Below are 58592 nucleotides of genomic sequence, written 5' to 3' on the forward strand. Positions count from 1 at the left end.
CCAGGTGGTCTGGGTTTGTGGTGTGCAACAGGAAGTCCAACAGGATATCTGTCTGTCTAGCTGGGATATCTTCTGTCTGGGACAAGAGCATAAAACTGCTGCAGCTGTATACTAGTCTCTACATATACATTGTTATTTACACATGTTGAGTTAGTGGGATGTAGGTACTGGGCTTGGTGAAAGATTGGATAAATACATTACAAAACACAGCTGTAAAATGGTTTATAACACTGCATTTCCATAAACATTTCACATCAGAGCTTTTGTGCAGCCTGAGTCAGAAAGTAAATTAGTTTAGTATTTACACTATTGTTTAGACTAGTTTTCCCTCCAAGTAAAGATGCATTTTAATTACCAATCAGTCGAAGCAAATAATTCAAGGGCAGTAACAAAACATTTTTATTACGAAGAACACAGATGCTATGTCCTAATACACTCTAAAGCACTCTTTCCCCGCCACCATGACAACTGATCTGACAGGAGCTGGACTTTTTCTACCAACCTTCTTTCCCCTAAAAAAAAAATACATCAAATCAGTTGTCACTCAGGAGGATTATGACAAAATGAAGCTATTTAATTGAATTGGGACACTGCCTAGGATGGGGTTGAGGAAGGGGAGGGGGTTCCCAAGGCACAAGTGGGCAGCAGTTGGGGATTTACTCAGTAGGGGTCAATGAAGGGGTAGTGTGGATGTCCTGCATCCCTGGGGACGGGCTTCCCATCAACCTGCAACAACAATTGGAAAAATGTCACAAGCTAGCCAGCAGTCGGGCATAGAATCTTCTGATCCATAGTCAGACGTGTAATCCATTGCCCCACTGACAACTGCTATGGTAGAAAATCAACAGAGTCACTACATTTTGGTTGCTTAATTCAACCAACTGATTACATACAGCATATGTAGTATTAGCTCTCTATGAAACATTTAACCATTGTGAGCTGGCTAACACATAACCCATAGAACTTCAATAACATTCTCTGGTCTCACATCCATTGTACACATGTACCAGTAGAGGGAGCTCTAAAGTCACTCACTGTGATGGTTGGTACAATGTAGCGCCAGCCTTTGTTCAATGCTGTTATACACTTCATCTCTTCTGCTGCAAGGGTAAAGTCAAACACCTGAGGATACACATGCATTTTAGATTACAAGTCCACTCAGTAGTCAAATAATTACACAATGGGAATTATGAAAACAGTTTTGATGGGTAGAAATAGTAATAGAGCTGTGGTTTCTTGCAGTAGTAGACTGAATTGTGCAGCAATTTACAATTATAGATCGTCATCAAACAGAATAACCCACCTGGATATTCTCTTTGATCCGAGCCTCTGTCACACTTTTAGGGATCGTCACCACTCCTCGCTGCGTCTGCCATCTAGCAAAGAGACAAGATGTACATGGTTTGGTTTGAGACCAAATAGGTTACATGAAAAGCAAGATCTAATCACTAGACCATATGAGTGTTTTATTAATTTATTTTAGGAATTATTGTACTAAATTCAGGAGGTCTTGATATATCGTACTGATACATTTATTCTGCCTACCTAAATAGAAATTGGGATATTGAAAAAAGTTAGGGTAGCCTAGTGGTTAAAGTGTTGGACTAGTAACCGAAAGGTTGCAAGTTTGAATCCCCAAGCTGACAAGGTACAAATCTGTCGTTCTGCCCCTGAACAGGCAGTTAACCCACTGTTCTTAGGCTGTCATTGAAAATAAGAATTTGTTCTTAACTGACTTGCCTAGTAAAATAAAGTAAAAATTAAAAAACAAATACGATTTAAACAGGAGTCGAATCTAGAATCTTTTGATCCGTAATCAGACACATTGTTATCCATTGTGCCACTAGCCCGCAGATTGGGTCAAGGCAAGGTGTGTGGTTTTGTTTGTTTATTTATTTTACACCTGTTTCACTGTACAGATGCAAGAGGATGGGTTCATCACCTCTGGCGATGGGGATGCTGGGTTATTATTGAGTAAAGAGTACGAGGCTAGAACATTATATAACATTACTCACCTAATGATAATTTGTGCTGGGGACTTGTTGTACTTCTTGGCCAAGGTGCCGATGGCTGGTTCATCCAGGAGCACAGGTTCGTCAGGATGCTTCCATGCCCGATCCGGTGACCCCAGTGGGCTGTACGCTGTCATCACCAGGCCCCTGTCCCGGCAGTGTTGCAGCAACAACACCTGAGCCAGATACGGATGGCTTTCCACCTGAATAATAGAAACAGAAACCACAACTGTCAGCGGGCTAGCAATGGATGACTATGGATCAGAATATTCTAGGTTTGACTCCTGTCTAGCTCTTAAACTTTTTCAATATTTTACCAACTGATCTTTAGGTAAGGAGGAATAATGTACACACAGCACATGCCACATATCAAGACCTCCCTACCTAGAACAACTTGAACCAAACAAAAACAAACTCGTATGTTCTAATATTTAATTGTCAACAAACAAACACTTGCTGTATTTCTGACAGAGACACGAAGAGACAGTAGGGGGAGGGTTGTATGCAAGGATATTGGAGAAATGATGGACTGTGAGAAGACTGGTTGTGGTAGTGACAAACATACAAACGCCACCCCTTTCAGCGGGCTAGTGGCACAATGGATAGCACGCCTGATTACGGATCAGAACATTCTAGATTTGACTCCTTGCTCCCGAGTGTCACTACAGACCCTGGTTCGATCCCGGGCTGTATCACAATTGGCCGTGATCAGGAGTCCCATAGGGCGGCGCACAATTGGCCCAGCGTCGTCCAGGTTAGAGTAGGGGTCTACAATTACAATTATTAGCCAGGTTAGGCCGTCATTGTAAATAAGAATTTGTTCTTAACTGAAATTCTGAACTGACATGCCTAGTTAAATAAACAAAAATAGTTTCTCAACTGATCTTCAGGTAGGTAGCTAGCAGGGTTTCCGTTAGCTGAAAACAGCCGGCTTTCAGCCATTTAATGCTTTTTAGCCTATTCATTGATTGGAACACCAGTTGATCAAAATACATTTGACCAGTCATGCTTATTGGTCTATGGGTTAATTTGCATACTTTTGTGGAATATTTATTTGTTATGCATCTTATGTATCTCATGCACAGCATACAGATACAGAGCCTTCAAGCAGAAAATATGTCAGACATGGTTTTAAGGGCAATAATTCTAATTACAATTGTGTGTTAAAAATAGCTAATATTTGTATTTCTCAGCCGGTAATTGAGGCATTCTTCCCATTCGCCACTCAAATGCATAGTCAACGGAAGGCAGGCTTCACCAGCGCATCACACCTCTTTGGATGAGCTGGTGGCAGTATGCATTTTTAAAACATATAGCTACTTAAATTGTTTGAAACTTGAATGTTTTACAAAATATTAGGAGGCATGTTTTACCTTGCTTCAAAGTAGTCTTAGCATATCCGTGGAGGCAATTACTTTATATAGACTTCCATATGCCATTGAAACCAGTAGCCTCTCTCTCTCATGTTCTTTTGTTTTTAATTTATTTCTCTTTCATTTGTCCAGTAGCCAGACAGTTTGGAAAGTAAATGACTATTGCTGTAAAGAGGAGACAATGAAAAGACATGTCTTTTAGTAATAAAAATTCTCAACTTAATTGAGCAAACAACAGTAGTCCTATAGCCCATCTTATTGGCACCAACTGAGAGCATCGGCTATATCCCCGGTGAGTGTGCACTGCGCATACTCACTCGTTATTGTTGGGTCAGTGCCTCTTAAGTTTTTGGACAATAATTTCCTCCTCCAGTTTAGATGGATGAAAAATTGCTTCCCCAAACTTGAAAGTCGTGCGCTGCCTAAGCATACAGTAGGCTAGTGATTTTTCTGTTTGTTACTCATCTTGTTGGCTGAGGTAAAGTAAATGGACAGTTATACCATCTTCAACATGTGCAGTAAGGACACACCTCATTGCATCCTCGACTTACATGTTCTGTTAAGATGAATTATATCAAATGTGATTTCTATCATTCTGAGCACCGTGGGTGGAAACCCTAATCAGGTTACGCACCCAATGTATATGGGTCTGGTACATTTCTCAACTGTCCGGTAAATTAAAATGCATTTTCATAATGGAAATCCTGGTAGCTAGGTACAATGTACGCGCAGTCAACACATCTTCTCCTTACCTGAAGCACAGTGGGTTTGATGTTGGCTACAGACAGCACGTCGTCTATCTGTCTGCTGTTGAAGTTGGACAGGCCGATAGCCCTGATCATGCCCTTTCCCACCAGCTTCTCCATGGCAGCCCAAGTCAGCTTGTAGTCGATGTCGTCATACAGCAGGGTGCCGTCCTCTGACTTAGGGAAAGGAGCGTCACCTTGTCTGTGGGAAAAGTAAGGAGAAGTACGGGCACAATGTTACCACTGAACAGTAGGATGCCCATACAGTTTGTTACACAACCCCTGTAATGTGAATTGATCATTGTTAAAATTATTATAGCAAGTTTAATACCCAGATTGAAATTAATTTAAAAAGGAAATTCTGCTATTGTCTGGCAATCCTATACATGTTTTACTGTATCATGTTCAGTGAGGCTAGTGCCTCTCCAGAACCCATGATGGAGGCTACTCACTGGAAAGCGTAGGGCCAGTGGATGAGGTAGAGATCCAGGTACTCCAGCCTCAGCTCCTTCAGTGTCTTAAGCAGAGCGGGCTCAACATCCTCTGGGTGATGCTGTGTGTTCCACAGCTTAGAGGTGATAAACACATCCTCTCGCCTCAGGGCCTGTATACAGAGACAGGTGAAAACAGAAACACACACACACCCCTTTACTTGACCCCATCATCGGGTTAGTGGCACAATGGATAACTTGTGTGACAAGTACCAAAAAATAAATATATAATAAATATACATACATACATACATACAGTTGAAGTCAGAAATGTCCATAAATTACGTTGGAGTTGTTAAAACAAATTTTTCAACCACGCCACAAATTTCTTGTTAACAAACTATAGTTTTGGCAAGTCGGTTAGGACATCTACTGTGTGCATGACAAAGTACTTTTTCCAACAATTGTTTACAGACAGATTATTTCACTTACAATGAATTATATCACAATTCCAGTGGGTCAGAAGTTTGCATACACTAAGTTGACTGTGCCTTTAAACAGCTTGGAAAATCCCAGAATATGATGTCATGGCATTAGAAAATTCTGATATGCTAATTGTAATAATTTGAGTCCATTGAATATGTGCCTGTGGATGTATTTCAAGGCCTACCTACCAACTGAGTGCCTCTTTGCTTGACATCATGGGAAAATCAAAAGAAATCAGCCAAGACCTCAGAAAAATAATTGTAGACCTCCACAAGTCTGGTTCATCCTTGGAAGCAATTTTCAAATGCCTGAAGGTACCACATTCATCTGTACAAACAATAGTACGCAAGTATAAACACCATAGGACCACGCAGCCGTCATACCACTCAGGAAGGAGACGCGTTCTGTCTCCTATAGATGAACATACTTTGGTACAAAAAGTGCAAATCAATCCCAGAACAACAGCAAAGGACCTTGTGAAGATGCTGGAGGAAACAGGAACAAAAGTATCTATATCCACAGTAAAACAAGTTCGATAGACATAACCTGAAAGGCTGCTCAGCAAGGAAAAAGCCACTGCTATAAAACCGCCAGACTACGGTTTGCAACTGCACATGGGGACAAAGATCATACCTTTTTAGTTATGTATGTAACAAGTGTTGGTCCCATTTTTCATGAGCTGAAATAAAAGATCAGACATTTTCCATACGCACAAAAAAATCTGTGGCATATCAAGAAGCTGATAAAACAGCATGATCATTACACCTTGTGCTGAGGACATTTACATTTAAGTCATTTAGCAGACGCTCTTATCCAGGACAATAAAAGGCCACTCTAAAATGTGCCGTTTTGTCACACAACACAGTTCCACAGATGTCTCAAGTTAAGGGAACATGCAATTGTCATGCTGACGGAAGGAATGTCCACCAGAGCACTTGCCATAGAATTTAAATGTTAATTTCTTTACCATAAGCCACCTTCAATGCCGTTTTAGAGAATTTGGCAGTATGTCCAACCGGCCTCAACTGCAGACCACGCATCAGCACACCAGCCCAAGACCTCCACATCTGGCTTCTTTACCTGCAGGATTGTCTAAGATCAGCCACCTGGACAACTAATGAAACTGTGGATTTGCACAAATTAAGAATTTCTGCACAAACTGTCAGAAACCATTTCAGGGAAGCTCATGTGCGTGCTCATTGTCCTCCCCAGGATCTTGAACTAACTGCAGTTTGGTGTCGTAATCAACTTCCGTGGGCAAATGCTCACCTTCGCTGGCCACTGGCACGCATCCTCACGGATGAATCCCAGTTTCAACTTAACCGGGCAGACGGCGTGTAGGGAGTCCTGTGGATGAGGGGTTTGCTGATGTCAACGATTTTTACGCGCTACGCGCTTCAGAACTCGGCGGTCCCGTTCTGTGAGCTTGTGTGGCCTACCACTTTGTGGCTGAGCCGTTGTTGCTCCTAGACATTTCCACTTCACAATAACATCACTTACAGTTGCCCGGGGCAGCTCCAGCAGGGCACTTGATGAAATGACTTGCTGGAAAGGTGGCATCCTATGACAGTGCCACGTTAAAAGTCACTGAACTCAATTTTATACACCTGTCAGCAAATGCAATAGCGAATCAACCCATTTTGAAGGGGTGTTCACATACTTCAGTACACACGTGTGTGTGTGTGTGTGTGTTTGGAAGCAGCAGCGCGCTGAGATATAGAGATATATACACACACACACATACATACAGTGCCTTGCGAAAGTATTCGGCCCCCTTGAACTTTGCGACCTTTTGCCACATTTCAGGCTTCAAACAAAGATATAAAACTGTATTTTTTTGTGAAGAATCAACAACAAGTGGGACACAATCATGAAGTGGAATGACAATTATTACTTTCAGTGCAGCAAACTCTCTCCAGAAGTTCAGTGAGGATCTCTGAATGATCCAATGTTGACCTAAATGACTAATGATGATAAATACAATCCACCTGTGTGTAATCAAGTCTCCGTATAAATGCACCTGCACTGTGATAGCCTCAGAGGTCCATTAAAAGTGCAGAGAGCATCATGAAGAACAAGGAACACACCAGGCAGGTCCGAGATACTGTTGTGAAGAAGTTTAAAGCCGGATTTGGATACAAAAAGATTTCCCAAGCTTTAAACATCCCAAGGAGCACTGTGCAAGCGGTAATATTGAAATGGAAGGAGTATCAGACCACTGCAAATCTACCAAGACCTGGCCGTCCCTCTAAACTTTCAGCTCATACAAGGAGACGACTGATCAGAGATGCAGCCAAGAGGCCCATGAACACTCTGGATGTACTGCAGAGATCTACAGCTGAGGTGGGAAGACTCTGTCCATAGGACAACAATCAGTCGTATATTGCACAAATCTGGCCTTTATGGAAGAGTGGCAAGAAGAAAGCCATTTCCTAAAGATATCCATAAAAAGTGTCGTTTAAAGTTTGCCACAAGCCACCTGGGAGACACACCAAACATGTGGAAGAAGGTGCTCTGGTCAGATGAAACCAAAATGGAACTTTCTGGCAACAATGCAAAACGTTATGTTTGGCGTAAAAGAAGAAGAGCAAAACACACGCTGTAGTTTCGGCTAGTTTGTTTGTAGCAAAGCCTAGGTCAAACGTGAAGAATGGAGACTTTGGTTCTTTTAGCCCTAGCTATTTTATCCATTAGTGCGTTTGCTTTAGGAAATGGAGAAGATTTGAAGACTCAGGAGCGCTTGTGTTCACCCTGAACACACCTATACCCACTGTCAAACATGGTGGTGGCAGCATCATGGTTTGGGCCTGCTTTTCTTCAGCAGGGACAGGGAAGATGGTTAAAATTGATGGGAAGATGGATGGAGCCAAATACAGGACCATTCTGGAAGAGAACCTGATGGAGTCTGCAAAAGACCTGAGACTGGGACGGAGATTTGTCTTCCAACAAGACATTGATCCAAAACATAAAGCAAAATCTACAATGGAATGGTTCAAAAATAAACATATCCAGGTGTTAGAATGGCCAAGTCAAAGTCCAGACCTGAATCCAATCAAGAATCTGTGGAAAGAACTGAAAACTGCTGTTCACAAATGCTCTCCATCCAACCTCACTGAGCTCGAGCTGTTTTGCAAGGAGGAATGGGAAAAGATTTCAGTCTATCGATGTGCAAAACTGATAGACATACCCCAAGCAACTTACAGCTGTAATCGCAGCAAAAGGTGGCGCTACAAAGTATTAACTTAAAGGGAGCTGAATAATTTTGCACGCCCAATTTTTCAGTTTTTGATTTGTTAAAAAAGTTTGAAATATCCAATAAATGTCGTTCCACTTCATGATTGGGTCCCACTTGTTGTTGATTCTTCACAAAAAAATACAGTTTTATATCTTTATGTTTGAAGCCTGAAATGTGGCAAAAGGTCGCAAAGTTCAAGGGGGCCGAACACTTTCGCAAGGCACTATACATATGACTACAGCTCAGCGTTTAACACCATAGTGCCCTCAAAGCTCATCAATAAGCTAAGGACCCTGGGACTAAACACCTCCCTCTGCAACTGGATCCTGGACTTCGACGGGCTGCCCCCAGGTGGTAAGGTTAGGTAACAACACATCCACCATGCTGATCCTCAACACAGGGGTTCCTCAGGGGTACGTGCTCAGTCCCCTCTTGTACTCCCTGTTCATGCATGACTGCACGGCCAGGCACGACTCCAACACATTAAATTTGCCGATGACACAACAGTGATAGGCCTGATCACCGACAACGACAAGACAGCCCATAAGGAGGAGGTCAGAGACCTGGCCGTGTGGTGCCAGACCAACAACCTCTCCCTCAACATGATCAAGACAAAGGAGATGGTTGTGGACGACAGGAAAAAGAGGACTGAGCACACCCCCATTCTCATCAACAGGGCTACAGTGGCGCAGGTTGAGAGCTTCAAGTTCCTTGGTGTCCAGATTACCAACAAACTAACATGGGCCAAGCATACCAAGACAGCCGTGAAGAGGGCACGACAAAACCTATTCCCCCTCAGGAGACTGAAAAGATTTGGCATGGGTGCTCAGATCCTCAAAAAGGTTCTACAGCTGCACCATCGGGTGCCTTGCGGTCGGAATACAGAGGGTAGTGTGAACGACCCAGTACATCACTGGGGCCAAGCTTCCTGCCATCCAGGACCTCTATACCAGGCGATGTCAGAGGAAGGCCCTAAGAATTGACTCCAGCCACCCTAGTCATAGACTGTTCTCTCTGCTACCACACAGCAAGCGGTACCGGTGCCAAGTCTAGGTCCAAGAGGCTTCTAAACAGCTTCTACCCCCAAGCCATAGGACTCCTGAACATCTAGTCAAATGGCTACCCAGACTATTTGCAGTGCCCCCCCTCACACCACTGCTATTCTCTGTTGTCATCTATGCAGTCACTTTAACTCTACCTACATGTACATACTAACTCAAATAACCAGTGCCCCTGCACATTGACTCTGTATCGGTACCCCCCCTGTATATAGTCTCGCTATTGTTATTTCACTGCTGCTCTTTAATTACGTGTAACTATTATCTCTTATTCTTATCTGTACTTTTTGAAACTGCATTGTTGGTTAGGGGCTCGTAAGTAAGCATTTCAATTTAAGGTCTACTACACCTGTTGTATTCGGCACATGTGACTAATACAATTTGATATGTACAGTGCCTTCAGAAAGTATTCAGAGCCCTTGACATTCCACATTTAGTTACATTACAGGCTTATTCTAAAAAGGATTAAATAAATAAACATCTCAGCAATATACACACAATACCCCATAATTACAAAGCAAAAACAGTTTATAAATTTGTGCAAATGCATAAAAAAATTATATACTTTATTTACATAAGTATTCAGACCCTTTGCTTATGAGACTCAATTGAGCTCAGGTGCATCCTGGGAGAAAAAAACAAATCCATTTTAGAATAAGACTAACTTTAAAAAATGTGGGAAAATTCAAGGGGTCTGAATACTGTTCATTCTAAATAGTATAATCTAATCTGTTCAAAACAGTGGCAGAAAATGCTGCAGTTGTCATTCAGTTTGACATTCAAAGTGAAATATGTGTATTTATGCTGTTGTTCAAATGCACAGATCGATTTATAAATCTACTCAAACTACCAGTAGTTTGAAAACTTGGCACCATTATTCTGTCTTGCTGCTTTGTTGACAACTCCAACCACCTCACACCCCAGGGTATTCAGCCAATCAGCAGCTACCACTGGACTAGCACATCTCTGTCCTTCTCAGTATCTCCCGATGATGTCTATGGTATCCACATTGATAAGCCTTATACCATACTCATAGCTCTGGGCCAGGGTGTTAAGTGTTTGCTTGAGCCTTCTTCAACAACCATTAAATAAGAAGACGACTCAAGCCGCATGTAACGCCCTGGACCAGAGCTACCATGTTCCTTGCTGATGGCTTACTTTGTCAGGGCCAAGTGTCTCCTGCAGAGCCTCGCCAATCTCCACCTCGTTGCCATAGATGGCAGCACAGTCGATGTGACGGTAGCCAGCCTGCAAAGCCCACACCACTGCCTGTTTTACCTGGAATACAGCACAACCCAAGACGACAGCCATTGTTACAAAGACCCCAACAGCAAGCCCATATTGATAGTGCACTCCATTTTGATAAAAACCTAAATTAGTCGGGATAAATATTTGATCCAAAAGATGAATTGTTAATCAATCACCTGTGAGGCACCTACCTTGCCAGGTTCGCTCTTCCATGTTCCTAGACCGAGGAGAGGCATTTTCCGCCCGGTGTTGAGAACTGCAAAGTCATTTTTACCTGCCACTGCCATGTGTACCTGAAAGACAGGGCAGAAGACAGATGCCACAGCCGTTGGGATATTCACATTGAGCATCGCAATAGTGTTAAGTAGCTATTATTGTGTCCTCTCCATTATCATGTTGAAAACCTAACCAGTACCTTCACCTGCGGGTGGTACAGAAAGGGAGACAATGAAAGGAACCAAATAACCTGCCCAGCACTCCCCCTGGCCTGATCCTCCTGCCTCTGGTTCATAGAACTTCTGATTGTCAGCTAATTTCGATTAACCAGAACTAAGGGCTTGCGTAATTGGCAAGCTGCTTAATTACAGTTATATGGTACCAGTTATGTTTACATAGATCTGTCCACAAGAGAGTAACTGTCAGCGAGCTGCTGTTTCCACAGACGCACGAGATTTGAGTCCACACCTGGACCAGTCTCAGTCACTGGTCTAGAACTACTTCCTTCGCCATGCAGTTGAGTTTAGTCATCTAGAATCACTGGCTACAATACGCTAGCCTATTGCACCTTTTCTTAGCAAATACTCCATACTCGAAATAAGACTCGCTTCTAATAGATGGAACTAAAGTCACAGTGAAATTAGTCCAATAATTGCTCCACTTACCCAGTAGACATGGTCTCTTAAAAATCAAGGTGTACAATCGGAAGACGGCTGCAGTTAAACAAAGCCTGTCTGCAATCAACTTGCAATAAACGAGGTAGGGTGGACAACTGTATAACTGTTGCGCTCTGTCAGATTTGCAATGCCAGTTATTAGGCAATCCTCCAACAAACGGACACGCAATGGCACTGCATCGTGCAATAACCATGAATACTGGAATAAACAAGCCAAATGTCAGTACATGATGATGTTTTCGGTGTCATTTAATTTCACTGACATTCCCTTCGCCTACATTACGTTTAACGTAATGTATCTCTTTAATCATCTCACCTGTTTTACATTACATTTGACACGATTGAGAACAGAATCTATTCCAATTATATTTTATTTTCAGATTTTCTACCCACTTCCACCTACAGTAATTTATATCAAAACAATACACTGCCATAACAAAACGACAAGCAGCTGTATTCAAACAATTCCCACTTACTGTTACAGGTATCAATCTGTAAAACGAGCTATATAATCTTCAACGGCCCAGTCACAAATATAAAATAATTAGCTGTTTAAAAAATCTGAATTCATTTTGCTAAGATTTCCGTTTCCGGGGTTTGGTCGCATTTTTCTCCTGACGATGCAGTCGTTGGTATTACGCTGAGTTATAATGCCGCGTTCAAAGAAACTGGGAATTCACAAAAAGCGAGATTCGACTGGGAAAATTTATTTGAACTGTCATCCAATTCGAGCCTCTTTCAAGAGCTCCGATTTTCCAACCTGAGGATCACTGATTTGAACGTGGAAAAATTAGGTCAAATCATGACGTCAGTGAACTTCAGGCCGGAAAGTTGGAGCTCTCGAAAGAGGCCAGAGTTCCCGACTTGGATTTCCGAGTTGTATGACCATTAAAACGATTTTACCAGCTGGAGTTATTTTTTCGAGTTCCCAGTTGATTTGAGTGCGGCATAAAGAACTATCGTAGACTGTCCACAGATAGGGCTCATTTGTCTCCGCTGTGCAAGGAACGGGAAGTGGTCATGGGTAGACGGGATCCAACTTTTGTCTTTGCTAGAAGGGATCCAATATTTGTCAAATTAACTTCAAATTTGACTTTTCGTTTTACGCCTCGAACACACCGACTGTGTTTTGCGTTTTGATTCACCAGAAGTACATTAATTTCCAATGGAACCCTGCGTTTGCCTTGCAGCATGGATTTATCGAACGTATGCATCAAATTGTATGCGTGGACTTACTTGACAGAAAGCAGCAACATGTGAATGTTGAATTTTTGATGCACACATATCCAGTAAACAAATGTGGGATAACATAATAAAAACAGTTTGACTGTAGAATTTCTTTAAATGTTTTATTCATTTTTTTGCCAAGTATATCATTTATTCGATGACATCCAGAAATTAATTATGAGAGCCTATAATATAATTTCCCTCCAAAATGCAGTTTTGGAGCGAAATGCAATAATAAATAGTCAACAATGAGACCAAAGTTGAGGAAGTTGGTCTTGATCGCGCCTGTTGGGCCGAAAGCAGAGGTCTAGAGATGGTTAAAGTCCCGAAAGCAGGCAGGGGAGTTCCATGGTCTCATTCAAGAGCTTCGACTGTTTGGAGAGGAATTCCGACATTACTTTCGTCTGGACCGAAGCCAGTTCGATCACCTGCTCCAGATGGTTGGAGCCAGGATCACCCGGGAGTCCATCAGCCCAGTTGAACTCCTGACGATTTGTCTCCGGTAAGCTAAATTCAAGTACATTTTTAAAGCATTTGATACCATAATTGATTGATATTTGATACACGGTTTTTATGTGCAACCTAGCTAGCTAAAGGGCTCTCCAGTTAATAGTCTCTATTTGACATCCGATATCCTTTTACAGAATGTTCATTAGGACTATAACTTCTCCCAACGTTGGTTTATAATCCTTTTTTAATTATACAATGTTACCAAATGAAAATAAAGTTGAAGTGCCTTCTGCCCTGATGAAGGTAGGCTAGTCTTCTCCAGGACCCATTGTTGTTCAAGACAGTTACACTCATTCTTATTGGACTCACATACACTCTTAGAGAAAGTTTCCAGAAGTGTCCTTCTGCTTTTCCCATAGGATAACCCTTTATAGTTCCAGGTATAACCCTTTGGGGAAAAGGTTATACATGGAACCCAATAGGGTTCTACTTGGAACCAAAAAGGGTACAACCTCGAACCTAAAAGGGTTCTCATATGGGGACAGCCTGAGAACCCTTTTAAGTAGACAGTGCCATTCTTTCTAAGAGTAGAGTTGGCCTCGGCTACAGTTTATTGATATAGTCATAGACTGAATTGTACTGTTTCATGGAATTGTTAATGATGGTTGATGAGTATTACAATATAATTAGTAGAGCATAATAAACAGTAATTAGGTAGCTATATGAGTAGATATAATATTTAAAAAATATATATTTCACCTTTTATTTAACCAGGTAGGCAAGTTGAGAACAAGTTCTCATTTACAATTGCAACCTGGCCAAGATAAAGCAAAGCAGTTCGACACATACAACGACACAGAGTTACACATGGAGTAAAAACAAACATACAGTCAATAATACAGTAGAAACAAGTCGATATACGATGTGAGCAAATGAGGTGAGATAAGGGAGGTAAAGGCAAAAAAAGGCCATGGTGGCAAAGTAAATACAATATAGCAAGTAAAACACTGGAATGGTAGATTTGCAGTGGAAGAATGTGCAAAGTAGAAATAAAAATAATGGGGTGCAAATGAGCTACATAAAATAAATACAGTAGGGAAAGAGGTAGTTGTTTGGGCTAAATTATAGGTGGGCTATGTACAGGTGCAGTAATCTGTGAGCTGCTCTGACAGCTGGTGCTTAAAGCTAGTGAGGGAGATAAGCGTTTTAGAGATTTTTGTAGTTTGTTCCAGTCATTGGCAGCAGAGAACTGGAAGGAGAGGCAGCCAAAGAAAGAAATTGGTTTTGGGGGTGACCAGAGAGATATACCTGTTGGAGCATGTGTGCTACAGGTGGGTGATGCTATGGTGACCAGTGAGCTGAGATAAGGGGGGACTTTATCTAACAGGGTCTTGTAGATGACATGGAGCCAGTGGGTGGATATAATATGTGGGTGGAATTCAAGTTACACACAATATTGATAATTATTTGGAATTATATTTTAGATTATTTTCGACAGGGGACTCCTACAGTACCAGTGGATTCAGCTTCCGAGTTGGACGGTCCACGGTGGCAGGCATTGTCCCCTCTGTGGCACAAGCCATTTGGGACTGTCTGGTTGGTGAATACATGCCTGTCCCCAAGGAGGAAGACTGGACGACCATCACTGCTGAGTTCCTGGAGAGGTGGAATTTCCCCAACTGTCTTGGCTCCATTGACGGTAAACATGTAGTAATCCAGGCTCCACCGTGCTCAGGTTCGCAATTCTACAACTACAAGGGTACATATTCCGTTGTACTCTCGGCTGTAGTAGATGCAATCTACTATTTCCGTGTTGTCGATGTTGGTGCTTACGGCAAGGGAAGTGATGGCGGGACCCTCCGGGACTCTGCCTTCGGCCAGGCACTTCAGGATGGCACCCTGGAGATTCCATCACCCGCATCACTCACTGGGGCTAAAGACCTGGGACCTGTTCCCCACGTCTTCGTCGATGACGAGGCCTTCCCTTTGAGACTCAACCTCATGAGGCCCTACACTGGATGCCAGCTGCCATTGCCAAAGCCTGTAAGGATCTTTAACAAACGACTGTCCGGGGCAAGGTTAGTTGTTGAATGCGCCTTTGGGATTCTGGCAGCCCGGTGGAGATTGTATTGGAGTGTGCTTGGTCTCAGCCTCTCAAATCTCAATGCCTGCGTGAAGGCCACATGTGTTGTCAACAACTACCTGTAGATGTAATTTCAGGAGCCGTTTGGGATGGAGATTGGAAAGCCAAATGGTCACCTACCTGATGTCTAACAACGCCCCTAGACAGGAACTCCAGGTGAGTGAGAAGCTGACCACCTACTTCTCATCGCCAGAAGGTGAAGTCCATTGGCAGTATGCCGTGGAGTGAAACTGCTCTTTTAAGAGCCCCCTAACACAAAGATTATTTTAAGAACCATCCACCATTGTCCATAAAATTGCATTTTACATTGGGGTCAGAATGCAATCATGGTTACATTGTGACACCGTGGAGCCGGTGCGAGATACTGGTTGGAAAACATACCTCAATGCAGGGATGGGATATGCCACTATACTTCAAATTTGATGGTGTCTTAATGTAACCATGATTGCATTCCGACCCCAGTGCAGCTCAGTGTAAACAAGCGTAACGGTAGAGTTGGTATCTTCTGGCAAGGCCAGTGGTTTCCATCTGTGGTGAAGTTTTCCCTAAACCAATGCTTATGACAAATCCAGCTCCAGAGCCAGCCATAGATCAAGCTGGCTAATCTTTGGAATATGGTGTAGTAAAAAAAAACAAGCAACAACAGATAACTAGCTAGACAAGGTTAGCCAGATAATTAGCTAGATAAGGTTAATGCTAGCTCGCTACAGTGATAGCTGTCAGTGCCCTACTTGATGTTTATAAACTCCATGTGGAGATTCCCACACTCAATTTGTGAATATGTATAAGTAGCAGTGGAGGCTGCTGAGGGGAGGATGGCTCATAATAAAGGCTGGAACCGAGCAAGTGGAATGGTTTCAAATACAGCAAATGGAATGGCATCAAACCATGTGCTTGATGTATTTGATACCATTCCACTAATTCCGCTCCAGTCAATACCACGAGCCCGCCTATACCAATTAAGATCCACAAACCTCCTGTGAAGTAACCTTCATCATTCTTCCAAAGTCATAAAAAGTCAGTCATAAACCATAACCTTAGATTTTTGTTTGCATACATTTTGACGATATAGCAAATTTTTACTTTATGCTTGTGGAAACCTCATTCTTCGGAGGTGGAACCTAAACGTGCATTTCCTCTCTAGTACAGGAAACTACATCGAAATAGTGGTGGCAACTTACTTTGGTCATGGGAAGGGATCCCGATTTTGCCTAATTAAAGATGCACTATGCAGAAATCGCTAATTTCCTGGTTGCTAAAATTCTAATAGTTTGCTTAATTTCAATTTATGTGACATAACAAGCATTGAGACTGTAGAGAATCATTGTACCATCTAAACCGCTGTGAAATATACTGTAGAGACCCGCACAGGCAGCTGTGTGTTATGTGTTAGGCTCGTAGGTGGTTGTGTTGTACTTACCAGTACCCAGTGTTCGCGGGGTCCGACATGCCAATCAACCTGCTATCTGCCAATCACGGGGATGCCTGGAATGTTCTGATGCCGGGCATCCTGGTGGTTGGCGGAGTGGCGTGGAGAGGGGTTGGGCAGGGGGACGGAGCATTGAAAGTTAAGACCAGGTTTAGCCTTTGTTCTCTCTCTTACGTCTGGCCTTCACAAGAGAAGGTCACAGTTGGTTTGTGGGGTATCTTTAGTTTATTTGGCGTGGGCTACGGCCAAACAGTAGCCTGTGTAAAGTTGGGTTAAGAAACCGTCAATTCGTAAACTCAACTCTCTGTCTGGAAAATTGTTGCTTTGTGGTCTAGTCAGGTCAATACAATACTTTCAATAAACCCCAAATATTGTATTTTCAGCTTTTTGAAGCTGGTGTCCAAAACTAAAAGTAAAAGATGCAAAAACGATACGTAAGACTGGGAAGCAAAGAAATAGTGCACATAGAACATATCTACTGCCTCTTAGACTTGATTTCAACGAGAATTACAGATGTATAACTCACATGTCTATGTGAATTTACTCGGGTTGCTCAAAAAGTTACATATTGCGGATTTGAAGTCAAAAGTTGCAATGTTTTTGCATTTTAGCAAACCCAACCATTTTCACAAGCCTAATTATTCTAACCTGCTCCGTAAATTCTCCTAACGCTTCGAACACACCTACTGCGTCATGCATCACTGCTGCATAACATTTTGCGCAGCTAGGCAACTATACTGATGCAGGTATATTTTGCAGATGTTCACATGCAGGTGGACACATGGAGGAGAGGATAATTTTCTCAGTATCCTCAAAACCATGTCTTTTTGACACAACTGCTGACCGCTACTGGGACATAAACACAACAAAATGCTGCTTGGAGACAAGTGTCCATGATAGTAGGATTGCCAGGTAAGTTAAGTAGTGAGCTTGTGCTAGATGTGGCTAGTTAGCTAGCTAGCTAACCTAGCCAATGAGGTGTGTGTGTGTGTGTGTAAGAAATAGTTAAATAAATTATGCTAGTTACTACTCCTGATAACATTACCAAATAATCATGTTTGAAAGAGTGAGTGTGTATGTCAGATAAATAGTAATAGAAATGGTAGATAGAACTACCGCTGATAATTTGGTCAGATAACCGTGTGTGTGTGTGTCTATGTGTACAGTAGGTGACATGTCCATGATAGCTATCTAATAACTATAGTTATGCTAGATAATGGTTTGGCTTATCATGTTCATGTCTATGTAGAAGAAGACTGTAGGAGGAAGTGGAGAGGACTCGGGGACAGGTATCAGAGAGAGAGAAGGGCAGCGAAAGAGAAGAAGAGGTCTGGGTCAGCAGCTTCAGCAGCCTTGGCGCTTCTGCCACGTTCTTTCTTTTCTGGATCCATTTATTGTGCCGAGGGCAACGAGTGGCAATTTTACAACCAGACCCTCTACTACGTCATCCACAAGTGTTGTTGTCGCCACCGGTGCATCAAGACCCTCAACGTCACCTACAAGTGTGACCATCGCCTCCACCGGTGCAGTGAGACCCTCTACAATGTCTACATCATCCACAAGTATGACCACCACCGGTGCAGCCATGGAGATGATGAAATGGAGGAAGCACCTCTGGATCTAGGACCACCTGAGATTATTATGAACCTCATGGAAGTAACCACTGAGGACCTTGTTGAACAGGATGTAGCCGTGGAGAGAAACAGAGAGAGAAACGAAGAGGAACAACGTCACACCAGGCGTCATCGGAGGTACTAGCCCCCCAGATCCACTCAACTAATTTCAGCAGAGGCTCCTCCAAGCCGTCGAGAGGGATGCAGCCCAACCCGATGCTCACAGGAAGGAGGATGAAGAGGCCCTCTTTGCCATGAGCCTGGTGCCAACACTGAAGAGGCTGCCTCAGCAAAGAAAAGCAGCAGTCAAGGATAAAATGTATCAGCTGCTTTTCAAGCCGAGTTCAATGGTACGTTTTTTTTCTCCCCACATCACAGGTAGTGTCAAGTGTTGCGACAGTGAAGTAAAGTATGTCATTTTTACAGTATAGTCATGTAGGCTAATTGGTATTTTAGATCGAAGTATTAATGAGGCAAATGTATAGCTGTTGTTTCTGGGTTAGAAAATATCCTAAAACAACAGTTTGCGGTCGAAATATTTGCCTGTCATATTCATCTTTTGATCTGAAATACAAATTCCACGAGTAAACAGCAAGTATTACCAACTTTACCACACTGTTCCAATATTTATGCCACTAACTTCACTATACAAGCAGTATTTAGTTAACATAAATCTCCCCTTTTATGGTGTTATATTATGTTAAGCTTGAATGTGTTATTTTTCTCTTCCCTATCAGAAATGGAGTCAATTTAGCCGACCAGCTCACCGGAAGGACAGGAAGAAGAGATGAGTTGTCTGGTTGTTGTTTTGACCTCCCTCATTGTACCTTTCTTTTCACACACGTCAGTTCCGTTTAAATTCAGTCAATTCATAAAGTAATTTGTTTATAAAGTCTTAGGATAGCATCCATTATTAGTGTTACATAGATTTCTGAATTGACACAATTGAAACTCATACACCGGAGAATTCACAGATGCTCTTGTTGGTCTCTTACAAGACTAATGGTGAATATATTTCTTCAATTTAAAACCACTTGAAAACCAGGATGTTGAAACAGTTTGTGAAGTTATGTTCCATCGACTGGTCCATGACGTCCAGGGGCCATTTGTTTGTTTAGCTGTGTTATGGTTACACATTGTTTTCTTTTTTTTTAGAGACGGAGACACACACACACCTCTCCTCCACTCCTCTCTGTACCTCAGATCTCTCTCTCTCTCTCTTTATGGCCATGTCGGAAGTTCCCCTACTATGTCTAGGCTTAATGAGTAGTCCCTGTATCAGTCTGCTGTTGTGCTCTTGTTGTTCTCTTACAGATTACAGGCTACACATTCATTTTTTAAATTGTTTTTTTACACTCACATGCACCTCTTTCAATAGTTACAGAAAAATAAACATTTTTACAACACACATACCTGTCATGTTCTTTCCTGTACTTGAATACTTATTAAATTACGTTTCCAAAGTCAGTTGTTTATTAATATCTCATTTAGACTTAATCTTCTTATTTCTTCACTACACCTTTGCAGATCTAAGACAAAATTAAAGTAAAAACACATTCTCTTCATAGTTCTTGTTTTTCCACCTGTATTTTGTCAGGCCAGTGAACATGGTGGTAAACTGTACTATTTGTATGAACCCTAGGTTACCCTTTCCCTTTGTTATCATACCAACTGTATGTCGTATAACCTTAATTAGTGCTCCCGTTCACCTGGTGTACCATGCCAGGTGTGTATAATACTGACGTTAATGAGAGAGGGAAAGGGTTAAGGTGTGGTCTTTACTCCCAAATTTCACTTAAATATAACTTCCAAAGATTTTGACTTTGCTATCTAGTGTTATCTCAAGTTTTGGCATCTTCCATAAATTCCGTCCACGAATCCATAGAAATAGTTAGGAAGAATAAGATGAAGCTACGGAAAAATGGATAACTATTGAAAGATAACTGATATGCATTTTTCTACATTGTTATGGACATGGTGCAACCTTTGGTAGGTATGCTGCTGGCAGGCTTTGGCTGCACTACAGCAAAGCCAAGTTAGCCTGTCTTTCTATTCCTGCTACGTTAGGTTAGCCCTAGCCTCTGTCGAGTCTTAATATAGCTCAGTGTGCCGAATCCCGAACAACAGGATGATCTTGATTTTCAGGGGAAATGGAAAGAGCCTGTGACATGACTTCCACTTTTGGAAGTTAACAAGGCGACACCAAAGAGTATTTGCATATTTTTGTTCTGTGAAGTGCACATGTGCAAAAACTCGATTTGCCTGTGCACTCCTTTTAAAGAATGCAATTTGAGACTTTGGCAAATGGTAAAGTCTACAAAACCCGGTCCACTATGTTCGTAACAGATTCTAGTTTTGGAAACAAAACTGTACTGAGATCAAATGTCGCTCCATCTGCTCCCACTGCCGGGCACTGGTCTTCCTCTCACCACCATAGGTAGTGAATGGGAAAGCCAACCGGATGCTTCACATTTATACATGTGGTGAAATATCTGTCTCGATCACATTTTATTGGTCACATACACATGGTTAGCAGATATTATTGCAAGTGACGCAAAATGCTTGTGCTTCTAGTTCTGACAGTGCAGTAATATCTAACAAGTAATCTAATCTAACAATTCCACAACAACTACCTAATACACACACATCTAAGTAAAGGGATGGAATTAGAATATATACCAATTTGTAAGTCGCTCTGGATAAGAGCGTCTGCTAAATGACTTAAATGTAAATGTATATACATATAAATATATGGATGAGCGATGACCGAGCGGCATAGGCAAGATGCAGCAGATGGTATAAAAATACAGTATATACATATGAGATGTGTAATGCAAGATATGTAAACATTATTTAAGTGGCATTATTTAAGTGACTAGTGATCTATTTATTAAAGTGGCCAATGATTTCAAGTCTGTATGTAGTCAGTAGCCTCTCTGTGTTAGTGACGGCTGTTTAACAGTCTGATGGTCTTGAGAGAGAAGCTGTTTTTCACTCTCTCGGTCCCAGCTTTGACGCACCTGTACTGACCTCGCCTTCTGGATGGTAGTGGGGTGAACAGGCAATGGCTCGGGTGGTTGTTGTCCTTGATGATCTTTTTGGCCTTCCTGTGACAATGGGTGCTGTAGGTGTCCTGGAGGGCAGGTAATTTGCCCCCGGTGATGCATTGTGCAGACCATACCAACCTCTGGAGAGCCCTGCGGTTGTGGGTGGTGTAGTTGCTGTACCAGGCGGTGATACAGCCCGACAGGATGCTCTCAATTGTGCATCTGTAAAAGTTTGTGAGGGTTTTAGGTGACAAGACTCATTTCTTCAGCCTCCTGAGGTTGAAGAGGCGCTGTTGCACCTTCTTTACCACACTGTCTGTGTGGGTGGACCATTTCAGTTTGTCCGTGATGTGTACGCCAAGGAACTTAAATGTGGATGGGGAGGGTGCACGATCATCTCCTTTGTTTTGTTGACGTTGAGTGAGAGGCTGTTTTCCTGACATCATAAACTCTGAATGAAGGAAAGGAGATATGACTGGCAGCAGCTTTTTCTTGTGGAAAAAATAATTACGCCAACTGTGTAAACTGCCTGGCTGTTAAAGGCAGGGCATTCTAGCTCATTTCTTGCTTTATACATGTGGGTCGACTAACTCCCGCTACATGTATAGCTCATTTCTTGCTATATCCACGGGGGTTCAGGTTGGCAGGACTTGAGGAAGGCGTGTTAATAACCGTGCTTAGTCCTGCAATGGTCACCTCTCATTAAACTAGCTACTTTGCATAGCTCATTCACCGTGGAACACACAAGAGTCTAGGCAAGATGACTGTGACCTGTGCGAGATTTAAAGTGGTGCGACACCTAACTCACTCTCAGGGCAGAACTGCAAACCCGCTGGAGCAAAACATAATCTTACAATAGTGCATGGTAGGCGTTGTCCCCCTACGGCTAAAAACTCTAGGGTTCCGGTGGACAGACAAGTCACAAACAATTAAGACATACCCTCAGCGCTCCAATACTGGTAGACCAAACCGAGTGTCGCCCAGATTTGGTTCACTGTCACCAGTAATAAAAACTAAGACAAAACCCAAATGAGATGGCACAAGCCAAACCGAGTTGAGGGACAGCAGAACACCCAGACGGAGAGGCTGGTGGGGCTAGCTAGCTATCTGCACCGAGCTACTGAATAGCTGCGGGTTTATGTCTGCGCTTATACACTAACATAGACCTCTTATCAAGCGAATCCACTCTGGAACGATCATAGAAAAGGAATAGGTCGAAGTAGTGCGATGGCAGCTATTTAAGGGGGTCTGCCGCAGCACTACCCAGTGTACGGGACTAATCGGAAATTCTTACTCAGAATGTGTCCTGCCACGCGGACGGATACCATATTGGAGTGATACAATATAGTGCTACATAACAAAGTGAATTATGCCATCTTTATGCACGTTCGCCATAAGACAGGTTTTGGATTTCTCCTTGACCAAGATGGCTACCATTTTCGCCCCAGTATGGAGCTTTTTGGGTTCATGACATAGCCCCTTTCGTAATTTAATAGGGTCTCTATTCTGTGCAAGGCTAGCTAGCCGGTCATCTCAGATGTTTTGAGGGGGGTGTTTTGGGAAAATGGCGGAAGCGGATGTTCTGTTTCAGATGGAGTGTCAAGTGTAGATGAGAGGGAGAAGACTTGGATTACAGTGACGAATGAAAAAAGTAAAAAGAGAAGTAAAGTGGTAGTGGAAACTAGTAAATCTTTGGATCGATCTTGTTACCTGGGAGATCCGTTTGAAGTCTCTATTAAAATTGTGGATGTGTTGGATGAGGTGGCGTTGATGACAATAACAAGAAGTGGGCTTATTTTGTTTCTTTGTGTTTCTATGGAACTGAAGGTTGGTGAACAATGACTGACCCGCATGGTCCCCCAACCATTCTATTGTTTTTTCGATGAAGGGTCTCCCTTCTCACTTGTATTTGGGTTATATGATATTACCTGTGAGAGCCTTCGTGCCCAAACCCATGCAGTGTGATGAATGTAAATGATTTGGGCATGTGTCAAATGTATGTAGGAGTATTATATGCCAGCTGAGCCTAAATGCTGCAATTGTGGTGGTGAACATTCACCCACATTCCTTTCTTTATTTTTATTTGAGCTTTTACCCTTTTTTCTCCTCAATTTTGTGGTATCCAATTGGTAGTTACAGTCTTGTCTGATCGCTGCAACTCTCCTACGGACTCGGGAGAGGCGAAGGTCGAAAGCCATGCATCCTCCAAAACACGACCCTGCCAAGCTGCACTAGATTCTTGAAACACTGCTCGCTTAACCCGGAAGCCAGCTGCACCAATGTGTCGGAGGAAAGTAAGGAAGTGTCAGCTTGCAGGCGGCCGGCCCAGCCCGCCACAAGGAGTTGCTAGAGCGCCATGGCACAAGGAAACCCCGGCACACCAAACCCTCCCAGCCTGGGATCGAACACTGCAATGCAGTGCCTTAGAACGCTGCACTACTCGTGAGACGCACCCACATTTCTGAAGTGTCCTGTTAGGGTGAAGGAGACGGAGGTGGCAAGAATAAGGGCTGTATAGAATGCCTCCTGTCCGGAGGAATTGAAAAGAGTGGAAGAAAGGCGTGAAGTTGAAGAAGTAGTAGGAGTAGCGATACAGGATGATGTTTCATGTCAACAGGGATCCTGACATGTTGCATGTTAAGAAGGTGGACTTTGTAGCGTTTATTACTTTGGCTATCAACTGCACAGTGCAAACGGAGAGGAAATCTGAGAAAATAGGCTTCATTGTGAGTGTGGATCACTTGTCCAGTTGTTGACCAATATTGGTCACCGTTTTCAAAGTGTGTTGTCTGTCTTACGTTACATGGTCATGGCTGTAATGCAGTGTGCCCCAACTGGCAGTTTTATTTGGCCCCCTAATTTTTCTGAGCAAAAAAACAAAATGTGTATTTTTTATTGTTGGACATAATAGACTAAAAACACCAGGAAATCAGCTCCAATGATTTTAATATGAGACATTTGTTCCAACGTATTCCCACACATAATAGAGAGAGCTATGTGATCATATACAAATGTAAGCAAGGTTTGAAATGAGTATGTTTTAGTCAAACATTATTGTGAGGACAGATGAGAAGCAAGTACAGGGAGTGGGGCACCCCCCAGCGTTCCACTTGGGCGAGCCTGATGGATCGGCTGAGGTGTGGGAGCTCGATGAGCCGGCTGAGTCATGGGATGGGAGCATGATGAGCCAACCGAGGCAAAAAAAAACAATTGAGCCAGCTAAGGCTTGGAAGCCTGACCAGCCAGCTGAGGTACCCCCTGTTCCTTCGTCAGCGGCACCTGGACCCGACGTCACCAACCCCCCCAAAAAAAAAAACCTCCCTGATGCTTCTAATATTGGTGTCTGCATTCTGTGAGGACAGACGCTGGCATACAAGAAGCAAGTACAGGGAGTGAACATTTTAATGAATAACGGACATGAAACGAAACACGGACTGCGTCTGGACAGGGGGAACAAAACTATATTAATGCTGACACAAGGATCAAAGGACAAGGACAGATTTAGAGTAGGCAATCAACAAAGTGAATGAGTCCAGGTGAGTCCAATGGAGAGCTAATGCGCGTAATGATGGTAACAGGTGTGTGTAATGATGGCCCACCTGGTGCCCTCGAGCACCAGAGAGGGGGAGCGGGAGTAGGCGTGACAATTATATCTGTTTGGGCTTCTTGTAGTCAAATTGTCATCTACAATTATTTGTAATTGTGTCTTGGCCCCCCGTTCAAGAATAAATTGTCCTGCGGCTGAGTCTATATAGAACAAAAATATAAACTCAACATGCAACAATTTTAACGATTTTACTGAGTTACAGTTCATATAAGGAAATCAGTCAATTGAAATAAATAAATTTGGCCCAAATCTATGGATTTCACATGACTGGGCAGGGGCGCAGCCATGGGTGGTTTAAGTGTCAAGTTTATGGACATGTTGCAGTGTGTATGAGGCAGATGCCGGCAGAGTAGCCTAGTGGTTAGAGCGTTGGACTAGTAACCAGAAGGTTGCGAGTTCAAACCCCCGAGCTGACAAGGTACAAATCTGTCGTTCTGCCCCTGAACAGGCTGTTAACCCACTGTTCATTGAAAATAAGAATTTGTTCTTAACTGACTCTCCTGGTTAAATAAAGGTAAAATAAATAAAAAAAATAAGTATGAGAAGTGTGCAGGAGGGCATGAAACAAAGGAATTTGTTATATTGGTGGAGAAAGTTATGTGTGCTAGTTGTGGAGGTACCCATGGGGCTGCAGATTGAAGGTATCCAGTGAGAGAAAGGTAGACCGAGGTTGCCAGATTAGAGTAGTATAGAAAGTGTTGTATGCTGAAGCAGTGAAGAGAGTGGCAGAGGAAGGTGGGTAAAGGGTGAGGGATCCTGAGAGGATTCCTGTGAGTAGGCAGAGACCAAGAGAGTGATGGGATGAATATGTGCTTCTGTAAGGTGGGCATTGTAGCATTTATAGCCATGGTTGTCAATTGATCTGCAGAAATGGATCTAAAGTAACAGAAAATAGAGGTTGTAGTGCCAGAGAAGTACTTGGGATTGCAAGGATTTACAGCAGAACAGCTGCAGGGGGTGTTGAATGACAGTGTTATGTCCTCTCAGACCGTTGGTTAAATGGCGAAATGTGGTGTTAGTTTTTTTAGAGAGTGCTAATAGTTGTTAGTTTTGAATTATTGTTTCAAATAATTTAATGTTCACAGCATTTAATGTAATGCTGTGAATGGCCTCACACACCAGTATAGTAGGTGGCGATGTATGCACCTAATCTGATCTCAATACATTTTTATGTTCACAAAACTAGAATCTGTTACAAAGACAGTGCACTACGTTTTATAGACTTGATGCTTTGCCAAAGTTTCCTAGGAGTGCAAGGTCGAATTGAATTTCTGCACACCCGCACTTCACAGATGAGGCGGTCCCTAATGGAAATATGCAAATAAAACATGTGCACAAGACATACATTTCATTATTCAAATAATTGTAGCTGAGGCCGATTTGTTTTCCATCACTCACAGCTGAAGATATTAACATTTTATATTCATACAATGTCTGCCATGTTTTTGGATGAAGTGTTGATGTCGCCGCTGCTCCCTGTGTGCTTGTGCGCATGTGATGTTGGTCCATATAAACCAGATGTAACCCGGATATAGACGGTCCATAAATCGGCATATGTGAATGTTAGTAGATTACCTTGAAAACAATGGTCAGACATCTTGGACGCAGTCTCCAGTTTTTATTATACCTCAGTGATGTCGACTGCATATTTCTTTACTTACCTATTGTTCACCTAATACCTTTTTTGCACTATTGGTTAGAGCCTGTAAGTAAGGATTTCACTGTAAGGTCTACTACACTTGTTGTATTTGGCACACGTGACAAATAAACTTTGATTTGATTTGTATGACCAATGACACAGGTGTCTGGTCAAGAAGCATGGTTTCGACTGCTCCTACAGTTTTGCTTCGGTACTCCAGTTTAACTGACACCTGGCCCAGAAAGACAATTTCCATACATGGCCACATAGAGAAGACAGATTTGAAACTTCATAATAAGACACTTTAGTCATTACCTTTGTGCACAAAACATCCATTGAATTAAGGCCAATTTGTTTTTCATCACTGAAGATATTAACATTTTAAATTCATCTGCCATGTTTTTTGGATGACGTGATGAAGTCCTTAATGATTTTCTTAAATTGTATGTGGAGGCGTCACCAGCTGGAGCGCCCTTATGTATTATACTTTTTTAAATTGTCTAATCAATTCAATCAATACATTTTTATTTTAAAAAACACCACTAATTTCCAAAAAAAGGTAGATTTGTTCCATATTTCATTCAGGCTCATGTCTGTTTTGCAGAGAGGATGAGGTGAAGCGAGAGGTTTCACTCGCCAAAATGTGTTCAAAATAAGCCCAATGCGTTTATTTTAGCTAATTTTGGACCTAAAGTTTTCGCCTGCCTTCCCGCCTGTGGGATAACAACTCCCATTGTTAGGGCGGAGAAAATAGCATTTCGTCATTTTATACAGATCTCTGTTTACAGTCACGTTGCTTTTTTGAAAATATATATATCATAAGGATGTGGTACTGGTGATGCTAAACACTTCCCCAATCATTGAGATCTGATATTCCCCCAAGCGATACATAGGCCAATGTCATATCATTTGTAAAATCCTTTCGGTCTAAATTCCAGCTAAACTTGGAGAGGACAGTTAAAAAAGCATGCTTCTATGGAAGATTTACAAAAGTAAATTAATAGCTGTATTAGACTGAAAAAATATATAATGTGATTAAACTGAAAAGATAGGGTGGATATCGTCAAACTTGTGAGGCTCTCCATGCTCATTCGTTGCTAATTTAACATGTTTGCTGCTGCTTCACTCAAGTAGCCTGTAGGCGCGCTTCCATTAGCTTGTTCAGTGCAGTTTTTCTGTGTCTGGGATGGGGGGTGCTTCCCCCAAAAAATATTAATGTAGGCTACACTGTCCAGTGAATGTCCCGCAAAATCATCCCGTTGTCCTGCATTTGGGTATTTCGACTGCAGTCGACTGGAAATGTCTGCTGTTGCTCCTCACCAACTGCAACTTGAAGTCGGAGCCAAAGCATTGTGGGAGACAACCTTATTCTGTTTTCTTGGAAGCAAAAGGCAATAACTACATGCTCATAAATGTTTGATGTGGCCACCTATCATTGGTTATTATCAATGCATGTTAACCGTTTTGGGTGGATGACTATTTACAGCTTAAATACATGTTTATCCTTACATCCTTATCTAATTACATAGATAATTACATGTGATCCACATTTCTAACATAAATACATGACATATCCTACTTTTGACAATATACTGTATCTAATGTATTTATCTAGATGTTACTGTAATGTTGTATCCCATCCTACAGTCTACAATTTGTCTTGTCTGTAATATTGCTGTCACAAAACAAATTCAAATTTGTTGGTTGTCTATTAAGTGTGAATTAAACTGAGTATTTATTGTAGGCACATGGATTATTGTTGGGGATTTCTATGCGAGCTAACTATAATCTATACACATTTGGGCTAGCTAACATTTGCTAGCAAGCTAACCAGTACATTTTACAGAAAGGGTCTAGCTGTATGGTAACATTTAGCTAACCAGAATTACCATTGCTGTATTATTTTCATGTGGTAGTTAGCCACGTTTTGGTTAGTTAGTTAGCTAACTGCCAAAGCATCAATGACTGTAGCTAGCTATAGCCTATAGTTATATTCTAGGGAAGCAATAGCTATTTCTGCTAAATTTATACATGTGTTGTGTCATCCAATAATTTATTATCAACTCAAAACTTTAGCTAGCTAGTATTGGCTGTTTGAACTGCAGCCACAACATCAGATTGATTGGGAATATAGCTATAGCTAACTAACTATAGCTAGCTAACTAGCCAGATCTCATTATATGCATATGAGTGATCATTGTTGACATACATGTATTTTCCCCAGATGTACAAGTGTCTTCTCACATCATGCCAGTATAATTTGTTTAATTTCTGATCCAGAAAAGGGCTCACAAAAGCCATGTCTGTAGCTTGTGTTGCTTGCAGTAAGGGCATTGTTCTTTCTTTTTGCCTAATAATGATGTCTTCATTGCATCTTCACCAAAAACTAGAAATGAAAAGTTTTGTGATACACAAACATGCTGTTGAGGACTTTTTAATGAAGCCTGCATGAGCATTGTTATTAAGTGTTAAGGTAAAAAAAAAAAAAATATGGAGCCCTTTGCCTGTCACCTTTAAGATCCCGGAGTGCATCTGAGCTGAGATAAATGTAGGCCACAAAATTTCCAGAAATCTGATATATGGGCCTAGAGTCTGATAACTGAATTGCAATAACACATAACCTGATGTGAAGGTTCTGCATTTCAAGTAGCTTACAAAAGAACGGATTGATATCCAGGCTTACTCATAGCATCAAAGCAAACGCACAACTGAAAAGAGGGGAGGAGCGCAATTGGGGCAAAACCACCTCCGTGCTTCTGTATGCGTTTATAGCAAGCATGGCAGGCGACAGCGAGACAAGGGTGGACAGTCCAGCCGAAAACGAGAATGCTATTCGGCAACCTTTCCTCATCGGGGTAGCCGGAGGGACTGCCAGCGGCAAGGTTGGCATTGTAATTTTTAATTAATTAGAAATGTCATGTTTTTATTGGAAACACTGAATTGTCAACGTGGTTGAAAGATGAGAACTTGACCGCGTGGCTCCTGTCATGACAGACCAATGAATTAATTTGTTCCATTAAAGCTAGTTTGTTTTTAATCATTTCTGGAAAAACATTGACATTTTTACAGCGTGTATAGGAATAGGCCCTGTTTGGCAATAATTTAACCCACTTATGTGGCTGTAGAGAACTGACCTTAATCCAACTTGCATTCATGTCTTTGTCTATAACATCTATAGCCCTATCAATTCGTGTACAAATAATTAAATATTAATACAAACCTATATGAAACAATGATTTGAGAGGAATCTACTCCTGTGGTTTATTCAATTCAAAAAGGGCATTTATGACAACCGACAGAACCGAAAAGCAATACTTTGCTTAGCCAACTAAACTCAACGATTTGCGATGGAGTTGAGCGGCGACTAGTGTGTGCGGACTGGAGCTAAAACAGCATATACCATTTTAGTTTATCACAAAACTACTGATTTCAGAACGGGTGCTGAAATCAGTCGTGTTCTTATTCATTAAAAAGGGACGTCGAGCTCCAGTCCGCCCACTGTTAATATTCACTTTCTAATGCGTCGACAGGACCAGCTGATTTACACCTGGCAAGCAGTGAAAACTGCCTATGCGCATAATTCGGCACAGTAAAATGTATAAACCCAGAGGCGCAACATCGCGAGACTTCCGGGTACGCTTGCCAAACAGACTTGGTCAGGGTTTGGGGTTTGAAAAGTCAATGAGAGAAGTAAAAAAAAATCTTAGTTAGTTTTCTAGAAATCAAAAGGCACGAAGTAGATTCGAGGTAATGTCTTTATTTGAACATGTTATTACTCCAAAGGGACAAACTGAAAATGTTCATTTGTCAAAACAGTTTCGGTCCGGAGTGTCTGAGTTGACGGCTTGCACATGCGCGATACGACCGTTAGACCAGATGACGTGTTACTACGCATGCGTTTAGCTATTCAGTGTCGCCATGACATCGCCTTCAGTGTAAACTGGATTTTCGATTGGAAAAGCAGTTTTAGCCCATCTTCATACTGTAGCCTACTGTCTTGCCTAATATGTGTCACATCTTACCTCATAACGTGTAAGGAGGTGAGCCTCAGTCTACGTCAATGTGTTGCCGCTTTTTCCATGTATGCTACTGTTCATCATGGTACAGTAAATAATAAGTGTTCTCTCCAGAATCAAGAATTCAACCATGCCAAAGTCATATTGTGAATAATACAGACATCACTTTATAATCTAGCACACTTATATTTACAATTGGCTGTCTGGTTAGGTAAACAGGTAGTCTAAACATATGGCCTTTCAAATGCACCTCCCCCACCCCTCTGAAGAAAGTGACTGTTATCTCTTGTTTTTGTTTTTCACTGTCTACCTGAGATAGTCCTAAACAGTCCCCTGAAATGGCTGATGGCCTTGCAGCCATGTCCTCTGCTGTAATTGTGTAGTCTGCTGTCTCAAAGTTTTGAATGAGTATCCCTCTATCTTTTTTGAAGGTTGCATACGTTATTTTTTAAATCATGTTTTGAATAGTATTTAATAAGAAAAGGGAGGATTTATGGTCAAACCCATTTCTTGGGTCATATTGTGGAACTGTATACACTATAGGCCTACTGAGCTGGGGAGAGCTTCACTCTGCTAGCCTGGTTATGCATCCACCATATTTCCTGAAATATCCAAGCCAGCACAATAGCCTACAGTTCCTGTTAGCACAGTAGGCCTTAGGGCTGAGAATTGCCTGGGACCTCATCACGATACTTAGGTGCCAATACGTTATGTATTGCAATACCATATATAGCAATTAGATTCTGTAATTTTATTGCGATTCGATGTTCCAAACATATTGCTCACTATATGTCTACCGCAGAGTGATGAGAGAAATAAAAGTTCTGAAAACAATGGGCTCCCTATTTAAAAATAAATACATAAGATGGAGTACAAGCTATGAAGGAAAATACTGGAGTACAGTAAACCAGCACAAAAATAATATTGCAATATGGTCAAAATGATACTTTTTTAATCAGAAATAATAATCCCCCATTACTAGTAGGCATACTGTCAGTCAGGCACAATTTTACTGTTCCTTCCCAGCGACGTTTATTTGACCTTCAGCTGTGTTTTGTCATAACAGCTAGTGAGCTAACCATGTAAGTAAAAAAAATGTCCTGATTTTTCTCCCCTAAAAACGTTTTTCTATACCCACTGTAACTGATCATGACATAGCTTGTCAATTGTCTTTATGTACCTCTGACGTAGGATTGCTGGGTAAACTGCAGTTTAGCTTTTTTGGACACAATAGAATTTTTAACTCGGGCAGGGGAATGTTTAGTCAGCGTTGGCAATAGAAGAGGCAGACATTGAATGTATGTCTGACTGTCCCAAGCTTGGGTAAGAGACCTGGCCTGGTCTTTTGTAACCAAGAGCAGTTTCGGCAATCACTGTTTTATTAAGGGCTTGGAAGAAATGTGAAACGACAAAGGGGTCTGGTATTGGGAGAGTTAGAGCTCTCAGAAACCTCACAAGCACTAACCTGACAATCATCTTGCTAACATTTGTTTGCTTTGTAATTTTTTTCTAGATTATTTTGTATAAAGTTTGGGAAGAAAATAAATGCAGATAAGAAATTGAGTAATTCACATCCTCTATGAAAGGCTGTTCTAGAGCATGAATTGTGGTCCACTTGACGTTCCTTTGCGTGTAATATTTCTTGGTATCATACCCCACAAAAAAACGAAAGAGAGAAACTACCAGTAGAGCCACCTGTTTATCTGACAGTTTTTTTCTTCTTCTGACAAACTTTTCTGGGAAGTCTGGAGAGACAATGCAGTTTCAGTTTAGGCTGTGTATGAAGTCTGTAGGGCCCAGGCCCAACTTGCGGATTATTAGTTAAATGGATTGAGTGTGACCCGGACTGGTGACTAAGTACAGTGAGTCTCATCACATAACATTGTGGCTGCATGAACATCTTGTAATGCCCCTTTGTCATCCTTGAACTATTCCCTCTGACTGTAGACTCATTTATAAATGTGGATTGACTCCAGACAAATGTGTTCTGCTTCATCGTCTTGTATTATCTTTGCCCTGTCTGAGCACTTTTCAAGGAGACACTAATGCATTTTTCACTGGTTGCTAGCATGCATTTTCCTCTTCTGCTGCAATACATTTTCCCTTCTCTAACAACAAGTTCAACTTGACCCTAATGTCTGTTGCCAGTCATCTCTTATTCTGTTCTCTATTAGGCCTGGAGCAAGCAGTTAGATTATCATGGCTGGTGACACGTGTAGGTGCAGTGGTCTAAGAATAGCACCTCGATATTGACTGACCGACATCCTGTCTACTGTGGTGTGCCTTAGACTTGGTCAGTAGCAGCCTTACTGTCCTCAATGACACAAGTCTGGTTCGGACTTCACGTGTTAAATAATGTTACAAGACTTCATGTGTTGAACTTCTTTTTTTTTAAGTTCCATCCAACAGTGTTGTTATAATGTGAGATCCTCATTACTGATCTTATTATCCTATTTGCTGTAGGCCCATTCTCCTCTTCCTTGAATTGGCTAATGAACCATAGCGACATGTCTTTTGGGCTGTACTGCGAGATCAGTAGGGATGGGGTAGTGCCCTTTTGGAGTTATTAATATTAGTTTATTTTCCCATGTAAAAGAACGCTGTCACTTCCTCCTTGTTCGTTTAGGAAGTGCAGAGGTTAGCCACGTGTGACGTAGTCGACTAGAAGCCAGCAAGGTGACCACACCCAGGGGCCCTAAGTCATAGAGAGGCCCTATGAGTAAGTGAGGATTCTAGTTGTAAAATAGGTCAGAGTATTGCAAACATCTAAGAACATTTTTAAATGAGAGCTATTGCACATTGCTGCAGATTTGGCTTCTTCTGTACTGTCTGTACGTCTATGTAATTGTCTGGTACCAATGTATTCAATATCTTCATAGCTCAGTGAACACAACTCCACTCTTACATCTTTATGGGTCACAATTTACTTCAGATAGATAACACTATCTGACAGACTTAACTGTCATTCTCGCTCTGCCCATGGCCAGTCGACTGTCTGCGGTAAGATCATGGAGCTGCTTGGCCAGAACAAGATTGACCATCACCAGCGCCAGGTGGCCATTCTCAGCCAAGACAGCTTCTACAGGGTCCTCACACCGGACCAGAAGGCCAAGGCACTGAAGGGACAGTTCAACTTCGACCACCCAGGTATTTATCTAATCTATATATTTATCTGGATACTGTGTCAATCGCTAAATCGTAGTCGTATGGTATATGTTAACAACTGGCAAATGTAGCTTTATCCCTTGCTTGCTTTCCAGTGTAAAAAAAATGTACGAATAGTTTCTCACATCCCTTCGCTCTCTCATTGAAGATAAATAGTTGCGTTGTTGAGTTTATACTCAAAGGATACTTCTGTTGGGCTTTTCCCCCTAGTTCTTAGAAATATAATTACCATAATGGAGAGAACTAAAGGTTTCTACATGTCCTGCCTTGGGGCCAATGACTGCTGTATTGAAAATCTGTCTCATTCAGAGTACATACTTAGCAGTAGTGCCTCTGGTAGATTGTAGTCTGGTAGCAGAATAGTCGGTCTCAGACAGTGTGGTAGATAATGTTTGGGCCCTGGTCAAAAGTAGTTCACTAAATAGGTTGCATATCAGCACAGATGCTATCCCCATAACAACTTGCCACCTTGTGGGATTAGATCTAGATCATATGGCCTGGCACAGTGGCACCAGCAGAAACATAGACATTGTTCTGAGTGCCTTTGCTCTCTCTCTCTCTTCTCAGATGCATTTGACAATGAGCTCATCGTCAAAACGTTGTGGGACATTTTGGAGGGCCAAACAGTGCAGATCCCAGTATATGACTTTGTCACCCATTCCAGGTCAGTGGTTAGGACACTCACTCCACTCACTCACTCATCTCATCTCATACACATTGTCCTCTCTCTGGTGTGTGTGTCAGGAAGGAAGAGGCGGTGACGGTGTACCCAGCAGATGTGGTGCTGTTCGAGGGCATCCTGATGTTCTACTCACAGGAGATTAGGGACCTGTTCCAGATGAAGCTGTTTGTGGACACAGATGCAGACACACGGCTCTCACGCAGGGGTGAAACCTTAGACATATATATTCACTATTTCATTGGATGAAACACATCATACTTGTGAGTTGTACAAAAATACCAGGGGGCTTCCAATACAGGGCCTGGAGGGCATGAATGGGAACCAGATGTAGAAGTCTATTAGTTTTGTAAGAATCTTTTCTGTGAAATCATACTGAAAGCTCCACTCCTGTTCTGTGTTCCCTCCCCAGTGCTCCGAGACATCAGCGAGCGAGGAAGGGACCTGGAGCAGGTGCTAACGCAATACATAACCTTTGTTAAGCCCGCCTTTGAAGAGTTCTGTCTGCCAGTGAGTACCTAGCTATGATACTGCCCCAACACGTATTCTAAGAGCCTTGGATCAATCAAATTATATCAATAGCTAGGTTTCCATCTACTTGACGACAGATTTTCATGCAAATATTCTCAAATCTGCATTTTCCTGCAAGATATGTTTCCATTAACCTGTCTAGGACTGACGGAACCCCTCGCCAACAGGCAATGAAATTGCAGAGTGCCAAATACAAATCTCATAAATCAAATTTCTCAAACATAGAAGTATTAGGCATAATTTTTAAGATAAAATTCTCATTAATCCAGCCACAGTGTCTGATTCCAAAAATACTTTACAGCAAAAGCTCCACAAACGATTGTTGGGTCACCACCAAGCCACAGAAAAACCCAGCCATTTTTTCAGCCAAAGAAAGGAGTCACAAAAAGCACACACAGAGATAAAATTAATCACTAACCTTTGATCTTCATCAGATGACACTCATAGGACTTCATGTTACACAATACATGTATGTTTTGTTCAATAAAGTCTTTTATATAAATATGCAATCTCATTTTACATTGTTACGTTCAGTAGTTCGAAAACATACGGTGATTGTGTAGAGAGCCACATGAATTCACAGAAATACTCATTATAAATGTTGATAAATTCTAGTGTTATGCATGGAACTTTAGTTACACTTCTCCTTAATGCAGCCGCTGTGTCAGATTTCAAAACAACTTTATGGAAAAAGCATAATCTGAGAACGGCGCTCAGAGCCCAAACCAGCCAGAGAAATATCAGCCATGTTGGGTAGTCAACATTATTCATAAATAGCATTATAAATATTCACTTGCCTTTGATCTTCATCAGAATGCACTCCCAGGAATTGCAGTTCTTGTTTTATTCGTTAATGTCCATCATTTATGTCCAATAGCTTCTTTTGTTAGGGCATTTGATAAACAAATCCAAAAGAGCGATCTGGTCCAGTCGGACGAAACTTTCAAAAAGTTATATTACAGGTCGAAGATTCTATACTTAGTTTGACAAGTTTCTATCTTTAGCATGTTTTTATCATAAAAGTTCAATAATGTTCCAACCGGAGAATTCCACTGCCTGTAGAAAAGCCATGGAACGAGAGCTAACTCTCTCGTGACCGCGCATCATGAGGCTGTGACACTCTGCCAGACCACGGACTCAAAGAGCTCTCATCCGGTCCCACCTCACAGTAGAAGTCTCATTCAAGTTTCTAAAGACAGTTTACATCTAGTAGAAGCCTTAGGAAGTGCATCTTGACCTGTATGCCACTGTGTATTCGATAGGGCTGAGTTCATAAACTACAAACCTCAGATTTCCCACTTCCTGTCTGGATTTTCTTCTCAGGTTTTTGCCTGCCATATGAGTTCTGTTATACTCAGACATCATTCAAACAGTTTTAGAAACTTCAGTGTTTTCCATCCAAATCTACTAATAATATGCATATTTTAGCTTCTGGGCCTGAGTAGCAGGCAGTTCACTCTGGGCACGCTATTCATTCAAAAGTGAAAATACTGCCCCCCTATCCCAAAGAAATTAAATTGACTTGTTGTGGATAAAAGGCTGTGCGTGATGTAGTGCACATAAAAATTACTTTTGCGGTTAAATTCCCATGTACCAAATAAAAAATAGCTAAATGTGTTTCCATTGCATTTTCAACTCTCCTGATGGTTTTGTCGCTACAAAAGTTATTTAGCGAATATACCCACTGGTCTTGGCACATGCGCTTTAGCCAACAGCTCTCAGATACAGTGCAGGTATAGCCTACATGATGAGATTATTATGTATAAAAAAAGTATGATTATTTTTTATTTGTGAAACGGCAGCCAAGGCTTGATCATGTCAGCAGAATAAGACGCTCGATATTTATTGGAAAGAAGCATCAAGCTGCATTTTCACCACCCTGTGAAGTTCATCGTAGCTTATTTAATTTGTAGCCTAATAAACTGCATGCTTTCCTGAGTCATAGTGGGAGGACCACACAGCATATCATTGCGTGACTCCAGGTTTATCATATAAAATATCATGGTTATTATATCAATGTTTGCTCATAGTTTCCATCACCATTTCTCACAATACATTTTACAGACATGAAAAGATCCCACCTTGTCAAGTGTATTTTATTTTGTTGACAGTTGGAAAGTTTACAGACATTTGTTTCCATCTGGCCTGAAGTGACGATTTTTTTTCTGACATGTACTATACTCACATAAAAAGGTTGGCTGGGAACCTGGTTATTGTCAGTTGTCTCTGACCTCCTCTTGAATGGTATTGAACACCCTGGCCCTGATTTCTTAAAAAAAAATAGATATATTTCAGCTTTCTTTAACCAGGTAGGCCGGTTGAGAACAAGTTCTCATTTACAACTGCGACCTGGCCAAGATGAAGCAAAGCAGTGTGACAAAAACAACAGTTACACATGGGATAACAAACGTACAGTCAACAACACAATAGAAAAATCTGTATAAAGTGTGCGCAAATGAAGTAAGGGGGTAAGGCACTAAATAGGCCATAGTGGCGAAGTAGTTACAATTTAGCAATTAACACTGGCGTGATATGTGCAGATGAGGATGTGCAAGTAGAAATACTGGTGTGCAGAAAAACAAAAACAAATATGGGGTAGGTAGTTGGTTGGATGGGCTATTTACAGATGGGCTGTGTACAGCTTCAGCGATCGGTAAGCTGCTCTTACAACTGATGCTTAAAGTTAGTGAGGGAGATATGTCTCCAACTTCAGTGATAAAAAAATAATAATAATCGTTCCAGGCATTGGCAGCAAAGAACTGGAAGTAAAGGTGGCCAAAGGAGGTGTTGGCTTTGGGGATGACCAGTAAAATATATTTGCTGGAGCGTGTGCTACGGGTGGGTGTTGCTATGGAGACCAGTGAGCTGAGATGGTGGAGCTTTACCTAGCAAAGACTTATAGATGACCTGGAGCCAGTGGGTAGCGAGGAATGCGACTATGTAGCGAGGACCAGCCAACGAGAGCATACAGGTCGCAGTGGTGTGTAGTATATGAGGCTTTGGTGACAAAACGGATTGCACTGTGACAGACTGCATCCAATTTGCTGAGTAGAGTGTTGGAGGTTATTTTGTAAATGACATAGCCGAAGTCAAGGATCAGTAGGATAGGATAGTCAGTTTTACGAGGGTATGTTTGGCAGCATGAGTGAAGGAGGATTTGTTGCGATATAGGAAGCCGATTCTAGATTTAATTTTGGATTGGAGATGCTTAGTGTAAGTCTGGACGTAGAGTTTACGGTCTAACCAGACACCTAGGTTTTTGTAGTTGTCCACATATTCTAAGTCAGAACCGTCCAGAATAGTGATGCTGGACGGGCGGGCAGGTGCGGGCAGCGATTGGTTGAAGAGCATGCATTTAGTTTTACTAGCATTTAAAACAGTTGGAGGCCACGAAAGGAGTGTTTTATGGCATTGAAGCTTGTTTGGAGGTTTGTTAACCCCTTGCGTCGAGCAATCCGGGATTCTATTTATAGCCTCAAGCTCATTAGCATAACGCAACGTTAACTATTCATGAAAATCGCAAATGAAATTAAATAAATATATTTGCTCTCAAGCTTAGACTTTTGTTAACAACACTGTCATCTCAGATTTTCAAAATATGCTTTTCAACCATAGCTAAACAAGCATTTGTGTAAGAGTGTTGATAGCTAGCATAGCTATAAGCCTAGAATTCAGCCAGCAACATTTTCACAAAAACAAGAAAATCATTCAAATAAAATAATTTACCTTTGAAGAACTTCGGATGTTTTCAATGCGGAGACTCTCAGTTACATAGCAAATGTTCAGTTTTTCCTGAAAGATTCTTTGTGTAGGAGAAATCGCTCCGTTTTGTACATCACGTTTGGGTACCAAAAAAAAACTAAAATTCAGTCATCGAAACGGCAAACTGTTTTCCAAATTTAACTCCATAATATCGACTGAAACACGGCAAACGCTGTTTAGAATCAATCCTCAATGTGTTTTTCACACATCTCTTCATTGATATATCGTTCGTGGTAGTCTCCTTTCTCCGGTGAATCGCTTGGAAAAAGACTTGCAGTTGAAGATGACGCACCAATTTCGACGGAGGACACCGGGCGGACACCTGGCAAATGTAGTCTCTTATGGTCAATCTTCCAATGATATGCCTACAAATACATCACAATGCTGCAGACACCTTGGAGAAACGATAGATCGGGCAGGCTCATTCCTTGCGCATTCGCAGCCATATAAGGAGACAATGAAAAACAGAGCCTCAAAAATCCTACTCATTTCCGGGTTGAAGTTTCATCTTGGTTTTGTCTGTAGCATCTGTTCTGGGGCACTCACAGACAATATCTTTGCAGTTCTGGAAACGTCAGTGTTTTCTAAAGCTATCAATTATATGCATAATCAAGCATCTTTTTGTGACAAAATATTGCGCTTAAAACGGGCACGTCTTTTTATCCAAAAATGAAATAGCGCCCCCATAGATGTAACAGGTTAACAGTGTCCAAAGAAGGGCCAGAAGTATATAGAATGGTGTCGTCTGCATAGAGGTGGATCAGAGAATCACCCACAGCAACCGCGACATCACTGATCTATACAGAGAAAAGAGTCGGCCTGAGAACTGAACCCTGTGGCACCCCATAGAGACTGCCAGAGGTCCAGACAATAGGCCCTCCGATTTGACACACTGAACTCTATCTGAGAAGTAGTTGGTGAACCAGGCGAGGCAGTCATTAGAAAAACCAAGGCTATTGAGTCTGCCGATAAGAATACGGTGATTGACAGAGTCGAAAGCCTTGGCCAGGTCAACGAATACAGCTGCACAGTACTGTCTTTTATCAATTGCGGTTATGATATCGTTTAGACCTTGAGTGTGGCTGAGGTGCACTCGACCAGCTTGGAAACTGGATTGCATAGCGACAATGGTACGGTGGGATTCGAAATGGTCAGTGAACCGTTTTATTGACTTGGCTTTCAAAGACTTTAGAAAGGCAGGGCGGGATGGATATAGGTCTAACAGTTTGGGTCTAGAGTGTCTCCCCCTTTGAAGAGGGGGATGACCGCGGCCCCTTCCAATCTTTAGCAATCTCAGACGATATGAAAGAGGTTGAAAAGACTAGTAATAGGGGTTGCAACAATGGCGACAGATAATTTTAGGAAGAGAGGGTCCAGATTGTCTAGCCCAGCTGATTTGTAGGAATCCAGATTTTGCAGCTCTATCAGAACATCAGCTGTCTGGATTTGGGTGAAGGAGAAGAAGGGGAGGCTTGGGCCAGTTGCTGCGGAGGGTGCAGAGCTGTTGGCCGGGGTTGGGGTAGCCAGGTGGAAAGCATGGCCAGCCGTAGAGAAATGCATATTGAAATGCTCAATTATCGTGGATTTATCGGTAGTGACGGTGTTTCCTAGCCTCAGTGCAGTGGGCAGCTGGGAGGAGGTGCTCTTATTCTCTGTGGACTTTATTGTCCCAAAACATTTTGGAATTAGTAATGCAGGATGCAAATTTCTGTTAGGAAAGCTAGCTTTTTCAAACTGACTGTGTATATTGGTTCCTGACTTCCCTGAAAAGTTGCATATCGCGGGGACTATTCGATGCTAGTGCAGTACGCAACAGGATGTTTTTGTGCTGGTCAAGTCTGGAGTGATCCAAGGGCTTTATCTGTTCTTAGTTCTGCATTTTTTGAAAGGGGCATGTTTATTTAAGATGGTGAGGAAAGCCCTTTTAAAGAAGAACCAGGCATCCTCTATTGACGGGATGAGTTCAATATCCTTCCAGGATACCCGGGCCAGGTCAATTAGAAAGGCCTACTTGCAGAAGTGTTTTAGGGAGCGTTTGACAGTGATGAGGGGTGGTCGTTTGACCACGGACACAAGCAATGAGGCAGTGATCACTGAGATCCTGGTTGAAGACAGCAGAGGTGAGTTTAGAGGGTAGGTTGGTCAGGATGATACCTACGAGTGTGCCCATGTTTACGGATTTGGGGTTGTACCTGGTAGGTTCCTTGATAATTTGTGTGAGATTGAGGGCATCTAGCTTAGATTGTAAGACGGCCGGGGTGTTAAGCATATCCCAGTTCAATTCACTTAGGGTGTCCAGGTCACAGCTGGGGGGTCTATAACAAGCGGCAACAGTGAGGGACTTATTTCTGGAGAGAGATTTTTTAAAGTAGAGGCTCTAACTGTTTGGGCATAGACCTGGATAGTATGACAGAACACTGCAGGCTATCTCTGCAGTAGATTGCAACTCTTCACCCTTTAGCAGTTCTATCTTGACAGAAAATGTTGTCATTGGGGATGACAACATGGTGGCCTTCCTAAGCCAGGATTCAGACATTGCTAGGACATCAGGGTTGGCAGAGTGTGCTCAAGCAGTGAATAAAGCAAACTTAGGGAGCAGGCTTCTGATGTTAACATGCATGAACCCAATGCTTTTATGGTTACAGAAGTCAACAAATGAGAGTGCCTGGGGACACACCGGGCCTGGGTTAACCTCTACATCAACAGAGGAGGAGGAGGAGCGTACTGCTGAAGGCTATAAGAACTTGTCATCTCGTGCATTGGGAACAGCGAAAAAAGGAGCTGATTTCTGGGAGTGGTAGGATAGATTCAGGGCATAACATACAGCCAAGGGTATGGTAGGGTGCGAGTACAGTGGAGGTAAACCCAGGCATTGAGTGATGATGAGAGAGGTTGCATTTCTGGAGGCGCCAGTTAAGCTAGGTGTGGTCTCCGCATGTAGGGTGGGGCAAAGGAGCTATCTTAGGCATGTTGAGTGGGACTAGGGGCTCCGCAGTAAAATAAAACAGTGATGGCTACCCTAAACAACAGCATACAAGGCATATTGACATTCGAGAGAGGCATAAAGCAATCACAGGTGTTGAGTGGGAGAGCTAGACAACGGGTAAGACAACAACAACTGGTAAATGGCAATGACTGGGCAGAGGGTCAGTTAGCTACACACAGGGCCTGAGTTTGAGGCTGGGGCCAACAGATAAACAAAATAAAGTACCGTGTTAATGAACTGTTCAGCAGGCATCAGCTGTGTAGCCGAGTGATCATAGGGTCCAATGAGCAGCAATAGATGAAACAGGGAGCCGTTCGGTAGACGTTACTATGCTAGGCGAGCGGGAGATGCGGCGTTCAGGAAGCTAGCGGGCCGGGGCTAGCAGAAGGGTCTTCACCGACATCCACGACGCAGAGGCCGGTTGAGAGCACATCGGCCGAAATACGTCAGCAAACCAGTCGTGATGGATCGGCAGGGCTCCGTGTCGACAAAGGGTTCAGGCCAATTGGCAAGCGTTATTGTAGTTGGTGTACTTCGTTTTCAAGCCGGAAGATGGGCCTAGCTTGAAGCGAACTGGTGCTTGCTTCTGGACAAGGGCGTTGTCCACAATAACCACTCGGTAGCAGATAGCTAGCTGCGGTGATCCGGTGTAATGGTCCAGAGCTGGCTAGCCTCTGATGGAGATCCAGTTATAAGGTCTCAAAAATAGCAGATCCTTACCACGTTGGGTGAGGCGGGTTGCAGGAAGGTATATTTAATTTGAAAATGGAAGAAATGTATACAAAAAAAATGAATATTTACATGGGACAAAAAACAAACGCGTCTTACTGCTACGCCATCTTGGTTAAGATGTGATTCAGATCGTATTGCTAAACATGTTTATTTCTTCACCCTCTGTAGACCAAGAAGTGTGCTGACGTGATCATTCCTAGAGGAGCAGATAATCTTGGTGAGTTTCTGGCTGTTTCTCAAGATTGCTGCCTTATGTAAGCAAGCAGGCTGTTATGTGACAAACTTCACTGACTCATTCTTGGACACATCTCCCTATAGAGAGTCTGTCATTGACATTGTTAATCAGTCCAGTCTCTTACCCTGCGATGGTTAACTTACTAAAGGCGGATGTGAATGTGATGGCTGTTTTGTTTATTCTACTGTCTTGAGATAGCTGTTGTGGTCTGTGATTGGTGAGACCTATACATGGGAAGCAGACTAGATTAGCTGTTTTGTCCTGGGAATGTTTCATACTATCTCTGTTTTGGAATGGCAAGGTCAATTGTAGATTTTTCAAAATAACCTGTATTTGCAAACAGTGGTGCTTTTAAACTCTGGAACTTGTTCTGCTTAAATTTTATCCGAATAAAAGAGGAATGGAACACCGTTACAGATTATCCTTCAATGTCCTCTGAATGTGCCCCCTCCTCTCTCTCTCCTTAACAGTTGCCATAAACCTTATAGTTCAGCACATCCAGGACATTCTGAACGGTGGTCTGACCAAACGCCTGAACGGCAGCCTTAACGGTTACGGAACTCCCCGGAAACGGCAGGTGTCAGAGTCCAGCAGTCGGCCCCACTAACTGCACCGACCCTCTCTGAACACCAGGGAGCTATGGATCGATGGAAGAGGGCTCATCTGTACATACCTACCACCTGTCTGCTACACTGTATTTAAAAAAAACACACAAAAAACAACTTTAAAAAAAACTCTCTAGCAAGAATATGCAAGGCCTTCATTTGATTAGTTTTTTTTGACTGGATGATGAAATGTTTTGTAAGGGAGGAAGGAACTGTTTCAGTTCAAAGGTGAAGCAGTTATTTTATTTATGTATTTTTATTTGATATTTTGGCCCCTTTTTGAGCTTGCAGATGTTAATAAATGAGGAGGAAGTTGGGTTGAGCTTGAGACCTTGCTGTGTGTTCAGTGGTCAGTGCATTTTGATTGGTCATGTTGTCTGTCTTTCTGTACTGTTGGTTTGGAAGGGAAGGAAGGACGTGTGACAGATTTGATTTGTTACCGAGGGAACTCCAAGACACACACTACATGATCTTGGAAACTATCCAAGAACCGAGATGCAAAACTGAATGCAATTCACCTCTGTAGATTCTGATTTAGCAATTATTTGATTAACTGACATACATGTACCTTAGAGCACTAATCATGTTTGACATGGTATAGGATACCACTTCTCACATTCCTTTACTCTGTTATCCCCCTTTATCCTTTGCCTCAGTGTTAAGCCTACTCTTGAGCGAGTGAAAGGGAAAATGTTCAGGCCCTACACAGATTATCTGCCTTTGCTCACCAATTCAATGGGTCAAAGCAACTTAATGTTCTCTCCATCTGAAAAAAAATAACTACTTGACTTCACAAATCAAAGCAGTGTTCTTAGTTTGTACATAGTGTAGTATTATTTACCCTCCTGATGTTGTACTTTTTCAATCATTTTTCAGTGTTTTCACAGTATTTGCTTGTTACCATGCATCTTGGAACAAACAACCTACATTTCAGAACGTAACTGAGATTGAAAAAGACGAATCAATCTTTACCCCGACCGGTTTTGTGTATGGTGGCTGACAACCCCACCAAATAAATAAACACGTGTTCTGTACTTGGCCACATGGCCCCTCTGAAACCGTTACGCTGTAGTTTGTAATGCCCCCATGACAATATAATTCTTTCAGGGTTCCTACTTGTAACATTTTTTATTTTAAAGCTCTTGAATGATGAGATCACTAGAATGCTTCTGTCTGAACATCAGTGAAGTACATATTCTTTACATAATGTTCTCATTGAAAGGGTTCATTTGATAGTGGTGTTTTAAGCCTACAAATATTGTAGGTTGTCTTGAACTGCAGGATTTGAGGTAAATTTGCACTTTAAAAAAGATGGTGATTGTCCACATTAGTAACAATTGACTCAACAAGCATTAATATATTTAATTGCTCTTTAGAACTAATTAACAGTGTATTTCATCAATGTACAACTGTGCTTTGTTTTTTTCCTACTATTTTGCACCACCAAAACATTTTCCTTTAGGAGTAGGCTCTCGGGTCATTCATATACTTTAATTCCACGTCAAATTGCCCACCATATATTGTTTCTTTTATCAGTGATGTATTCAAGTCAATCTCAATATACTGCAATATTCCCAGACTGATATAAAAAGTGATGTTATGGTCTTGTTAACATTCACTCACTGAATTGTGCTAGTAGTGTTATACTAAAGGTTGTACTGTATTGCAATGTGTAGTCTACGGTTACAATAGATTGTTTTGCTTTCAGAAATATAGATATTTTTTAAAAGTCCTGACTGCTGTGATGTTTCCTACCTCAACATATTTGATACCTGTATGCAAAGTGTATACTGTAGTTTTTTTTCTTCTAATTTCCAGGGCCAATGATGGGCATGTCACAATGTTGTTGTCCATCAGTGCATCATCAATACTTTTGTTATTATTATCTTCAAATTGATTGATCATTGAAATGAGAAATGGTTTCTAAAGTACTCTGTTCACTCCATGATTTAGCTATGAACTTATTGATTCACACAGCACAGGAACTTGAGATTTTGCCTTTGAAGAGAAAGAGAAGACTATTAATATAACCCTAAACACTAGTAATACGATGCCTCACTTAAGTGTGGAGGAAATGGCCTAATTTTAATTTCAAAGGCCTTCAAGAAGTCAGTCAAGTAGTATCTATCATGGGCAGCCATCTTGCAGACGTTCAGTAACAAATTAACTCCCTTGCTCAAATATGTTATAGTCCGAAAGGCTGTGGATTGTCTGTATTTATGTCAATCAAATGTTGCTTTGTGTATTATTGCATACATTTAGCTTCAATGTTGGTGATGAAATCTTCTGTAAATGTCTGCTCATTTAACTCAATGACATGATACCATAAGTGCTACTTGCTTGCAAGAGCTAGCTAGCTATTGTACTGTATTTGTTCCATGATCAGGGTGTAACAGTGAATCAATGAGACAGTAATGTAAACTGCCTCAATGTGAACACTAAATGTATGTATTTTAGAATCAAACACATTGACAATAGTAATGTGCTATACAGCAGTGGTTGAAAAAGTACCCCATCCCTTCTGCCTCTGATCTGGTGCACACTCCTGACACAGACATAATTTACAAAAGATGCATTTGTGTTTAGTGAGTCCCTCAGATCAGAGGCAGATCTTGATAACTGTGTGAATTGGACCCCTTTTCTGTCCTGCTAAGCATTTAAAATGTAATGAGTACTTCTGGGTGTCAGGTATGGTATGGAGTAAAAAGTACATTATTTTCTTTAGGAATGTAGTGAAGTAAAAGTTGTCAAAAATATAAATAGTAAAGTACAGATACCTCAAAAACCGACTTAAGTAGTACTTTAAAGTATTTTTACTTAAGTACTTTACACCACTGCTATACAGTATGTGAAGAATGAGGCCTTCGACACATAGCTCAGGCATTGTTGTACATGGCTCTAGCATGGAAGAGACCTGTGATGAGAGAGGAATAAATAGTATGACTATAACCAAAACTGTTACCAGACCAACAAGTAAAACAGAAAACCAGGTTACCTATCAAGTTGTGATGACCATGACTTTACTGGTTTACCTGAAAGTTGAAATTATTAAACAGTAAAAAGTAGGGATAGATTTTCTGGTTGAGACACCTGGATATGACTACATGGATACAAGAGCATTCATAACTGTATTATAATGTACATGTATTATCAAACGGGTTGTGTATCCAGAAACTGCAATCAAATAATGAAATAAAGTTTTTGTACTATGTATGCTATGTGTATGTGCTTTCTTTACGAGATTCAGAGATGGAGAAAACAATAGAATTGGATTGCCAGTCATGGAATATGCAGAATATAATAATATAAAAGATCAGTGAAACCCAATCATGAAATAACATGATGTTTTAGTCATGGAAAGATCGATCTATTACTTTGGTTTAAGTGACATCGCTGGTTAAAAACAGAGATCGTTTTGAGGAGATGGAGAAACTCAATTAGAAATCATATTAACGTTGCCCACGCGTCGTCAATGGGCTGCGCGCTGCATTCTGGGAGATTACGGGACAAGGAGTGCACTCCTTCAAGCAGTAAATGGCAGTCAATTGGGCGCTTGCGCAAAAACACAACATTAGCATGAATTACGTCAACAATAACTACAATATTTCTCATATTTTCCGAGATATGAGATAATGAACTTGTTTTCTGTAAAATAATATAGCTTTAAAATCGTGACATTGCGTACTTTCGAGGAAAATAGGCAGGTTTTCGAATCATACCCTGACTTTCAGAAGGAATTGCGTGACACCGCATAACCACGGGAACGCGATTGGTTAACAGTCGGCTGGGTGGGGCGTAAATACGTCTCTATTCTCGGCTGGTGGGATTCCTATTTCCTCCATTCTAAGTATCTGTTCAAATCCACATGCTGCGTTCAAAACAACTGGGAATATGGACATCTTTGACTTCCGACCTCAGTTCGTCAAAACAACTGGGAACTTGGAATAAAACTAGCTCCGACTCTGAAAAATATTTTTGAACTCGGAATTCCAACTCGGGCATCTTTCTAGAGCTCGGACTTTACGACCAGAAGATTACTGACGTCATGATTTGACCTTATATTGTTCCAAGTAACCAGTTGTTTTGAACGCGGCAACACACGGCTGATCCTGACATCATTGCAGAAATATTGGAGGTGGTAGGTGTGGTGAAGTTCTCGGAGGTGTGGTGAAGTCCTCGGAGCTGGAGGCTTGCACCGAGGGTCAGGATAAAGATGAGTCTGTGGCAGTCGGAGTGAAGTTTTTGGGAAAAGTGGACCCTTGCCTTTTGAATGATACGTTTTTTTCTACCAGGTAAATTGACTGAGAACATGTTCTCATTTACAGCAATGACCTGGGGAATAGTTACAGGGGAGAGATGAATGAGCCAATTGTAAATTGGGGATGATTAGGTGACTATGAGGTGTAGCTTGGGAATTTAGCCAGGACACCAGGGTTAACACCCCTACAATAAGTGCCATGGGATCTTAATAAGTGTCATGACCTCAGAAAGTCAGGACACCCATTTAACATCCCATCCGTAAGACAGCACCCTACACAGGGGAATTGGGATATTTTATAGACTAGAGGAAAGAGTGCCCCCTCCTGGACCTCCAAAACCACTTCCAGCAGCATCTGGTCTCCAATCCAGGGACAGACCAGGACCAACCCTGCTTCGCTTCAGAAGCATGCCATCAGTGGGATGCAGGGTGGTATGCTGCTGGAATACCACCCTGTGGTGTCAGGGTGGGTGAAAACAGAGTTGAGTGCTGTGGAATCGGTGAAGGTAACCAGAAGTGGTGTTGTAATAATTGTTTGTCTTTTTGCTGGTCAGACGGAGCAGGCACTCTGTGTTCAAGGAATGGGGGCAAGAGATGTGAATGGTTTTGCTCTCAAGAAAAGTGCACCATTGAAAGGAGTGATTACTGGGATAGCGGTAAATGTGAAAGCTGACCAACTAAAGGGGAAGATTCCCAGTGTTTGTGATGCTCGTTGTTTGGTGCGACGCAGACAGTATGGCAGGTGTGTTGAAACAGAAGTCATTATCTAACACTCCAGTGTTAATGCTAAATTGTAATTATTTTGCCACTATGGCCAATTTATGGCCTTACCTACCTAATCTTACTACATTTACACATACTGTATATAGATGATTTTTATTTTGTGTTATTGACTGTATGTTTGTTTATCCCATGTGTAACTGTGTTGTTGTTTTTGTCAAACTGCTTTGCCTTATCTTGGCCTGGTCGCAGTTGTAAAATGAGAACTTGTTCTCAGCTGGCCTACCTGGTTAAATTAAGGTGAAATAAATAAATAAATGTTCTTTTGAGTTTTGATGTTGAGTCTTTGCCCGACAAAGTGATGTTAGGATATATAAGTTAACCTGTGCGAGCTTTTGTGCTGAATACATTAGGTTGTTACAGGTGTCAAGCTTATGGGCATGTGGCAGCAGTGTGTAGGTGGGAGGTTCCTAGGTGTGCAGAAGGTCATGAGACAAAGGATTGTATAGCATTGGGGAAAGTAGTGCTATGTGTTAATTGTAGGGATGCCCATGGGGCTGGGATTCAGAAATGTCCCGTGTGAGACAGGCAGGCTGAGGTTTCCAGGGTTAGAGTAGTGCAGGAGTTGTCATATGCTGAGGTGGTGAAGAAAGTAGAGGAAGATGGGTTAAGTGGGAGGGATCCTGAGAATAGTGGTGTGAGTAGTAGATCTGTACCTGTACAAAGGGATAAACCAACAAGTTATATACAGTGCCTTGCGAAAGTATTCGGCCCCCTTGAACTTTGCGACCTTTTGCCACATTTCAGGCTTCAAACATAAATATATAAAACTGTATTTTTTTGTGAAGAATCAACAACAAGTGGGACACAATCATGAAGTGGAACGACATTTATTGGATATTTCAAACTTTTTTAACAAATCAAAAACTGAAAAATTGGGCGTGCAAAATTATTCAGCCCCTTTACTTTCAGTGCAGCAAACTCTCTCCAGAAGTTCAGTGAGGATCTCTGAATGATCCAGTGTTGACCTAAATGACTAATGATGATAAATACAATCCACCTGTGTGTAATCAAGTCTCCGTATAAATGCACCTGCACTTTGATAGTCTCAGAGGTCCGTTAAAAGCGCAGAGAGCATCATGAAGAACAAGGAACACACCAGGCAGGTCCGAGATACTGTTGTGAAGAAGTTTAAAGCCGGATTTGGATACAAAAAGATTTCCCAAGCTTTAAACATCCCAAGGAGCACTGTGCAAGTGATAATATTGAAATGGAAGGAGTATCAGACCACTGCAAATCTACCAAGACCTGGCCGTCCCTCTAAACTTTCAGCTCATACAAGGAGAAGACTGATCAGAGATGCAGCCAAGAGGCCCATGATCACTCTGGATGAACTGCAGAGATCTACAGCTGAGGTGGGAGACTCTGTCCATAGGACAACAATCAGTCGTATATTGCACAAATCTGGCCTTTATGGAAGAGTGGCAAGAAGAAAGCCATTTCTTAAATATATCCATAAAAAGTGTCGTTTAAAGTTTGCCACAAGCCACCTGGGAGACACACCAAACATGTGGAAGAAGGTGCTCTGGTCAGACGAAACCAAAATTGAACTTTTTGGCAACAATGCAAAACGTTATGTTTGGCGTAAAAGCAACACAGCTCATAACCCTGAACACACCATCCCCACTGTCAAACATGTTGGTGGCAGCATCATGGTTTGGGCCTGCTTTTCTTCAGCAGGGACAGGGAAGATGGTTAAAATTGATGGGAAGATGGATGGAGCCAAATACAGGACCATTCTGGAAGAAAACCTGATGGAGTCTGCAAAAGACCTGAGACTGGGACGGAGATTTGTCTTCCAACAAGACAATGATCCAAAACATAAAGCAAAATCTACAATGGAATGGTTCAAAAATAAACATGTCCAGGTGTTAGAATGTCAAAGTCCAGACCTGAATCCAATCGAGAATCTGTGGAAAGAACTGAAAACTGCTGTTCACAAATGCTCTCCATCCAACCTCACTGAACTCGAGCTGTTTTGCAAGGAGGAATGGGAAAAATTTCAGTCTCTCGATGTGCAAAACTGATAGAGACATACCCCAAGCGACTTACAGCTGTAATCGCAGCAAAAGGTGGCGCTACAAAGTATTACCTTAAGGGGGCTGAATAATTTTGCACGCCCAATTTTTCAGTTTTTGATTTGTTAAAAAAGTTTGAAATATCCAATAAATGTCGTTCCACTTCATGATTGTGTCCCACTTGTTGTTGATTCTTCACAAAAAAATACAGTTTTATATATTTATGTTTGAAGCCTGAAATGTGGCAAAAGGTCGCAAAGTTCAAGGGGGCCGAATACTTTCGCAAGGCACTGTATGTTTCAGTAAGATTGGATTTTTGGCATTTATTGCAATGGTTACTGGCTCCGATGCTCGTCGGATGTGGCAGGGCTTGCAAACTATTACAGACTACAAAGGGAAGCACAGCCGTGAGCTGCCCAGTGACACGCGCCTACCAGATGAGCTAAATCACTTCTATGCTCGCTTCGAGGCAAGCAACACTGAAGCATGCATGAGAGCATCAGCTGTTCCGGACGACTGTGTGATCACGCTCTCTGTAGCCGACGTGAGTAAGACCTTTAAACAGGTCAACATACACAAGGCTGCGGAGCCAGACGGATTACGAGGACGTGTCCTCCTGGCATGTGCTGACCAACTGGCAGGTGTCTTCACTGACATTTTCAACATGTCCCTGATTGAGTCTGTAATACCAACATGTTTCAAGCAGACCACCAAAGTCCCTGTTCCCCAAAAACAGAAATGCAAAAAGCCTAATTGACAACAGACCCGTAACACTCACATCCATAGCCATGAAGTGCTTTAAAAGGCTGGTAATGGCTCACATCAACACCATTATCCCAGAAACTCTAGACCCACTCCAATTTGCATACCGCCGAAACAGATCCACAGATGATGCAATCTCTATTGCACTCCACACTGACCTTTCCCACCTGGACAAAAGTGATAATGTGAGAATGCTATTCATTGACTACAGCTTAGCGTTCAACACCATAGTACCCTCAAAGCTCATCACTAAGCTAAGGAACCTGGGACTAATTGTCAAAGACCCCAGCCACCCCAGTCATATACTGTTGTCTCTGCTATCGCATGGAAAGTGGTACCGGAGTGCCAAGTCTAGGACAAAAAGGCTTCTCAATAGTTTTTACCCCCAAGCCATAAGACTCCTGAACAGGTAACCAAATGGTTACCCGGACTATTTGCATTGTGTGCCGCCACCCCCCCCCCCCCCCCTCTTTTTACGCTGCTGCTACTCTCTGTTGATCAAATATGCATAGTCACTTTAACTATACATTCATGTACATACTACCTCAATTGGCCCAACCACCCAGTGCTCCCGCACATTGGCTTACTGGGCTATCTGCATTGTGTCCCACCACCCGCCAACTCCTCTTTTTACGCCACTGCTACTCTGTTCATCATATATGCATAGTCACTTTAACCATACCTACATGTACATACTACCTCAATAAGCCTGACTAACCATGTCTGTATATAGCCTTGCTACTGTTATTTTCAAATGTATTTTTACTGTTGTTTTATTTCTTTACTTACACACACACACATACCTTTTTTTCACACTATTGGTTAGAGCCTGTAAGTAAGCATTTCACTGTAAGGTTTACACCTATTGTATTCAGCGCACGTGACAAATAAACTTTGATTTGATTTATCAACTGTACTGCAGGGTTGGATCGTAAGTCACAGACAATAGAGGTTGCGGTGGCAGCTACAGAGAGGTATTTGGGTGTGCGAGACTTGACATCAGAAGAGTTACAGGGTGTGTTAAGTGGTGGTGTCCCATCCTTAGATGGTAGGGTATTTGTTGTATTCATTCGTTTTTTTTGTTCATTTTTTTTCAAGAAAAGTATAAGGGAGTTATACTCCAGTCGAGTAGGTGGCGGTAATGCAACATTTATTGGATGCCAACCTCTGTTAAACCTCATCGAAGAAGATGACATCACTGCTATGCGACAACTCGAATGAGATCACAGAGAAGCGCCCCCTCACGCATGCGTGTTCAGATTTTCAAAAATACCGTTAGGAAGCAGTGTGCATTCGTTGATTCTCAAGGACCGCGCAAACACTGAATTTGTAGTTTATAATGTCAACGAGTGACTTTTATTTGAGATATTATGTCGGGCACAAGGGGAAGTTTGGACACGAGTTCTTGGAATTTGAGTTTAGACCAGACGGTAAGTTAGCCGGCAATTTGACTAATTAGCAACATTAGCCAGCTAGCTAAGCATGCTTGCTAGCGTCATTTCCTAATTTATTTTATCGCAATTAGCTAGTTTTTGTATTCGTGTGTTCAGTTATAACATGATCTCAGAAATACTTCAATTGCATAGTTAACCATAACCTCTCATTTATTGTATCCAGCTATCTATGTAGCTGCTTAGCAAACTAATGTATCCAAAATGCTTGATTAGTTTACAGTAGGTTTAAGAACTTCTCTGAACTAACGTTAACTAGGTATAAACAAATAGCTACTCTTCAATAATAGCAGTGTATCAGCATTCACAACAAACGTGACGATAACGCAATAAATGTAACTATCTTTTCAGGTAAGCTGAGATACGCGAACAACAGCAACTACAAGAATGATGTCATGATCAGGAAAGAGGTAACTTATCAAACTTACACTGAACAAAGATATAAACGCAACATGAAACAATTTAAAAGATTTTACGGAGTTAGAGTTCATAAAAGGAAATCAGTAAATTCCTTAAACCCTAATCTATGGATTTCACATAGCTGCGAATACAGATTTGTATCGATCACAGAAACATAAAAAAAAGGTAGAGGCATGGTTCAGAACTAGTCAGGAGCTGATGTGACTGCCATTTGCAGCGCGATACATCTCCTTCGCATAGAGTTGATTAGGCTGTTGATTGTGGAATGTTGTCCCACTCTTCAATCTCTGTGCGAAGTTGCTAGATATTGGTGGGGACTGGAACATGCTGTCGTACATGTTGACCCAGAGCATCCCAAAAATGCTCAATAGGTGACATGTCTGGCGAGTATGCAGGCCAAGGAAGAGCTGGGACATGTTAAGCTTCCAGGAATTGTGTACAGATCCTTGCTACATGGGGCCGTTCATTATCATGGAGAAACATGAGGTGATTGTGTTGGATGAATGGCATGACAATGGGCCTCAACATCTCATCACGGTATCTCTGTGCATTCAAATTGCCATTGATAAAATGTAATTGTGTTCATTGTCTGTAGTTTATTCCCGCCCATACCATAACCCCACCGCCACCATCGGGCAATCTGTTCATAAAGTTGACAACCACAAAACGCTTGCCCACACAACGCCATCTGCCCGGGTACAGTTAAAACCAGGATTCACCTGTGAAGCGCAACACTTCTCCAGTTGCCAACTGAAGTTGGTTATGACACCGAACTGCAGTCAGCTCAAGGCCCTGGTGAAGACAACTAGTACGCACATGAGCTTCTCTGAGACGGTTTCAGACAGTTTGTGCAGAAATTCTTTGGTTGTGCAAACCCAGTTTCATCAGCTGTCAATGGCTGGTCTCAGACAATCCTGCAAGTGTAGAAGTTGGATTCTGAGGTCCTGGGCTGGTGTGGTTACACATGGTCTGCGGTTGTTAGGCTGGTTGGACCTACAAACATTTTTCTAAAATGACAAAGGAGGTGGTTTATGGTTGAGAAATGCACATTAAATTCTCTGCAACAGTTCTGGTGGACATTCCTGCCGTGAGCATGCCATTTGCATGCTCCCTCAACTTGAGACATCTGTGGCACTGTGTTGTGATAACTGCACATTTTAGTAGTATTTTATTATTCCCAGCACAAGGTGCATCTGTGTAATGATCATGCTGTTTAATCAGCTTTTTGATATGCCACACCTGTCACATGGATGGATTATCTTGGCAAATGAGAAATGCTCACTGAGAGATGCAAACAAATTTGTGCACAACATTTGAGAAATAAGCTTTTTTGTGCCTATGGAACGATTCTTGAATCTTTTATTTTAACTAATGAAACATGGGACCAACACTATACATGTAGCTTTTTTTTCTTTCGTGTTTAAAGGATTTCTTGGTTACATTGATCAGTGTATGGCCCATCAATCCAATTTCTATGTGGGATGCTGCTTAAAACTATTGTAAATGCCATCAAAACCTTATTGGGATTGTTCTCCACTACAGGCGTACGTACACAAAAGTGTGATGGAGGAACTGAAGAGGATCATAGATGACAGTGAGATCACCAAGGAAGATGATGCACTGTGGCCACCCCCAGACAGAGTGGGCAGACAGGTCTGTCCATTCACTCACACATACCTAAATAAATACTGCTACTTGTAAAAGCATGGTGTATGTTGAGGAAAGCAGAGCGTCTCCTACTTATTGTGCTCTTGGTAATGTCTAGCCACGCCTGTTTACTTAGTGATTTTAGCCCTCATGGGGTTGTGACCTCAGTCCTCATCAGACTTAAACAAATCTGTCCAACAAAATAAATGTAACCGGTGTTCAATTCTGACCCTTTCAGCACAAGATGGGACCTGGGCATAACCCCAGAAAGTTACAATGATTTAGTAAAAGTTATTTTATTCGTGGCTTGAATTACTAATCGTGTCTGGGGAGAGTTAACTTTTCTGAACTCTTAGGAGCTGGAGATCGTCATTGGGGATGAGCACATTTCCTTCACAACTTCCAAGATTGGTTCCTTGATTGATGTCAACCAATCGAAGTAAGTAATAATACTACCTCAAATGATCTGGGAACTCTTGGAAGGATATGTTCCTCCAATTTCCAAATTGACCTCAAGCCTCTATTTAGTAGACACTGGTTGAGAACTGAAGATTTCATAGATGTAAGCAGAATAGTGTAAATTATACCTAGCTTACACCTATGTAATGCTCTCAGTTCTGCATAGTGGGGTTGATGTGGAATTGGGGGTCAGCTTCCTAAAAACAAGTTGTTTTCCAGGGACCCAGAAGGCCTCCGCGTGTTCTACTACCTGGTCCAGGATCTGAAATGTCTTGTCTTCAGTCTCATCGGGCTACACTTCAAGATCAAGCCCATCTAAGAGGAGTGGATGTTTTTTTCTCTTTTGGAAAATGTTTTATGTTTGCGCCGATTACAACATTTGTACATTTGCTTTTGGTCGATCTGTTCTTTTTTTAAATTTTAAATAAATGATTGGAAAAATGCCATGTTTTAATAGCCTTGGTTATCTATACATTTTTAAAGTTACTTACTGGAAGCCATAGCTGTGGTTTGGTTGATCTTGGTAGTATGAAAAACAGGTTGGAGAATTGCACACTACACTCTGTTGCTCTTGTCATACAGAGGTCAGTTTATTTCAGCATTTAGCTGAGCACACATGAACAGGAAGTTGTTAAAGGTGGGCTGAACTTCCTGGTTTGGCCTCTGTTTCAATTCTCATTAGAAAATGTGACTGAGAATGAGATTTTGTGTCCTTTGGTCTGGGTGTCACGTGAAAGTGTGTGTGTTCAAATATGGGAAGCATTTGTATTTTCACTGCCAAAACAGTACACAGTCAGTCACCCTTCTAGATAACTTAACTGTCTAACCAGGTCTTGTCTGGTAGTAGTCTAGACCAGGGTTTCTCATACTCGTTCCTGGGTGTACGTTCTGGTTTTTGTCCTAGCGCTACACAGCTGGGGGGGGTGGCAACTTAGACTGTGAATAGCCTGTGGAGCTAGTTCAGGACCGTCAATAAATAATGCAATGATAAATGAGACTTCATGTTGTACACCTTTCTCTCATGCTTTTAATATTTGTATATGACTTTCTACCATTTATAGTTGGTTTGAGGTTAAGTCATTGACATTTGGAGCTATTGACATTTTAAAAAGTATAATTTACTGATCTCTATTTAGCTCCATAGGGATATTGAATGTCAAATCTAATTGACCATGTGTATTACGATTGGGTCACGTGCAGCTGCACACTGAATTGATGATTACTTGGGTGCTGCCAGCTGTGGGCAGGGTTGAAATAAACCCAACCAAAGGAAAACTTACGGTACCCTTCATGACAAACCATATTTTCCTAATTGTCTTGCAAATTTCCGTTTTGGATGAGACTGATTTTCTGACTAGTTCTATTTACACTTTGTAGTACATTTTGACACTAGAATAAATGTTTGACTCATTGATGCCACAGGCCGTTTTAAACAGAAGTTGCTTATTACGTAGAAAACAATGCGTTCACGGCGCTTCTGTTTTGGTACAAAGCTGAGAGATGAGTGGAGAAATTAATAACAGCTATGGATGCAAGGATGACCACCCATGGTATCAAAATGACCATGTTTTTAGGCTATACAGTATGTTTCAATTTACATGTTTAACAAACAATGCAGTAAAACAAGCTTGTATTTTAGATTATGGTGCAGTACGTATGACAGTTGAACTAAGCTCATGAGGCATTTATAAGTTAAATTCAAGAATCAATGGGTATATTAATTCCAAGTCCAAAAATCTATGTAGAAATGAAGAATTCCAGCTTTAATTAGTCGAGCCAAAATTTACAATGAGAAAATATGCATATACATTTGTCATTTTGTAAACATTCTCTTTTACACTACCCCAGTAAGTTGTATGTAATACATTACCAGTGAACATTCCATAAGGCATAGAAGGAAATACATTGCCTCTTAATAGCAAGGTCTGAGGTATTGCTTTAAAATGTTTTTCACATCACAAATCAAAGTGGAGATTATAAATTGTCATACAAACATGTGACAAAGCTTGCTACACAGCAAAAAAGGTTTCAAGAACAAGGTGCTACTCTGAATATCATACATTATCGATATATTACTAGATTTATTTTCCATATCAAACTAAAGGTCTTTACAGGAGGTCATTCATTTCAATGTACTGGCCTCCAATATAAACGTTAGTATAAGGCTCCGTTTAGATCATTCATTTCAATGTACTGGCCTCCAATATAAACGTTAGTATTGTTAGTATAAGGCTCCGTTTAGATCATTCATTTCAATGTACTGGCCTCCAATATAAACGTTAGTATTGTTAGTATAAGGCTCCGTTTAGATCATTCATTTCAATGTACTGGCTTCCAATATAAACGTTAGTATTGTTAGTATAAGGCTCCGTTTAGATCATTCATTTCAATGTACTGGCCTCCAATATAAACGTTAGTATTGTTAGTATAAAGCTCTTGATAGATACATTGCAATGCCAGTTAGAAAGGGAAGAATCATTGTTCTTCTTTCAGAATGTATTTGATGGGTATTTTCTTGGGCATCTATTATGAATTTGATATGGACAGAACATTCATAGTTATCTACCTAACAGTACTGGAATATGCCCTCTACTGACCTATGCAGAGCTTGTGTTCTGTATCCCCTCTTATTAATCCATACCATCACTTCACACTCTACGCTTGAGGTAAAGTACCTTTAAAACCTGACATTCCCCCCAATGTACTATACAACTGCAGTCAATCATCCCGTGGTGAATCCCAACTTCCACTACAGTCTAATTGTCACTTGATGTGAATGGTTGATAGGAGCTCCTGGAAGTGATGGTGGTGTCTCGACTGCTTTCCCTGCCCTATAGGGATGTGTCCAGCACCAACGGACGGGCCATGGTGCAGGTGGTTACCTCCCGGCGCCATCTCTGGCTGGCCCAATCCCGTCTGCCAGCTGCTCTCCAGAGCACATTTACCACTCACCCTATTACCCCAGGGCTGGCGTTTGGCCCAGGGGTTGATGGCATTCTAGAACAGACCGATAAGGTTCATAGGGACCGAGAGACCCTGAGACGGTCCATGCTGCCTCCTCAGGCCCTGGGTCCAAGGCAGACGGACCGTTGCCACCTACCTGCACCCGAACAACGGTGGGGTCCCTCTCCTGCCCCATCGCCTCATGCTAAGGGACAACAGCGGGGAGGGGCACAGCGTGAGGTGAAGCAGCCTGTTTTTGCCCAGACGGGTCTTCCCCGGTTTTTGCAGAGGTACTGGGTAATTTATCTATCCCTCACCGGGTTCCTATTCCTCCAAGCAGGTCACGACATACGCTCTCCCAGGGCATCAGAACGGCTAATTGGGTTCTACTCCACTTATTTTGTGGTTCTAAAAAGAAACGGAAGGTTCTAACCGATTCTGGACCTCCGAAACCTCAATGGGTACTTGAAGGTACTGAGGTTCCACATACTATCCTCAACCACGTGT

The 58592-nt window shown here is 41.8% G+C and overlaps 4 protein-coding genes across 6 annotated transcripts; 3 read left to right on the plus strand and 1 right to left on the minus strand.

Annotated features, from left to right (window-relative positions):
• Window positions 1-375: 375 nt before the first annotated feature.
• On the minus strand, window positions 376-12233 carry akr1a1b (aldo-keto reductase family 1, member A1b (aldehyde reductase)). 2 transcript variants are annotated; one of them, XM_064989204.1, is made up of 9 exons: window positions 11958-12233; window positions 10781-10882; window positions 10500-10619; window positions 4584-4735; window positions 4138-4333; window positions 2016-2215; window positions 1304-1376; window positions 1036-1122; window positions 376-726 (listed from the first exon to the last, which is right to left on the minus strand). In XM_064989204.1, exons 2-9 carry the CDS (start codon window positions 10874-10876, stop codon window positions 661-663), a joined length of 990 nt encoding a protein of 329 aa, XP_064845276.1. In that variant the 5' UTR covers window positions 10877-10882; window positions 11958-12233; the 3' UTR covers window positions 376-660. The 2 variants fall into 2 exon arrangements, with proteins under 2 accessions (XP_064845276.1, XP_064845278.1); XM_064989206.1 differs by lacking the exon at window positions 11958-12233 and adding an exon at window positions 11471-11559.
• Window positions 12234-13029: 796 nt separating this feature from the next.
• Window positions 13030-19790, plus strand: LOC135556205 (uncharacterized). The gene is made up of 6 exons (XM_064989207.1): window positions 13030-13210; window positions 14643-15236; window positions 15379-15497; window positions 17490-17642; window positions 17980-18693; window positions 19081-19790. Exons 1-4 carry the CDS (start codon window positions 13146-13148, stop codon window positions 17525-17527), a joined length of 816 nt encoding a protein of 271 aa, XP_064845279.1. The 5' UTR covers window positions 13030-13145; the 3' UTR covers window positions 17528-17642; window positions 17980-18693; window positions 19081-19790.
• A 9610-nt stretch (window positions 19791-29400) lies between these two features.
• On the plus strand, window positions 29401-43675 carry LOC135556206 (uridine-cytidine kinase 2-A). 2 transcript variants are annotated; one of them, XM_064989208.1, is made up of 7 exons: window positions 29401-29518; window positions 33640-33799; window positions 34385-34481; window positions 34562-34704; window positions 34909-35006; window positions 42676-42724; window positions 43213-43675. In XM_064989208.1, the coding sequence occupies exons 1-7, from the start codon at window positions 29414-29416 to the stop codon at window positions 43347-43349; spliced, it is 789 nt and encodes a 262-aa protein (XP_064845280.1). In that variant the 5' UTR covers window positions 29401-29413; the 3' UTR covers window positions 43350-43675. The 2 variants fall into 2 exon arrangements, with proteins under 2 accessions (XP_064845280.1, XP_064845281.1); XM_064989209.1 differs by lacking the exon at window positions 29401-29518 and adding an exon at window positions 33293-33371.
• An 8730-nt stretch (window positions 43676-52405) lies between these two features.
• Window positions 52406-55585, plus strand: LOC135556207 (protein mago nashi homolog). The gene is made up of 5 exons (XM_064989210.1): window positions 52406-52595; window positions 52968-53026; window positions 54579-54689; window positions 55040-55122; window positions 55362-55585. The coding sequence occupies exons 1-5, from the start codon at window positions 52505-52507 to the stop codon at window positions 55459-55461; spliced, it is 444 nt and encodes a 147-aa protein (XP_064845282.1). The 5' UTR covers window positions 52406-52504; the 3' UTR covers window positions 55462-55585.
• The last annotated feature ends 3007 nt before the right edge of the window (window positions 55586-58592 follow it).

The sequence above is a fragment of the Oncorhynchus masou genome, chromosome 15 (assembly GCF_036934945.1).
Source record: "Oncorhynchus masou masou isolate Uvic2021 chromosome 15, UVic_Omas_1.1, whole genome shotgun sequence".
Lineage (NCBI taxonomy): Eukaryota > Metazoa > Chordata > Actinopteri > Salmoniformes > Salmonidae > Oncorhynchus > Oncorhynchus masou.

Coding starts and splice junctions, on each gene's coding strand:
- akr1a1b (XM_064989204.1), bottom strand. CDS start 10,876: ATGGCAGTGGCAGGTAAAAATGACTTTGCAGTTCTCAACACCGGGCGG. Junction 10,620..10,780: donor GGAAGAGCGAACCTGGCAAG/GTAGGTGCCTCA, acceptor GCTGTATTCCAG/GTAAAACAGGCAGTGGTGTG. Junction 727..1,035: donor ACATTGTACCAACCATCACA/GTGAGTGACTTT, acceptor TTGTTGTTGCAG/GTTGATGGGAAGCCCGTCCC.
- LOC135556205 (XM_064989207.1), top strand. CDS start 13,146: ATGGTTGGAGCCAGGATCACCCGGGAGTCCATCAGCCCAGTTGAACTC. Junction 13,211..14,642: donor CTCCTGACGATTTGTCTCCG/GTAAGCTAAATT, acceptor ATTATATTTTAG/ATTATTTTCGACAGGGGACT. Junction 15,498..17,489: donor CTACTTCTCATCGCCAGAAG/GTGAAGTCCATT, acceptor TATATTTTGCAG/ATGTTCACATGCAGGTGGAC.
- LOC135556206 (XM_064989208.1), top strand. CDS start 29,414: ATGGCAGGCGACAGCGAGACAAGGGTGGACAGTCCAGCCGAAAACGAG. Junction 35,007..42,675: donor TTGAAGAGTTCTGTCTGCCA/GTGAGTACCTAG, acceptor CACCCTCTGTAG/ACCAAGAAGTGTGCTGACGT. Junction 42,725..43,212: donor TAGAGGAGCAGATAATCTTG/GTGAGTTTCTGG, acceptor TCTCCTTAACAG/TTGCCATAAACCTTATAGTT.
- LOC135556207 (XM_064989210.1), top strand. CDS start 52,505: ATGTCAACGAGTGACTTTTATTTGAGATATTATGTCGGGCACAAGGGG. Junction 52,596..52,967: donor ATTTGAGTTTAGACCAGACG/GTAAGTTAGCCG, acceptor CTATCTTTTCAG/GTAAGCTGAGATACGCGAAC. Junction 55,123..55,361: donor ATTGATGTCAACCAATCGAA/GTAAGTAATAAT, acceptor GTTGTTTTCCAG/GGACCCAGAAGGCCTCCGCG.